The sequence below is a fragment of the Mytilus californianus genome, unplaced genomic scaffold (genome assembly GCF_021869535.1).
Source record: "Mytilus californianus isolate M0D057914Y unplaced genomic scaffold, xbMytCali1.0.p SCAF_8, whole genome shotgun sequence".
In the NCBI taxonomy this organism is placed as follows: domain Eukaryota; kingdom Metazoa; phylum Mollusca; class Bivalvia; order Mytilida; family Mytilidae; genus Mytilus; species Mytilus californianus.
Genome location: NW_026262734.1, coordinates 82,499,700 through 82,571,788, shown reverse-complemented (window position 1 = coordinate 82,571,788; position 72,089 = coordinate 82,499,700). Strand labels below are relative to the sequence as shown.

Sequence of the window (72,089 nt, the reverse complement as noted above, 5' to 3'; positions counted from 1 at the left end):
ATTATTCTAATCCATGAGAAAATATATACAATATAAAAAAGACAAAGTTATATATAAATAAAAACATTTATTTAAGAACTACTGACGGTTAATCATAAGACGTCTTGTTTCTGTCCTTTAATACAAGATAGAGATCTGAGGAATGCAAGAATATTTGATCTGAATGTGTTCTTTTTTCCTGCTTTGTATATATCAGTGGCATTAATATCCTTGTGTGTTTCTTTCTTTTTAATATCGATAACTTCTTTATCTTGTTCTTTCTTTATCTCTATATCATTTTGCACATTCTTTCCTTCGTTTTTCGTCGACACTTTCTTTGTTTCATTTTTCTTTTTCTCTTTTTGTTTTTCCTTGTCTGTATCTGTGGTTTTTATGTTTTTCGTTATTCCTTCTTTATTCTTTTTTGTTTCTTTTCTCTTCATTTCTGTAAATATCAAAATATCAAATATTGATTAATTAAATTCTTCATATCGCCATGTTTAGATTTATTCTTTTACTATATAGGAAATGAGTATCGGTTAGAAAATCACACGTTGGTAAGTTCTTCGAACGCAGCCAAGTCTTTATTCTTGCACTTACTTTCACTTTGTAGGTAGCAGTCACTGCTTCCGAACTTAGTCATGTTAGTATCCGACACGTACCATCCGCCCAGTAGTAACACTACGTTTGAAAATACCATTTAAAGTTCTAATTGACATTGAGCGCATGTGATTGTACTTTTCGCTTCTCGATCATACGATAATTTGATCGAGTAAATATATTGTTCGTAATTTATAAAGTTTATATTGTCAGTAATAATCTATAATATGAAAATAAAGAGATATGTGGAATGATTGGCAATGCGAAAACTAAACAATCGATTACAAATGACGTGGATATATGCAATTAGGGGGCACCTTTAACGATGAAAAAAACCCATACCGTATAGTCATGCAGCTATAAATAGCCCAGACATGAAAAATGTGAACTATTAGAATTACATTAGGCTTTCAAAATGTTTTGATCGTATCGTTCCTGGTAGAATTTGGTTGTGAAGTAACAATTCAATTCAATGTTTTGATTTGATTGTTTTATGTTGTACTGTAGTGTCTATAAAAATGTCAAGCTCTTAATAGTCAGATTTCTAAAAACAACTGTGAATAAGTTAAACATAGACTATAAAAGATCTGCCCTAAACAAAAAATTCTCCACCAACCAAAAACAATGACTAGTAAATACCTTTTTCTACTGTCTGTGTTCTTTTCCATCTGTTTCCTTCTCTTTAGTTCCTTTTTCATCTGTACTTTGACATCATTTGTGTGTCTTTTCATCATCTTCTCTACTGTTTTGAATTGTTTCTTAATTGCCTTTTCTTCTTTTCTAGCTTTTTTCTCCTTCAATTTCTCTTTCTTATTATTGTCTCTTTTCTCCCTTTCCAGGTCGTTAATATCCGTCTCCTCTTCTATCCTTACCCAGTTCAGAATTCTGGACTGGCTTCGAATCTACAAATAAAAATTGAGATATTTCGTACGTCGAATGTGGTGAGATTTTATGCTTGTATTTAAGGAATGACTGTAATATTTTTTTCTGTCTATGAAGAAATAACATAAAAAATGAGGTGCACACTGAATAAACGGCGTAGCGGGTTATTTAAAAGTGTGCACCACTTTTTTTTTATGTTATTTCGAATAGACAGAAAAAATATAACAGTCATTCCTTATAATTTAATTCTAAATTTCATTTTTAAGGAGTAAATCATAAAAAAAACGTTGATTACGTCACGGTCACATGATAAAATCATGTCTATGAGCTGATAAACAAAAAACTTCAAGCCAATCAGAAGACATGTTACATCCAAAATTAAATTATTAACACATATGAAGAAAAAAGAACCAGTACGTTTCAGTGAGACAGCTTCCCAACAATTCATGCTATAACAAATAAGAAACATCTCATCATAGACGAACATACTTTTCTGTACAATCCCAAAGTGTCATGCTTGGGTATAGACATTTTTTTCAGTTCATAAAGATAGGAATATACACTTAGTGGAAAATAGAATAAAACACACAACAACATAGTCATATAGAAAAGGGTTAAGTAAAACAAAACAAGTCGACAAAACACTAAAGAGACAACGGCACGAACTCCACCAAAACAGAGAGTGCTCCGGAAGGGTAAGTAGTTCTTATCCCACCAGTGTCACAAGTCGTGTTGTTCATGAAAAGTACACATTTAGGGATAAGAAGTTACAATGGTGTCCCTATCGAGGAAAAGAGGACGGGGATGTGGAGAGTGGAACATATCCGTGGCAACTGTGGCACAGTTATTCCATAATGGTCAACCACATCATGATTGTGTCCATAAAACTTTCGAAGGGATGACTGCAACTTCATTATTCAGACCACTTGTTTACTTATGCTGTGTTAAATTTAACTTTAAATTGTGTCGGTATTATGTTGCGTTTTCCTAGTAAATAACATTTTAATGTTAACCACTTGTATGTTTTACCTTATATCCTTCTGTGTATTATCTGCTATTTTCTGCTCGTATATCTTTGTAATTAGTGGTCCTGAAAAATATAAAAGTACATAATGTACGTAGTGCCAAAAAATATTTTGAGTCGCTTGAGTAATTGATTGACATATTTTCTATCACGTCACATGACATCAATTGACTGATTGATTGATTGTTGCTTCCTAAACGTCCAGTTGCAAATATTTGCATACGTGACATGGCGCTCAATCTATAGAACATAAATCAACTATAGACTCTTTTAATATACATGTAACTGTGTGAATAAGTTACAAAAAGTTCAATCATCCGCGGACTTTGAATTTTCAATTGTATTATAAACACGCTGTATAAGCATACCGAGTTTATCAGTCGCATGGTTTTTAATTTAGTACTAATACAAGCAATGTAAATACACCTTTGAATTGTTATAACCTGTCAGAGAATAACATTATGATTTTCACGAATCCATTTTAACGATAAGAATGATGGCCTTTTAATTATCCTTTTTTGAATGACAGCTTTCTATTTATATATATATCGTTGCTACAAAGCAATGATTTATGTGAATCAATAGACAATCTATGAATCAAAATCTACAACAGAAATCAAATGAAAAGTTATATTATAGATGTGAATTATTTGAATGGTGATATTTCAATGCTATATTTAGATTAACTGTACCTGTAGCTTTCATAAGAGCTCCTTGTATTTCACCTCCCTTTAGATCATCATCTTCATCTTTCACTAACGCTCCTTTGTGTTCAGCTCCATTAATGTCAAACACTGCATCTTTCACTAACGCTCCTTTGTGTTCAGCTCCATTAATGTCAAACACTGCATCTTTCACTAGCGCTCCCTGTTGTTCAGCTCCCTTTGGGTCATCAACTACATCTTTCACTAGCACTCCCTGATTTTCAACTTCCTTTAGGTCATTACCTACATCTTTCACTAACTCTCCCTTGTTTTCAGCTCCCTTTAGGTCATCGTAAACATCTTTCACTAGCGCTCCCTGGTTTTCAGCTCCCTTTAGGTTGTCATCTACGTCTTTCACTAGCGCTCCCTGTAGGTAATCAATTACAACTTTTACTAGTGCTTCCTGGTTTTTATCTCCCTGTAGGTCATCACCTACATCATTCACAGGCTCTCCCTTGTTTTCAGCTCCCTTTAGGTCATCGTAAACATCTTTCACTAGCTCTCCTTGGTTCTTCTTCTTCTTCTTTTCATCTTTCACTAGCGCTTCCTGTTGTTCAGTTCCCTTTAGGTTGTCATCTTCATCTTTCACTTGCGCTCCCTGGTTTTCAGCTCGCATGAGGTTGTCATCTACATTTTTCACTAGCGCTTCCTTGTTTTCAGTTCCATTTAGGTCAATACCTACATCTTTCATTAACTCTCCCTGGTTTTCAACTCCTTTGAGGTCATCACCTACATCTTTCACTAGCGCTCCCTGGTTTTCAGCTCCCTTTAGGACATCACCTACATCTTTCACTAGCGCGTCCTTGTTTTCAGCTCCCTTTAGGTCATCATCTACATCTTTCACTTGTTCCCCCTGGATTTCAGGTCCTTTTAGGACATCACCTACATCTTTCACTAGCGCTCCATGGTGTTCATTTTCTTCTTTTGTCTCCCCTCTACCAAGTGTGTGATCATCTTGGATGTCTCCTTTATCACACTTGTCGCTTTTATCTTTTGTGTCTTCTCCATCCAGTCGGTCCATACGTTGTAGTTTATCTAGAAATAATGTATATGCCATTAACAGGAACGGAAGATTATGCATATCAATTTAAATACGCACACTATATATTTAGTAGTCAAAGTTTTAAAGACAATATAGATAATATCTTGTTTGTATAAGATCAGTCATCATATTTTCCTCACACTACCACTGTTTCAAACCAATTTTTCTTCAACGGACTGTATGGCATTCGGTTTATTAGGTTAGATTTCAGTAGTTGGCATAATATATATTAAGTAATTTTTAGCATTACATGCGTATTACAAAAATGAAACGGTCTTTCGATACGATATTGATCTATGTAATTACTATTAATAATGAAAAGTAGTCCTTCCGTAACCCAACCTATTTGTCCCCATATCAAAAGACATACAGAGAACAATTTCTTACTCCTGATTACATACCGAGATTCATCTACGGCTTATTTCTAAGCTTCGGCTTTCTGTATATCTGCTTCTACAACTTCCCATTCTTCGAGGGTAAATTGAAATTCAGCGACACTGAGAATGGCCTCTGAGAACTTTGACACAGCCTGCTGTTCTCTCTCCATATTCAGCCTACAAAGAAACGAGGGATTTTGCTTACAAAATATTAATCAAAATGTCCTCGAGACCTAATGATCGATTTTCATTAAACTTTTTTCTATGCATTTTTTTTTCTCAACTAACCGAGATAAAAGAGGAAGAGGGTTGAGTACAAAAAAATAGTCCATACTGTCAAGTGTACTTATGTTTTTCCCAAGTCAGGAACCCCGTCTGCAGTTATTATATTTTTATTAGATCCTTTTGTTGTCCTTATTATAGAAACTGATGTTCACGGCAGATATTTGGTAGCCTGTTTTGAATTTCTTCACAACTTTTCAACATTTTTGGCGTTTCAGAGTTTGACAAATGGTAAAGTTACTTCGTCTGTTTGTTGTTTCATTAACATAATTTTATCTTTCAATTTTTTCCAATTCATACTTAAAAATGCTTAACAGAATAACTTACCACAGGTAACTTTCGTTAACTTCAATAATCTTAAAGCTGATCAGAATAAACACATTGACAGTACAAAGTTAATTCTGATCCGATTTATCGGCGAAACTTAGACGATAACGTTGTCATCGGAGATGTTTATGACGTCGAGAATGTAATTGGCGCAGACTCGAATTCAATGACTACGGGGGGGGGGGGGGGGGGTCTAGTAAGGTGGTAATAATAAAGAGGGTAACTCAATTAGAACTAGTCTAATTTTCAATGAGGCCCTCAAACAAAATACCTGTATACATGTACAGTTAACATTCATACATTAAAATACAATATATAATATATATAGATATACAATGCAATCATTCAAACATCCAAATGGAAACAATTGATAAAGTTTTGATTAAGTTTTCATATTCTAACCATAAAAGAAAGAAAAACATTATTTGACTTGCATAGAATTTTCAAGAAAATGATTATAACAATGTTTCTTGAATAATTCCACATTACGACATTTTTTTGTTGTGAATGGTAAATTATTCCATTTAGGATGATGCATCATAGGATAGCGTCATTTCTTGACATATCATCGGGCGGGAAATATTCATATTGTTACGAATTCATGCAAATTATTTTTTATTTCATATGAAATGCAAATTTCGAAAAATTTAGCTTATATAATACAAACGTTATTGATTAACATCGTGAATCGACTGTTAATTAACGATCCAATCGAAGAAGTATTAGATTGGGTCAGGTTGCCAGGCTAAGGATATCTAGGGAGGGGGTGGCACGGTGGGATACCGGGAGTACGGGACATTAAGCAAGAGTTAAGAGGTAGGGAATCAGGAATATTTTGGTCTTTTTGTTTTGTAAATTTTTATTGAACGGAAAATCAGGTAGCGGCAATTCTTAAACTTCTTGACCAGAAAAGTTTAGTAGGCATGTATATATATATATATATATAGCGGTCAGCCCTTCCCCTCCGTCAGAATAAAATAGTCCGATAATAGCATTTTAGGATTAATAGAAACCGTTTATTACCTGGGTTTTCCAGTAATGATGTAGCGTATTATAGCCGACTAAATGGTATGGGTTTTTTCATTATTGAAGGCCGTACGTTGCCTATAATTGCTTGCATCGGCTTGATTTGAAGTATAGGGGATAGTTGTTTCATTGGCAATCATACGGTTTATTACCAAATCTCCTTATATCTATTCAGGAACATATATATTGTTAGATATACTGCTCCCAGATCTATTTACCCGAATAATTCAGTCGTTATATTCCGCTGATCTACGACTACTTCATTAACCTCGCAAGTAGGAGGGATCGATTAAGTGGAGGGACTGAACTATTCGGGTTGTATGTTTATATAGTTTCCGGCCATGGTCCTGTCGTCTCCAGAAAACAAAATAAAACCGGGTTCCTGTATACATGCAATATAAAAACAAAAAAAATATTTTTCAATTTGTTTTCTTTTAGATGCATTTTCTGAAAATAATTAATTTACATTACTAAGGTATATTCTCCATATGGAGGTGCTCCTACTGACAGGAGTCTTATTCACCGAAGAAGAAACCGAGCGCCATCTGTCGTCATAATGATTGTTAGCATAATTCAACGATGACATTTAACACATTGACATCTAACGAATCGACATGTTACAAGTTACAAAACATCAATATACAAATTGACAATTTACCAATAGAGAATTTTGAAATCACACAGTTACAAGTAACAGATTGACAATTTACGAATTTACGAATTAAGAATTTTGAAATGACAAAGATTCAAGTTACAAATTGACAATTTACGAATTAAGAATTTTGAAATTACAAAGGTACAAGTTACAAATTGACAATTTACGAATTAAGAATTTTGACCCCGTTGGTTTTCCATAAATACTTACTACAGAATCATGTTTGATTTATTGAAATCAGTCCTTTATTTCAGGAGATGCGGGTGCAAAATGTCTAAGGTAGCACTCCACAGTTAGAAAAAACATTAAAATTGAACCACAAAATGTTTTATCATCTTCTATTCCTGGCTTTCTAATACATTAACCTAACTGTTTGTGTTATACATGTGCATATGTATGTAATCAGTATCTTCCATAGATTTGATTTTTAAAAGTTAAAATGGTGAAATATAATTCCTTTTTTTTGTATCCATGGCAACATTCTGCATTTATTTACCATAAAATATTGCAAAAAGGGGGGTAAAAATGTCACATATTCCCCCAAAATTTGGTCAAACTAGAATTTCAATGCCTTTCAGTGATACCTTTTCAGAAACTGATGATATAAATCTACCAAATGATCAAATAAAAAATGGGTGTCTTTCGCCTCATTTTTTCGTAAAATTTAATAGCAAAGTTCGTGCGACAAAAAGTTGGAAAAAAACATTACAATAATTGCCGGACCAATATTTGGTATGGATATGAAAATACGGACTGTCATACAGAAAACAGCCCATATATTACATACATTACATAATCTTGATGTTCCTATAAACCCACTATGAAGGCTATTTTAATCTTCAGCTATCCAAAAATTAATTTTATTCTACACTAGCTATCATATTTGAAAAATCCACAGGGGCCAAAATGCGAAACTACACACCTAACTGTGGAGTGCTACCTAACACTTTCGTAGATACGGCAAAATCAATCTTTTTTTTTGGAACACACAGAACGTCATTTAAATCATGGAATATCATTTGATACTGTGAAAGTTTCATTGAAATCAAGTCTCTGGTTTAGCCCGAGTTATGTATACAAGATACCAACCCCTAAAGACGGAAATAAAATAAAAAGACGATGCACAACTTAATAGAATTCTTAAGATAAGGTGAAAGTTTCATTGAATAATAATTTCTGGTTTGGGAGGATTGAGCACGGACGAACAAACGGACGGGCGGACGGACATATAAACGGACAGAATTATCACTATGATCTCGCTTTTACATTTAATACAAGTATATCAAACAAGAAATTAGACCAGTTCCCGCTAAGAAATACAAGTATATCGTGATAATATAAAAATGTATATCGATTTCACTAAAGGAGATGTAGGGTATACGTCAGTGAGAAAACAACCAACCACACCAATAACCAAAAGTATAAAATTACTAGTTTTCAGTCTAGTGATACCACCGGTGACTTGTAGTCAACAAAAAGGGGCATTCACCCTGTAATAGTAATACAAAATTAACAGATACAACATTTAACCTGATGCAAATTTAGCACATTTCAAAAAGAATATATGGCCAATTTCCCGCCAAATTTATTTCCCGCCATGGCTTTTTTCAAAACTTCTACTTTTTTCTGAAAATGTGCAGTATCAAAGCTGCAGAAGTGTATTTAAGACGTTGTAACTACATTAAGTCGTATTCATTATTTTTTATTCTAACTATTAATTCCAAAAGCTGACTAAATCTGCATTCTAAAATGATTTTGGAAAATGTACAATATTTGGCAAGAAAGCAATAAGGACATACTTAATCAAACTAACAATTCCATCGCTATTTAAACTATGTATTGTTTTTCAGAGAGCATTTAATGATCTTTTTATTTTATAAAACATGTTCATATTCATTATTTCATCAAACTTTCTCCAACAAAAATGCTTACCACTAATCACATTCTGATACTATATGTTGATACATTTGGAAACTAAAATGAAACTAATGTTTTAAGTGGGTCTCATCGGGGTCTAAGCGTGACCCGGGATTGCCGATTTTTTGTAAGCGTGACACGTGAAAGTCAAATTATTGTGCCGTGAAAACGTGAAATGAAGTCTAGCGGGACACGGGAAATTACAAAAAAATGAAAATTGCTTACGTACATTGTGTAAGCGGGATACGGGAATCTGACAAAACAGTAAGCGGGATCCGGGATCAGAACCCCCAATGAGACCCACTTTTAACTCCCTTAGAAAAATTGACCTTATGTTGATTTGGCTATTATTTGGCTGTTCCGTTTTTTGGTCAAGAAAAGCGCATCGAACGAATAAATGTAGTACCAGTAAGTTTAATTTTCCTTTGATGAATATATAGCAAATTGTTGCAAAATCCTTCAAATATGTTATTCAGTTACTTTGTTGACATGCAATATCTTTGATATGGTCATATTTATAAATTAACTGTTGAATTGAGTTGTTCGAAATACTAAGGGTTTTCCAGATATAGATTACCTTAGCTGTATTTGGCAAAACCTTTTGGAATTTGTGGTCATTAATGCTCTTTAAATTCGTACTTTACTCGTTTTGTTTTTTACTTTTTTTGGATTTGAGTGTCACTGATGATTCTTTAGCAGACGATACTCGTGTCTGGCGTACAAAATTATAAGACTGGTATCAATAAGGAGTTTATTTAACTGATGTCTTTAAAGAAGTCTTTTAAATATACCCATTTTACTAGGTTTCTTCATTTTTGCAGATTTTGAACCCGTCAGAGAAACTTATTCAGGGCAAATTTACCCCAGTTTTTTTTTATTTCTCTTCATTTGTGCTGATAAAAAACGTTTTATGTAAAAGAAAGATAATATTTGAAATCAACGGACTCAGTTTCTGCATCAATTTGAGGAAACACAATATAGATCAGCAGCCAATAATGACATGTTGTACCACGAAAAAAATACGTGGCAATATTTTCCAAGGTATACAAAGTACAAGGTTTCAGTACTTGTTTTTTTTTTATCAGTCTACATTTCTTATATCATGATGTTCCATTTTAAACCATCGAAATAGATATGATCATCATGTCAGCTACAGCATAGTTACCTGAAAAAGAAACAAAAATTATTACAGCTCTTTTCATATTGCTAGCAAGACAAAGGTTTGTTTGGCTTGTTTCCTTTCTTTACAATAGCAGGGAATTTAAATACTTGAAGGAGTCATTTATTCCAGCGACATATATAGTAAATGTCTGTTTCTATATAAAAACTTTATAAAAATGTTTTCATTTATTATGAAGACTTCAGAAAAACGAAAATGTTTCCGTTAGTACTTCAACGGTTGTCACTTTCACAATGGGAAAACCATGTAAGAATTTGAAGACATTCCAAGAAATATCAGGGCGAAACGCAACCCATTAAAGTGCCGTGGTGCATTTTACATGTAGCATGTGTCTATTTCTTAGTTTATCAAGAAATGGTGCTAGCGTATAATGTCTGGTAATGTTTCTGGTATTAAAACCTGCATACAGCAAATCCAACCAAGAGCATATTATCATCATTGCAGAGTGCACGTTTTGAATCTTGCTGTTGCGTCCACTTGTAAAGCGCTAGCTGAAATCTATTTTTTTTTTAAATTCTGTACGTAAGTTGACATGGTTTCTTAGCTGTATTGTTTGACATGCTGTGTCATTTAAGTATACCCCATATCCATCTCCTTTTATTCTCAAAATTTGAGTTCACTGAAAGGATTCAATTTGAACTAGTGGTAAATGTATTTGAGAACATTTATGTATTCATCTGAGCCGTTGATTGAAAATGATGTAGGTACCAGTAATCAACTAATAAATCTGTAGTATAACTTAGTGTAAGGCATATTAACATTATTATGATGAAATTAAATAAAAGAACTGTTACAATTTTTAATAGATTCTTCTTGTTCACATTGCAAAACCTCAACAGCTTCTGGGGGGTTGCAACCCCAGACCCCTGCATCGGTAATAACAGAATGCAAGCTACGCCACTGACGTTTCGAAGTGTAATCACACCTTTCGCACGTTAATAATCCTTAAATACAGGCTTGTCACACTAAGAGGCATATAAAAAAATGCTACACAATGTAGCCATGTCTTGAACTGATAGCATAGGTGTAGCGTTATCAAAATTTAGTGAGAAATTCCAATGAAATGAATACAAGGTTTCCAATGTGACTAACATTATACGTAGGACCATAATACCCGAGAATCTGTTATAATTATACGTAAGCAACTTCAAATTCTGCTAAGGCCAAGTTGGATTATTGGATAAGCATGACCACTTTCGATTTCTCCACCGGAAAAGTTCGTCAATTTTGTGCGCCTTTGTGACGTCATTTACCAGATAGAGGTCATCGCCTGTATCACTGCTCGAATGATGTTCACTAAAACCAAAGTTTTTGACGGAAATGCAACGAACTCGAAAGTTGTCTATACAATGGGGATCGCTTGAACAAACGGTTAAAACTAAGTGTGTCTACAGGTTAAGGATATCCTGTTCAGTATTTTTCAAAACGAAATATAAACAATTGTGTCCACAAGGCAATAATCTCTTAGTATTAATTTTATAACTCTAAACGGAGTTGACCAGGTTTTCTGTATGGTAAGCATCTCATGCAAATATTACTTGATATAGCCAGTAGTGCTGACAATGGCGTTAAACAACAACAATCAATCAATCAAACAATTGACCGATAATCAAGGGTTGAATATAATTATACCGATCCTGATCAAAATGTGATTTTGGTGTTGCCTATTGTTAAATGTTCCTTAACCCTGCAAATGTCCTCCATTATATAAAAAAATATCTTAGAACTGGTTAACACTATTGTACAAATAACGAATGCAAACTGTTGGAACTTCAGCAATGCATCGATGAATTTTAAAAAGTATAACAAAATTACCGAACTCAAAGGCCAATTCAAAAAGGGGAAGTCATTAACAACTGACAAAATCAAACGCTATCAATCAACGGAACAAGTGAAAAGCACACTTCCATATTATACTAAAAATATGATTTAAGTTATCTAGTTTTTGATATAAGATAATATCGTCTGACTTACCAGTTCCTAATTTAGTCAGCTGCTGATCGGGGCCATATAAAATGTATGGGTAGGCTTTTCCATGTAGCCTATCATAATTACAAAAACGGTAATTTGATTCAGATGTGTCAATCACTGCCACCCAAGCACGGTCGTCATCACAACCACCATAGTTGTGGCTAATGAAGAAATGACGTGCACCATAGGTATCGTCACTATATCAACAAAATAAAGAAACACTTATATTTAACCTTTTTTCAATCAAGTGTATTGTGAACAAAAACTGAGTCATTTAGAACTTTAAAATAAATTGTGTAATTTTTCTGATTATTTATGTTATTGGGCGACCGTCAAAAAATGAGTAAACCCATACGGTTTAGTAAGCCATAAAAGGCCCTTGTATGAAAACGTTTTAAATATGGCAAAAGCAAAAAACCTACAGCCTTAGTTATAATTTATCAATGAACAAATATGCCAGACAATAACTAACGTCAACTACAGGATTACAGGCTTAAAACCGTGTTCAACTCCCCTAACCTAGAACAGTGATGTAACAACACAACCAATCTCCGGCGCAGAGCTCACACCCGTTTCGTGCTTACTTCGTATCACTACACCGAATATGTAGTGTGTAGTGTACTGAGTATACGGAACGGAAACGAGCGCTGTACGGAGATTGCAACACAACATAATAACAAACAACAGTTGAACAGGGCTTGACTCATCACAAGGAATACAAATTACAAAAAGACAAAAGGCACAAATTACCTATCTAGATGCAAGAAAGCAAGTTCAAAGCAAAATTAAAACTAATAAATAAACCGTGTTCTCCAAGACAAAAATGTCAATCAGTACACCTCTAACGAATGTAGAGTCAAGACATCGTGGGCAGTCCGACAAAAGCAATACCTTATGCAATTCCAACAAATAAGTATCGACAGGATGTAGGCCCGTGAGTATATATGCCTGGATAGATATACCTGTTTAGTTATTAAGCTATAGAAAAAATAGAATTAATATTAGTATCGATACAGACAACATTTAAAGATTTTTCTACAATGCTAAATTGATAACCTTTAAGAATGAGTTAACTCAAAAGAACACTAAGTTAATATGGATCGTATCTTATTCTATGAGTGACCTTGGTGACCAGGTTCATCTACTGTGACTTTTAGACTATCAGCTCTGAGATTGTACGTTCCAACCCCCTCGTGGCGTGGTGTGTTCGATACCGATCTAACTCGAGATGGATCGCCAGTTTTCTTGCCAAAAGTCGATGGTTCTCTCTGATTCTTACCAGATTTGCGGAATGTTGCTATACTAGAAAAGGCGGAAATAATTTTCAGCAATGTTGACAAAAAAAATGAGTACTTCTTCTTGTCGAATACGTAAACGAGGTGAACACAATCCTTATGACGCTGATAAAAAAGTAAAGATGACAAGTACTCTTGTGAAAATGATGTAACAAAAGCGTGTAAACATTCAGTTCACTACAAGGAAAGACAATCAATCCACCAGATGACAATGACAAAAGAGCATTTGCTACAACTGAAGTGCCAATCGTTCCTGGACCATTGATTCTAAAAGGAAAAAGCGGACAGCCTATCCATCTTACAAAATGCTATGCCAAAGTCCATGAATACATTAAGAACTTGCTAGTGGGACAGTAAACAGTCCTATTTTGTTTTCTCCTGCAAGAGGAATGATAATAGTTAAAGATCGGCAGTTGTAAAGAGAATTTGGTGTTTCCATTGAACTTTCAACTTCTTGTGCCCTAACTTTTATACGCCGCATGTGATATGTTCAACGGAAAAGTACTTAAGAAGCGCGTAACATTCTAGAAGAGTTATAAAAGCAGAAAGAAAATTGCTGACATCTATTCAAAGTCAAGTTGAGAAATATCAGATACCAAGTGAGCTAATAACAAATGTGTATATAGTTCTAGTTGGTGATGAGAAGGCAGCAAACTAGTTCTTATTACAGATCTTGAGGACATTCAAGCGTCAGATCACTGTACTTGTTGGAGAAAATGTCGATGATGAAATTCTTCTAACACACCTTATTTACCTGGGACGCACACAATTGATTTTCTGTATGGATCACTGGTGTCGTTTTATTAACAGTTTCACAGTTCAAGGGGCGTTTTGTAAAGCGAAACCAGGAGAACATCCATGAGAAATAAATATTTATTCACACAAAAATATACCTTCCGGGAAATGCGTGAAAATGTACATATACAGTATATGCCAAACGTTTATCAAACTTAGCTTGAAAATATCTTTCGAAATAACGAGCCCTATTGAATTTTTTATCAGTTGGTCAAAGGTCTGCCTATAAATAAACTAACAATTGGGGTGAAGTTTCGTTTCCGGATAATATATTTATAGCCACAAAATCGGGTTTTTACTAACCTTTGGTGGATAATGCATCTGCGGGTCAAGAAGATTCCCTTTTTATCTGAGGTCAAAGTGTCAAAGTTAATAAAATCAATTGATAAATTGAGAATTGGAAAAATGTTTGGTTTTCTACAAATATCTTTGAATCATATTTCTAATCATTACCAAAGTCAGCATTACACTTTTTGTCAACTTTTGTCCTTATTTCTTGAAATATTTCTTGTTTTTGTTGCTGTTCTCTCGATCGATCGATCGATCGATCGAAGTAATACGAGTTTTGTCTTATTTTTCAGATTAATTACCCATCCATTGAGAAGACATTAAAGCCCGACATTTGATTGAGATCGTTGAATGAATTAGAACGTAGTCGATTCTTAGTGAACCAATCAGAACTTCTTGAACCGCGACCATCAAAATAAATCTTTACAGCTAGTTTTCCATTTCTGAACAGCTCAACTTTCACCTGAAATGAACATGTTACTGTAAATTCAGACTTTTCTGTGTGCATTAATTATTGCGATTGTTTAGCTATGAAAAATAAATGCGAGGTCAATTCTATAACAATGTTTTCTTTGTCGAAGCTTGCACTCTATGTTTCCTAGGCCTTCGTGTGATTGAAATCAAGACGATTTTGTCAACTTTCACCAAAATCTCTCTATTTAGTCTATGTGGGGTATAAATGTCAAAGTTTCATAAGAATACCAGGACAAAAAGTAGTTCTAATTAATTCTCTTACATGTCTTTCATTAACTTGAAAAAAATTATCTTAAAAATGGACTTAAAATTCGAGCTAAATATAGCACTTACGGAGCATACTCCTTTTATGCTCACCTCCCGGATGACCTAATTGCAGAACCTGCATAATGGATTTTTGTCTGATATGTTCTCGTCATGAATTTGCATGCATTTATTCCCACAAACGTTTAACAATATCAATCAATAAACAAGGAGATGACATAGTATGAATATTTAAAATACTGTAATTAAAAAGAATTAAATGATTTAAAGTGATTTCTTAATGATCAGCCTGCTAACAAAAATTGAACCAAATATGTTTTTTAACAAACGTGTTTATAATAAATGACAAATATCTTTCTTTAGAACCATACACTTAGTAAAGGAACGTGGCATTGTCATGTACAGCGATAACTGTAAATGTTCCACATTATATCTGAAGCTGACAAATATATACCTAATATATCTACCTAATAAAGCAACATTCATTTTCAAAAGAAGTATTATAGTTTCTTTTCGTTGTTGGTTATTCATTGCAATATATTCACATAACTATCTTTTTAAAATTCAATGATAACAAAGCGTAAGTAAATACTAAATTGAGTTACAAACTATCAATGTTCATCATTATCGAATATTTTGCACGGGTTTCCTTTGCTTTCACATCCAAGTACCACATGCGCTGAAACCTTTAAAATTGAAATTGGTAGCATACGTTTTATTCCATGTTGCTGAAGCCCGCCTCTAGGTACGGGATGTTCTCGCTGTGTTGAAGACCCACTGGTGGCCTTGGGGTGTTTTCTGCTCTTCGGTCGGGTTGTTGTCTCTTTGACACATTCCCCGTTTCCATTCTCAATTTTATCGAGTATCATTTCCATGTGAAAGGTGACGGACCAAACTGGCTTTGTACCTCTAAGTAATCAAAGTATCTATAAATTATATGCCAGTATACCTGGTTAATAAGTGATCCATTCCATTTGTCAATCATAGTACTTCTGAGGTGTCGATTGGTACACGAGTTTTCAATGTTTCCGAAGTCAATGTCCAATCCCAAACACGGATCTTTCCAAGTGTCCAATACTGACTGTTGATTTCCAGAGCATGCAACAAATATCTTTTGGAAATCTTAAGAAAGGGAGTGACATAGTTATATTTTCCATTTTTTGTTTTATTTTTCATTATTATTGATGTATTTATAAAGAACTTATTTGAGATAATTGTCCTTTAACAGAAATATTAGGTAATTCTATTTTAACGAACCTTCCGTAAAAATAAAGTACTGATATATGAATCAAACATGAATATGTCAATATAAAAATAAGGAGATGTAGCATGATTGCCAATAATATACAACTATCCACCAAAGTTCAAATGAAATGGATGTAATCAATTATAGCATCCGTACGGCCTTCAATAATGAGAAAAATCCATACCCTATAGTCGGCTGTTACAAGCCCCGACATGAAAAATATGAAACAATTAAATTGAGAAAACTACGGATACAGGCTCCTGACTTGGGACAGGCACATAAAGAATGTGGCGGGGTTAAACATGTTTGTGAGCGCTCAACCCTTCCCCGACCTGGGACAGTGGTGTAAGGGCACAAAATAAGAACAAACTATAAAAATCAGTTGAAAAAGGCTCAACTCATCAGATCGATACAAAGCAGAATACATCAAACAAAAACACAGACCGGACGTGGTCAATGTATGTTTGAATTACTTTTCAAGGCAATCATAATTTTTCTATTTTATGCAGATTTATGATCACTTGTTGCTCATCTATAAGCTGTTATCATCTTATATTCAACGGAGGACTAAAACATGTTCTAACGGGAAGGCTATCCAATATTTGAATTCACTTCGGGCTGACGTCAGTCTTTCGTTGTTTGTCGTTATAACGTCTGAGCTTAAGGGCATACGATACAGTTTTGATCCCACGGTGAATTTTTGACAAAATAGATATAAGAAGATGTGGTATGAGTGCCAATGTGACAACTTTCAAAATTTGTAAAAGTAAACGTAAAGGTTCGATGAGTTTACACGGATCACATAGTGATTTCCGCGCTTTTAGTACAATATTACCGTAAAATTTAGGATGTGAAATACCGTTTTTAATCAGTTTTCAGCCAAATTTACTAATCAATCTTTGTATCTATGAAAGAATTTAGTAAAAGTTTTAAGCAATTTATGGAAACGAAATATCTGACTCAATAATTTACCAGTGATGCATTGATTACGTTCGTTAAAATCTATGACATCACTACACACACGGGCATAACGAACGAGTTGGGATATATAAACACCGTATGATGGAACCAAAGGAACATCGCCGTCTTAAAAGGGAAAATTAACAATAGGGAATGAAAAATCGTCTCTTTTGTAAACAAGCTATTTTTCACCTAGTCAATTTAAATATGTAATAAAAATATACCGTCATGTGCTACTTTTAGAGGTAAATGGGGTCGAAATTTTAGACATTTACTGGAAATTTCGGTTTCTTTAACAATTCTACCCTTTGAAAGGACATACTTATCTTTTTTGTTTCAAAAGATAAACGCAAGCGGATTTTTGTAAAAGCATTTGGATCATCTTCTCTACATAAGTGTGCATTGAATTTGTGTAACAATTATTTTGAAATTATTCATTTTATAACATTTTCATGATTTAAGTCAAAGAACGGCATTTTTTGCTGAATATTCATCTAATTTTAAATAAATTCATCAGTAATTGTTTCATAGAAATTGGCACAAATGATCTTCATACATAATCAAGCGAAATGTCATTTTTAAAAAGAGTGGTCCATGAACTCGTATTCAAGTTAAATTAGTCTGAATGATAAAAATCAGTCGAAAATGCATCTTTTCCCGATATGTCACAGTTTGAAGTCGTTAAAAATAACATTTTACGTTAGCAACGTCATTACCTCCCCTGTAACTATATCGTATGCCCTTTTAACTCTCATACCAAATTCTGCGATCGGTGTAACGGTCCGGATAGCAGAAAAAACGGAAGGTTAATTTTTCTCCGAAGTTAATTCAAGCAAATGCTTGTGTATGTCATTTTTAGTAATCGTAATCGAAGCTCTTCGAGTTCTTTTAAGAGTACATGTTCCTGATAGTGAAAGGCACATTAATGTTAATTGGCTTTGAAATCGTTTTTTTTCGTTTTGTTTATATCTCAAATCTTTATTGTTAATACTGATCAGTAGGCAACAATAAACTGTTGACACAGAGATATGTCTCGCCTGTCGGCATAAAATTCAGAAAAAGACAATCTAATGGACAACAACATTGCTAATTTATTCAAAGTCGCTGGACCAACTAGTGGGTAGGGCCTCAAAATTGTTGACAAACTGAGATATACAGACAGCAATGTAACTTTATAGAAAATAAAATCTATTGTAAGCAGTTCCTATCAAACTAAATTAATTATAAAACTTGAAAAACAAAAATTGTTAGTTGATTGAAAGTCACTGGACCATGACCTAGGGGCAAGGCATTAAAATAGTCGTCAAACTAACATGTACTGATAGTAATGCGACTTTAAAGAAAATATCATTGATCTATCGTAAGAAGTTCATATCAAACGAACTTAAGCAGAAAACTTATCATTGGAAATTGCTATTTAATTGAAAGTCACCGAACCATCGCCTAGGTGTTAGGGCCTCAAAATAGTCGTAATACTGTCATGTACTGATAGTAATGCAACTTCATACAAAATATCATTGATCTATCGAAAGTAGCTCCTATCAAACGAACTTAAGCAGAAAGCTTAACATTTAAAATGGCTCATTAATTCAAAGTCACTAGACCATGGCATAGGGGGAAGGGCCTCAAAATAGTTGTCAAACTGATATGTACTTATAGTAATGCAACTTCATACAAAATATCATTGATCTAGCACAAGTACTTCCTATCAAACTAACTTAAGCAAAAACTTAACATTGAAAATGGCTAATTAAATCAAAGTCATTGGACCATGGACTTGGGGGCAGGGACTCAAAATTGTTGTCAAACTGATATGTACTGATAGTAATGCATCTTCATACAAAATATTAATGATCTATCACAAGTAGTTCCTATCAAACTAAAAAATACATAAAACTATAATAAAAATCAGAAGAGGAAAATAATCAATTCTTTCATATCTAGTAAGATATCCCCCCTATAAATATAGTTTCATTGAATATAAAATTACAACACATAACATTGAGGTAAGATAATTATTATATATATTATCAACTTTTAAGTGTGTGTATATTTCTGTCTTTCTTTGTAAAAGGGGTTGGTATAAGTGGAACATTGAATTATATAACAAATATTTATTCGAATTTGTTTTCTTTTTAAATTGAATATCGATCTGTCGATAAACACTGTCTTGCAAAATGTTGCGTTTTAGATGTGAATTACTATTTCATGTTGAAATACGTTGTATATGACATTTTAGGTCATTTATCGCAAAATTATTTTTGCAACTTATCGTGTAATCACATCTACAAAATACTGGTGACCTCAGATGATATGTGCTCTGATTACCTATGTCTTTCCATTATAAGTTTCTGCCTAGATCCAATTATACAATATGTTTGTAAGAAAAGCTAATTTCACTGACAACAACATAAATTAACTGCGACATGGTCAAACTAGAAAATAACAAGTGTTTTAACTTTAGTGGTTTAGCTAGCTATAAAACCAGGTTTAATCTACCATTTTCCACATAAGGAAATGTCTGTACCAAGTCAGGAATATGACAGTTGTTTTCCATTCGTTTGATTTGTTTGAGCTTTTGATGTTGCCATTTGTTAATGGACTTTCCGTTTTCAATTTTCCTTTAAGTTCGGTATTTTTATTATTCTACTTTTTACAAACTTGTATTGCTGACCAAGCTGTGGAGACAGTCCAAACAGATGGTATCAAGGCAACTTACTATTTTCATGCGACTGTTCAAACCATGGGAAGCATTTGTAAGTCGTACCCTTTGGCATGCACACTTCATTAAGCTTACAGTCATGACCTTTACATGGACCAGCTAGATTCTGAAAGTTGAAACGAAAATGACTTAAAATTAATGCAACTGGACCTCATATACTTCTTAGTTGTCACAGGGAAGACAAGGACCTCATATAGTCCTTAGTTGTTACAGGGAAGACAATCACCTCATATACTTCTAAGTTGTCACAGAGAAGACAAGGACCTCATATACTTCTTAGTTGTGACAGGGAAGACAACGACCTCATATAGTCCTTAGTTGTTACAGGGAAGACAATCACCTCATATACTTCTTAGATGTCACAGAGAAGACAAGGACCTCATATACTGCTTAGTTGTCACAGGGATGACAAGGACCTCATATATAATTCTTAGTTGTCACAGGGAAGACAAGGACCTCATATACTTCTTAGTTGTCACAGGGAAGACAAGGACCTCATATACTTCTTAGTTGTCACAGGGAAGACAAGGACCTCATTTACTTCTCAGTTGTCACAGGGAAGACAAGGACCTCATATACTTCTTAGTTGTCACAGGGAAGACAAGGACCTCATATACTTCTTAGTTGTGACAGGGAAGACAAGGACCTCATATACTTCTTAGTTGTCACAGGGAAGACAAGGACCTCATATACTTCTTAGTTGTCACAGGGAAGACAAGGACCTCATATACTTCTTAGTTGTGACAGGGAAGACAAGGACCTCATATTCTTCTTAGTTGTCACAGGGAAGACAAGGACCTCATATACTTCTTAGTTGTCACAGGGAAAACAAGGACCTCATATACTTCCTAGTTGTCACAGGGAAGACAAGGACCTCATTTACTTCTCAGTTGTCACAGGGAAGACAAGGACCTCATATACTTCTTTGTTGTCACAGGGAAGACAAGGACCTCATATACTTCTTAGTTGTGACAGGGAAGACAAGGACCTCATGTACTTCTTAGTTGTCACAGGGAAGACAAGGACCTCATATACTTCTTAGTTGTCACAGGGAAGACAAGGATCTCATATACTTCTTAGTTGTGACAGGGAAGACAACGACCTCATATACTTCTTAGTTGTGACAGGGAAGACAACGACCTCATATACTTCTTAGTTGTCACAGGGAAGACAAGGACCTCATATACTTTTCAGTTGTCACAGGGAAGACAAGGACCTCATTTACTTCTCAGTTGTCACAGGGAAGACAAGGACCTCATATACTTCTTTGTTGTCACAGGGAAGACAAGGACCTCATATACTTCTTAGTTGTGACAGGTAAGACAAGGACCTCATATACTTCTTAGTTGTGACAGGGAAGACAAGTACCTCATATACTTCTTAGTTGTCACAGGGAAGACAAGTACCTCATATACTTCTTAGTTGTCACAGGGAAGACAAGGACCTCATATACTTCTTAGTTGTCACAGGGAAGACAAGGACCTCATATACTTCTTAGTTGTTACAGGGAAGACAAGGACCTCATATACTTCTTAGTTGTCACAGGGAAGACAAGGACCTCATATACTTCTTAGTTGTGACAGGGAAGACAAGGACCTCATATACTTCTTAGTTGTCACAGGGAAGGCAAGGACCTCATATACTTCTAAGTTGTCACAGGGAAGACATGGACCTCATATACTTCTTAGTTGTCACAGGGAAGACAAGGACCTCATATACTTCTTAGTTGTCACAGGGAAGACAAGGACCTCATACATACTTCTTAGTTGTCACAGGGAAGACAAGGACCTCATATACTGCTTAGTTGTCACAGGGAAGACAAGGACCTCATATACTTCTTAGTTGTCACAGGGAAGACAAGGACCTCATATACTTCTTAGTTGTCACAGGGAAGACAAGGACCTCATATACTTCTTAGTTGTCACAGGCAAGGCAAGGACCTCATATACTTCTTAGTTGTCACAGGGAAGACAAGGACCTCATATACTTCTTAGTTGTGACAGGGAAGACAAGGACCTCATATAGTCCTTAGTTGTTACAGGGAAGACAATCACCTCATATACTTCTAAGTTGTCACAGAGAAGACAAGGACCTCATATACTTCTTAGTTGTGACAGGGAAGACAACGACCTCATATAGTCCTTAGTTGTTACAGGGAAGACAATCACCTCATATACTTCTTAGATGTCACAGAGAAGACAAGGACCTCATATACTGCTTAGTTGTCACAGGGATGACAAGGACCTCATATATAATTCTTAGTTGTCACAGGGAAGACAAGGACCTCATATACTTCTTAGTTGTCACAGGGAAGACAAGGACCTCATATACTTCTTAGTTGTCACAGGGAAGACAAGGACCTCATTTACTTCTCAGTTGTCACAGGGAAGACAAGGACCTCATATACTTCTTAGTTGTCACAGGGAAGACAAGGACCTCATATACTTCTTAGTTGTGAAAGGGAAGACAAGGACCTCATATACTTCTTAGTTGTCACAGGGAAGACAAGGACCTCATATACTTTTCAGTTGTCACAGGGAAGACAAGGACCTCATTTACTTCTCAGTTGTCACAGGGAAGACAAGGACCTCATTTACTTCTCAGTTGTCACAGGGAAGACAAGGACCTCATTTACTTCTCAGTTGTCACAGGGAAGACAAGGACCTCATATACTTCTTTGTTGTCACAGGGAAGACAAGGACCTCATATACTTCTTAGTTGTGACAGGGAAGACAAGGACCTCATGTACTTCTTAGTTGTCACAGGGAAGACAAGGACCTCATATACTTCTTAGTTGTCACAGGGAAGACAAGGATCTCATATACTTCTTAGTTGTGACAGGGAAGACAACGACCTCATATACTTCTTAGTTGTGACAGGGAAGACAACGACCTCATATACTTCTTAGTTGTCACAGGGAAGACAAGGACCTCATATACTTTTCAGTTGTCACAGGGAAGACAAGGACCTCATTTACTTCTCAGTTGTCACAGGGAAGACAAGGACCTCATATACTTCTTTGTTGTCACAGGGAAGACAAGGACCTCATATACTTCTTAGTTGTGACAGGTAAGACAAGGACCTCATATACTTCTTAGTTGTGACAGGGAAGACAAGTACCTCATATACTTCTTAGTTGTCACAGGGAAGACAAGTACCTCATATACTTCTTAGTTGTCACAGGGAAGACAAGGACCTCATATACTTCTTAGTTGTCACAGGGAAGACAAGGACCTCATATACTTCTTAGTTGTTACAGGGAAGACAAGGACCTCATATACTTCTTAGTTGTCACAGGGAAGACAAGGACCTCATATACTTCTTAGTTGTGACAGGGAAGACAAGGACCTCATATACTTCTTAGTTGTCACAGGGAAGGCAAGGACCTCATATACTTCTAAGTTGTCACAGGGAAGACATGGACCTCATATACTTCTTAGTTGTCACAGGGAAGACAAGGACCTCATATACTTCTTAGTTGTCACAGGGAAGACAAGGACCTCATCCATACTTCTTAGTTGTCACAGGGAAGACAAGGACCTCATATACTGCTTAGTTGTCACAGGGAAGACAAGGACCTCATATACTTCTTAGTTGTCACAGGGAAGACAAGGACCTCATATACTTCTTAGTTGTCACAGGCAAGGCAAGGACCTCATATACTTCTTAGTTGTCACAGGGAAGACAAGGACCTCATATACTTCTTAGTTGTGACAGGGAAGACAAGGACCTCATATAGTCCTTAGTTGTTACAGGGAAGACAATCACCTCATATACTTCTAAGTTGTCACAGAGAAGACAAGGACCTCATATACTTCTTAGTTGTGACAGGGAAGACAACGACCTCATATAGTCCTTAGTTGTTACAGGGAAGACAATCACCTCATATACTTCTTAGATGTCACAGAGAAGACAAGGACCTCATATACTGCTTAGTTGTCACAGGGATGACAAGGACCTCATATATAATTCTTAGTTGTCACAGGGAAGACAAGGACCTCATATACTTCTTAGTTGTCACAGGGAAGACAAGGACCTCATATACTTCTTAGTTGTCACAGGGAAGACAAGGACCTCATTTACTTCTCAGTTGTCACAGGGAAGACAAGGACCTCATATACTTCTTAGTTGTCACAGGGAAGACAAGGACCTCATATACTTCTTAGTTGTGACAGGGAAGACAAGGACCTCATATACTTCTTAGTTGTCACAGGGAAGACAAGGACCTCATATACTTCTTAGTTGTCACAGGGAAGACAAGGACCTCATATACTTCTTAGTTGTGACAGGGAAGACAAGGACCTCATATTCTTCTTAGTTGTCACAGGGAAGACAAGGACCTCATATACTTCTTAGTTGTCACAGGGAAAACAAGGACCTCATATACTTCCTAGTTGTCACAGGGAAGACAAGGACCTCATTTACTTCTCAGTTGTCACAGGGAAGACAAGGACCTCATATACTTCTTTGTTGTCACAGGGAAGACAAGGACCTCATATACTTCTTAGTTGTGACAGGGAAGACAAGGACCTCATGTACTTCTTAGTTGTCACAGGGAAGACAAGGACCTCATATACTTCTTAGTTGTCACAGGGAAGACAAGGATCTCATATACTTCTTAGTTGTGACAGGGAAGACAACGACCTCATATACTTCTTAGTTGTGACAGGGAAGACAACGACCTCATATACTTCTTAGTTGTCACAGGGAAGACAAGGACCTCATATACTTTTCAGTTGTCACAGGGAAGACAAGGACCTCATTTACTTCTCAGTTGTCACAGGGAAGACAAGGACCTCATATACTTCTTTGTTGTCACAGGGAAGACAAGGACCTCATATACTTCTTAGTTGTGACAGGTAAGACAAGGACCTCATATACTTCTTAGTTGTGACAGGGAAGACAAGTACCTCATATACTTCTTAGTTGTCACAGGGAAGACAAGTACCTCATATACTTCTTAGTTGTCACAGGGAAGACAAGGACCTCATATACTTCTTAGTTGTCACAGGGAAGACAAGGACCTCATATACTTCTTAGTTGTTACAGGGAAGACAAGGACCTCATATACTTCTTAGTTGTCACAGGGAAGACAAGGACCTCATATTCTTCTTAGTTGTGACAGGGAAGACAAGGACCTCATATACTTCTTAGTTGTCACAGGGAAGGCAAGGACCTCATATACTTCTAAGTTGTCACAGGGAAGACATGGACCTCATATACTTCTTAGTTGTCACAGGGAAGACAAGGACCTCATATACTTCTTAGTTGTCACAGGGAAGACAAGGACCTCATACATACTTCTTAGTTGTCACAGGGAAGACAAGGACCTCATATACTGCTTAGTTGTCACAGGGAAGACAAGGACCTCATATACTTCTTAGTTGTCACAGGGAAGACAAGGACCTCATATACTTCTTAGTTGTCACAGGGAAGACAAGGACCTCATATACTTCTTAGTTGTTACAGGGAAGACAATCACCTCATATACTTCTAAGTTGTCACAGAGAAGACAAGGACCTCATATACTTCTTAGTTGTGACAGGGAAGACAACGACCTCATATAGTCCTTAGTTGTTACAGGGAAGACAATCACCTCATATACTTCTTAGATGTCACAGAGAAGACAAGGACCTCATATACTGCTTAGTTGTCACAGGGATGACAAGGACCTCATATATAATTCTTAGTTGTCACAGGGAAGACAAGGACCTCATATACTTCTTAGTTGTCACAGGGAAGACAAGGACCTCATATACTTCTTAGTTGTCACAGGGAAGACAAGGACCTCATTTACTTCTCAGTTGTCACAGGGAAGACAAGGACCTCATATACTTCTTAGTTGTCACAGGGAAGACAAGGACCTCATATACTTCTTAGTTGTGACAGGGAAGACAAGGACCTCATATACTTCTTAGTTGTCACAGGGAAGACAAGGACCTCATATACTTCTTAGTTGTCACAGGGAAGACAAGGACCTCATATACTTCTTAGTTGTGACAGGGAAGACAAGGACCTCATATTCTTCTTAGTTGTCACAGGGAAGACAAGGACCTCATATACTTCTTAGTTGTCACAGGGAAAACAAGGACCTCATATACTTCCTAGTTGTCACAGGGAAGACAAGGACCTCATATACTTCTTAGTTGTGACAGGGAAGACAAGGACCTCATATTCTTCTTAGTTTTCACAGGGAAGACAAGGACCTCATATACTTCTTAGTTGTTACAGGGAAGACAAGGACCTCATATACTTAGTAGTTGTCACAGGGAAGACAAGGACCTCATATACTTCTTAGTTGTCACAGGGAAGACAAGGACCTCATATACTTCTTAGTTGTCACAGGCAAGGCAAGGACCTCATATACTTCTTAGTTGTCACAGGGAAGACAAGGACCTCATATACTTCTTAGTTGTCACAGGGAAGACAAGGACCTCATATACTTCTTAGTTGTGACAGGGAAGACAAGGACCTCATATACTTCTTAGTTGTCACAGGGAAGACAAGGACCTCATATACTTCTTAGTTGTGACAGGGAAGACAAGGACCTCATATACTTCTTAGTTGTCACAGGGAAGACAAGGACCTCATATACTTCTTAGTTGTTAGCAAATACAAAACAGCAAATTTAAACAAAAATTGTGTGTAACTTCTCCCACCTCTGCTTCTGGATAATAATTTTTAGGCCATATAGTTCATGTTTACAAATGATATCTTTTAGGCTTTGACATGTAGTTTATATTTACAGATGATATCTTTTAGGCCTTGACATGTAGTTCATGTTTACAGATAAAAACGTTTAGGCCTTGACATGTAGTTTATGTTTACAGATAATATCGTTTAGGCCTTGACATGTAGTTCATGTTTACAGATAATATCGTTTAGGCCTTGACATGTAGTTCATGTTTACAGATAATTTCGTTTTGGCCTTGACATGTAGTTAATATTTACAGATTTACCATCTGTCATTTAGTAGAATGTGTTCTTTATAAAGCACTCATAAAACGTTACTTGTATTTTGAAATAGGCCTGAAAAACGATTTTAGTAGTCAGGTAAATTTTTAAATAACGGGTTAGACAACATTATTTATATTTCTTGATCTGATTATCTTCATTACTCTTTGTAGTCAAAAGGATAATAACAACTTATTAGTTTCGATTTTTCCTTTGGTATTTTGCTAAATACAAATGTATTATTATGGTTATTGTGCCATCAAAATTCAATGGTTGTTAATTCCAGATTGTTTTCAATAACATAAACGGTACCAATTTTTCTGCATCAGATGCGCAATTCGACAATCAAAGTCTCTTCAGTGTTCTCGAGTCCAAAATATTTGAAAATCCACAGCTTGATAACTAGACGAAGAGCTATAAACCAAAATGGACAAACCAGTAAAAGCTAACGCCGAGAAAGGAATCAGAGGTTTGCAAAGTTTTGTAACAGCAAATTTTAATAACACAAAATCCGTATTTTCATGCCAGTACCGAATTATTAATTGAAAATTTTCCGAGTTTCTGATCATGCAACTTAAAAATATTTCATGTAAACCTGTTCAGTAAAATGTCAGACTAATAATTCGCACGATAGTCATATGTTTATCAAGATAATGTTTGTGGATGTAACTGTCACCAGGACATGGTCATAGTGTCTCTTAACAGTTAGTTTTTACAAAAATATTGTATTCCAAACAAATTGAATTGTTCTGGGCAACAAGCCAAGACTATGCAAGCCCTCTCTTGAAAGTTAGAACCCCCAGTTTTGGTGGGGTTCGTGTTGCTCAGTCTTTAGTTTTCTATGTTGTTTTTTGTGTACTATTGTTTGTCTGTTGGTCTTTTTCTTTTTTAGCCATGGCGTTGTCAGTTTTTTTTTCGACTTCTGAGTTTGAATGTCCCTCTGGTATCTTTCGCCTCTCTTTTAGAAACAATTATTGCGTTATCGTTTCGAACGCTAGTGAAGGAATGGCAATGTAATCTCTTTTATATAATATGCGGCTGACTACATACAAAAGCTACTTAGGAAGAATGAAACAAAGCTACATGTAGCATCATCCTTTAACTTTACGTTCCACTATATGGATGATGTCTTCTCAGGAAATAATTTAAAGTTTGGTGACTATGACCGCAGGACTATGTTGAACGCATCTATTCCATCCCTCTTTTCATTTCTATGCAGCCATGGTAGCAACATTCCAGCATATGGAGTATATATCTCCCAGTTGTTACGATATTCCGGAGCTTGCACTTCCTGTCATGATTTCCTTGATAGAAATTTGCTGCTTAGAAGGAAGCTAATGAACTAAGATTTCCAAGTGGTAAAGTTGAAAAATTTTACGGACGATATCACAAGTTGGTTGGTCTTTATGGAATATCAGTTTCACAGATGACGACGGATATGTTCCAATTGTCACTACCACATTTCCTTCCTCTTTTCCTCAAATGTGACCTATCGAATTAGACTTATCCCCGGGTTTGTAATAACACGACTAGTGCCACATATGGAGCAGGATCTGCTTTCCCTTCCGTATCACCTGAGATCACCCCGATTTTTGGTGGGTTCGAATTGCTCAGTCTTTAGTTTTCGATGTTTTGTGTTGTTTTTTTTTTTTGTACTGTTGTTTGTCTTTTCGTCGTTTGTCGTTTTTGCTATGGTTTTAACTATCAGTTTGTTTGCGACTTATGAGTTTGAATATTCCTTTGGTATCTTTTGCCTTTCTACTATAAATAACCTGGCAGATGTTAGTACATTATTATTCAACATTCCGCTATTGTAAATGTTAAAACAGAAACATACTTTTTTTTAAAACTAAATCTGTCAAAATCGTAGTTAATGCCCGTTTAAAATGGGTTTTATAGTTCTGAACATTGTATACTACTGGTATGTGGCTTAGATCAAGACGAAAGAGATATAACTTGACTAAATGATCAGCCACAAACAAACGAGACGGACAGAGGCAAATGCGATCAACTGGCAATGTTTTCAATTTATAGTTTCTACCTATCTATTATAGTTTACTATGTAATAGGCAAACATAGATAATAAGTCAAAGATTGTCTTTTTCTAAAAAAAGTTCATCGGAAGGTACCAAGACCTTGTTGATAAATATTCCGTATCAACTTCACAAATAATACATGATGGTCTTGAAGTATAGATTCTGCATACTGACGTTTTTTATCATCTTAACAACGTGTAATATTGTTCTTTCATTTGTCTTTGTTCTATTATTAATATTACTTTTACTGTTTGGTTTGTTTTCTGTGATATCCATTTGACGTGGCTAGGTACTTATACAGTCCGTCAATGTGTTTGTATTATCTTTCATTTTTGCTGGTGTGTTTTGTATATGCGACTTTTTGTGTTTCTGTGGTTCTTATAAAATGACTCTGTACTTTAAAAGATCCCGTCATTATGTTATTGTTCTATTATATGTCATTATGTTATTGTTCTATTAAAAATTTGAAAATACTTTGAACGACAAACGACAAATTTATTTTACTCCCGTAGTGGTATTGACCATATGTGGATTCTTAAAAATTCTAAAGAACTTCTGGACAATTTTAAATCTCGGTCTATTTCTGAAATTAATTCTAACATAACTTTTGATTTTTTAACCCTGTTTACCAACATTCCACATGTGAAATTGTAAAATTGTTTTGAATAAACATTGAATGACAAAATTTCTTCTTATGTGACGTTTACATTTTCTGACGTCAGACACGCGAAGCAATGAATGTGGTTTTTAATTTGATAGATGCTTTTGTTCTTTTTTGTAAATAATTGTTTGTTTTGATATTGTAACACAGTGATGACTGCTGTACCCATATTTTGACTATTTTATTTATAATGTCTGTTTTGTTCACGCATCGTTGTACATATAACGGAATTTGATAAGACTGTCGTACAAGTGAGAGGTTTAGCGCTATAAAACCAGGTTCAATCCACCATTTTCTACATTTGAAAATGCCTGTACCAAGTCAGGAATATGACAGTTGTTGTCCATTCGTTTGATGTGTTTTGTCATTTGATTTTGCCATGTGATTAGGGACTTTCCGATTGAATTTTCCTCGGAGTTCAGTATTTTTGTGATTTTACTTTTTTTTTAAATTCAACAACTGCTAAAAAAGTCATCCAAGTGTTTTCGTCATTGCGCATTTTTGTAGATCTTATATTGCTGATATGTTTATTATTACTAGTATCTACCAATCTATAATGGTTTACTAGAGAATAACAAAAAGTAGAAAAATTGGTCAAATTATGTCATTTAAGCCAATAACTCCTATAAAGGAGTCCTTTCGCTTGAAAATCAAAGTTGTTTGGATCTTGACCTTCTGTGAATATTTTCGTTTCAGATTTTCCCTTTCTTTTAGGATTTCAAGATACAATACAAATAATGCATCTAACCCTTGTGTTCTATTTTAGAGACATTTTTTCACAGATGACAACAGATAAGTTATCAATTGTCGTAACCACAATCCCCTCCTATATTCCCCTTATGTGACCTACCGAATAAGACTGATCACCGCGTTTTTCTTACATGAGCAATACGACGGGAGACACATGTGGAGCAGGATCTGCCTACCCTTCCGGAGCACCTGGTTTTTGGTGGGGTTTGTGTTGCTCAGTCTTTAGTTTTCTATGTTGTGTTTCGTGTACTATTTTCTGTCTTTTGTTCTTTTTCTTTTATCGCATGGCGTTGTCAGTTTATTTTCGACTGATGAGTTTAAATGTCCCTTTGGTATCTTTCGCCTCTCTTTTACCAATGACGGTGATGTTGGTTGATAAGCAGAAACAAAAACTCAAAATTTCTACGAGTTAACCTTACAGCTCGGTTGAAATTGGCCCGGTACTTTCAGAGGAGGATACCAAGTGATCGCAATAGCTTCCATGTCCTATAAGGTAAGATGGTATAATAATCCGATATATATATATCATTTTATATCTATGAAAATACAATACAAAATATATGTATAAGTACGTCTAAACAAGTGACAACTCTACGACAGATCCATCCATTGGATCACAACATGTATATATATATATAACTATAGTACTATGTATCACTGCCAAAACAACAAGATAATGTTTTTTATAACGTTATTGTTCTTATTATTGGGAGAATATTTTGACCTGGATTGAAAAAAAAAATATATATATATTGTATTCACCTGTGGAAACGTCGAGGCTGCGGCAAAGCTATTTCCAACACTCTCAATAAGTTCACCATTACATTCCCCTGGTTCATCATAGTTTATCTGGCAAGTTTTGTTCCATGCAATAAAATTAATAGATTTGCACGCTTGTACTCTAGAGCAATACTGGGCACACATTGACCACATCGGCATTGTTATCTCAAACAATACATGATTTTCATATATTTTGTCCGTTTGTTTTTTTATAACAACTATTTCACATAAAGTCCAAACAAAAAGGAAAATAAATGAGAAGGTTAGACGGCACATTTTGTAGCAACTGAACTACCTTCAAATAAAGTTATGATTCTTGCTTTTTATTGTAATCGTGCAGGCTGTGTTCATAACAAAGCCCTAACAAATAACATCATCATAGATACCAGGATTACAAGTTTGATTACCAGACGCGCGGATTCGCGCCGATACGTGTATTGTGAAACAGGCCTCTTAAAATGTTTTCATTTGTCATTGAAAATTTTAAATATTAGATCAGACAACAATGATGTGTAGTTATTCATGTTTATCTTCATTTTGATCAAGTAATTACCGATAATATGCTTCTCTGGAGCAAAAAGATGTAATTTCTGATTCACCCACATGACTAAGACCAACGAATATTTACAATGTAACTACTACTATAAAATTGATGAACAAGTTAAAAAAAATGTTATCTTAACTTTGCATTTTAAAAATCCTTTACAGTGCAATTACACAACATGTATTATTCAGGTAACAGAGGAATTAAAATTCACTGTTTTTCATTCCTGTTTGTTAGCAAATATTTAATTGGAAAGATAATTCTAATCAATAATAACAATCTAAAAAAAAGCTTCCTCTTATCCTTTTCAACCAAAAGTAGAAGACTCCTTAGACTAGTAACACATCGAGTCGGTAATATATTACGGTCATGTTTCCAATGCTTGTAAAATTAATTAACAGATCACGACTACTCTAGTGAGTAGAAAATAGTATTGTATTTCCGTTTTAGTTCAATCAGATCATCTATCATTACAAATAATATCATCACTAAGTCAATTTTAAAAAATTCACTTTTTCAAATCGGTCAACGTGAATATGCAATAGACCTTTTAATAAAAACACTTATGTCTCTTGTTGACAATTATGATTTCCCTACTCTATTTACTACACTTCCACATAATCTGATCAAAAATATTTTTTCCTATTCAACAAATGCATGGTATGGGTTAACTATCTGTTTCAGTCGTAATATTTACTTTTAAGTAATAAATCTTGATTCAGGAATCAGTTTTTTCTTGATAATATTTATGTTTGAGTTTGAGGTAAAGAATACCGCAAAGTGAATGGTATTGCGATGGGAACCTACTGTGCCCCTTTTATTGCAGAGTTATTCATAAACTATTATAAATTAGGGGCAACAGTGGGATACCGATGTTCAAATCCATTAAAAAGATAAAAATCGGGGTAAAAACCGACAAGAGGCGCACATGTGCCTGTATCGCTTACCTGGTGAAAAAATACCCAGTCTGCTAATGTGGACTTATGTATGCTCATACTAGCCAATCTGCAAACAAAAACAGTAAAAATCCAGTCCAGGAACAATAAATCAAAAGCAAGTTGTCAAATTTTCAGAGTAGATAGACCTTGTCATGCTGGTCATTTTTGCAATGGTTTCACTTTTAACCTAGCTCCTAACAATAAAGCAGCTGGGCTGATTGATTTTTTCTGAAATTGTCAGGGTTGATAGATCTTGCTGTGCTGATAATTTTGCCTTAAACTTTTAAACCTACACTAGAAAATGAATTTTAGTCTCAAACGGTTATTTCGATCTTAACAACATCTGAAAAGTCTGAACAATAAATGTTTGAATCAAGTTCAGTCCGTCAATTAAAGATTTATCCACTGTGGTAAATTTGTTACTGTTCAGACAATTCGCTTGCTGTCAGTAAAGATCCGTTCTCTCTATGTTCATACTGTTTAGTAGTACATATAAACAATATGCTGTATTATCTGAAAAGCTTCTGAACAGAATTGAATTGACTGAAAGCGAATCTTCTGAACAGAACAGAATCAACCGCAGGTGATAAGACTGAAAAATAACTGTAAGACTGAACAGGACCTAATTATTTATTGTTAAGACTTTTCATATCTGGTTAAAATCAGAAAGACCGTTTAATTAAGGCAACAGTAGTATACCGGTGTTCAAAAAGACTTAATTTCATTTACTATCACTAGCCCTATATTTTCCACGATAACAGCCAAAAACTGCAAAAATGTCTTATTTCAGGGGCAATAACTCCAAAAAAGGCTGAGAGGTTATTCTCAAATTTTCAGGGTAGATGTCTATTGTCGTTCTGATCCTTTTTGCATCTTACAATTTTAATCTATTTCAGAGGCAACAAAACGTGAAAAGGTAGAAAAAAATGTTCTCCAATTTTCAGGGTGGATACATCGTATCGTGCTCATCAGTTTCGCAATTTACACTTTTAACCTAGCTCCTATAGTTTAAAGATAACAATCAAAAGGAAAATTGGTAAGCACTTACTTTTCTGGGGGTATTCAGGTTTTGTTTTTCTGAAATTTTTTAGGTATGTAGAACTTGCCATTCTGATAATTTTTGCGATTTAAGTGTTAATCAAAACCATCCAACTTTGCTTGAATTTTAGAAAGGCACGTTATAAATCATGTCGGTGGAGAAACACGGACTATTGGGCTGACGATACTCTCTGGGTATCGACCCAGTACTAGAGAATAACATAGTACTTTGAAAATGTGAGGCGTACCTTCATCAGGATTGCTCAAATCCAACCATTTCACATCCAGAATGTAGAAATACTTGAACAGCATGAATGTATGTTATTAATCATGTCAGTGCATTGCATTTTTTACACAACACACATTAACTTTCGTTAAGTTTTCCAGAATATTTCCTATCTTTGATGATATTCTATCCATCTTGAGCCAATACAATGGTCCCTTAGTGTATTTATTCCTACCTGTACATATGTCAAATATGGCACCTACTATTTAAACAAGAGTGCACACGCTGAAATGGCTCGCCTGTTTTATTGACCATTGATTTTATGTTGAAAGTCTTAAAGATAAAGATTTTACTAAAAGCATGACAGGAAACATTTTTAAAAATCTATGACAATGAGGTCAAGGTCAGATAAATTGTACCATACAGACAAATACACCTTACAATTTTTGTATACACCAAATATAGCTGACCTAATGCGTATGCTAATTGAATCAAAGCACGAAAGTGCTGTAAAGGCAGTTAATTACAGGTTGTGTGTATTTTAAGTCCAGTTATATCATTATCTTGCATAGTACAGTGTACTTATCAGAGGTGGCTTTCAGTATTTAAGATTTAGAGTTCTCTAATGATATTGAACAAGTTTTATGAATGTCATATTCTGAGCACTATATGAAGGCGATTGTTCTCACTTGATTATGAACTAGTGCATTATGTCCAGTTTGTACCTTTTTTATCTATGTTTATAGTCAAATTAGTTATCAAAGGTACCAGGATTATAATTTAATACGCCAGACGTGTGTTTCGTCTACATAAGACTCATCAGTGACGTTCAGATCAAAATAGTAACAAAGCCAAACAAGTACAAAGTTGAAGAGCATTGAGGACCCAAAATTCCAAAAAGTTGTGCCAAATACGGCTAAGGTAATCTATTCCTTGGATAAGAAAATCCTTAGTTTTTTCATTGGCAATCATAACAAATCTCCTTATTTATATAATGATCTATATTCAACGACCTCAGGTACAAAAAAAATGTATGTAACTAAACTATGATGGGAAATCTTTGACTTCTTTCTTTTATATAAACTTTTGATTTGGTACCATAGAACTATGTAGAGTAAATGTACATTGCAACATGTCAACTCTTTCAACTCCAAGCAAAATTATATTTCGAAGCATAAAGTAATTTATGAATGAAAAAAAGGAGTTCTTAATTAAGAAATAAACTGATTCGCTGAGCGCAGCTGGATACACCCGCAGAGGTCCAACCCTGAACAGCTGGGGCAAAAATGGACACAATATTCAAGCATGATACAGGTCTGAATTTGGATTGTAATTAAATATTTGACATATTATAGTTTCTGAATAAATGTAGTCAATGAACTTGAAATCGGTTATATGAATTGAATTTATATTCAATTAAAGATTTCTTGCTGTTGTGCCATACACTGTGCTGTTGCGCAATACTTAATAAATTTGTTGCCAGACTATAAACAAATAAAGTTCAATTTCTTCTCAATGTCATATTTGAAATTTATGAAAATCAATAGGGAGATTACATCAATAGCTATAAATAATTCACCAAAGTTTCATGTGAACTGCTTAAAGCATTTTTGAGTTGTTGTCCAAAAACTGGAAAATCCCCCCTTTTTTAATGAATAAAACCCCATAACTCAGAAATGTAAAATCTAAAATTTATAAAATTCTAAAGGGAGCTTACGGATTGATAATTTAGTCTTAGATGCAAGATTTTTTTATCAGTTGTTAGTGGCTTTGAACTAGCTGTCAGTAACTGCAAGTACTCTCAGATCTGTATTTAGTGTCTTTTTGTTGTTTGGATGTACAACTACCCGACCATGTCCACTTGTATTTGTATTTATCCATCTGATGAGTTTAGCCTCTTTCAACTGATTTTTATAGTTCTTTCTTATATTGTACTGTTACACCACTGTCCCAGGTTAGGGGGAGGGTTGGGATCCCGCTAACATGTTTAAGCCCGCCACATTCTGTATGTACATGTATGTGCCTGTCCCAAGTCAGGAGCCTGTAAAAGTGTAATTCAGTGGTTGTCGTTTGTTTATGTGTTGCATATTTGTTATATTTGTTCATTTTTTTTACATAAAATATGCCGTTAGTTTTCTTGTTTGAATTGTTTTACATTGTCATTTCGGGGCCTTTTATAGCTGACTGTGCGGTATGGGCTTTGCTCATTGTTGAAGGCCGTACTGTGACCTATAGCTGTTAATTTTTGTGTCATTTGGTCTCTTGTGCATGTGTGGAGAGTTGTCTCATTGGCAATCATTCCACATCTTCTTTTTTATATTTACATCAACAGATATAAAAAATTCACCAAAGTCAAGGTGAGGCAACAAAACTTAGTTGTAAGATCTCTGAAATTTTTTACAGGGTACAAGTTTTTCTCATTGTTGGAGATTGTACGGTGACAGTAACACCTGTAACTGCTTAAACCCATTTCTTATGCACTTTAGTTTGATAAACTCACTGAAAATCATACCACATCTCCTTATTTTTATATGCATTACAATTTACATGTGTATGTAATTGTAAATATATATATATCAGAACAAAATTCATTGCGTCACTTTTATTTATGCATCCTTTGGCACAATACAAGTCCTAAAATTACACAACATAAAACAACTAAATGTTATTTCAGATGAAAGTTTTGTTTCAGTTCCATTCATAGGATTTATTAGAATTTTGTATGTTTTGCCAAGTCCAATAATTCGCTCTATGTGACATAGAGACATAGTTGACTAAACCACCAGGTGTCGAACATTCAAGAATTTTCAGTGTTTCTGTTTTTATTTGATGAAAAGGTTGCCTGAGCTCTAGGAGCTTTAGGTTTTATCACGGGATATTCTGTGCTGTCAATAATAATCCAAGTCGTAGGAAACTTTTAATTTGAAGTTGGATGGTGAAAAATACCTGACTAAACCACTAGATGGCCAAGTGTTAGCCTCACACCACTGTTTAGACATAAAAACAATCCATGTATACACAATGTTCTTAACACTAGATTCAATCTAGAATCTAGGCAGTTCAAAGTTGGTTGTATGATGCCTCAATTTCACCAAAGTCATAAAAAAACTGATTTTCAACTGACACCCTATCAATTTGAAAATATATGTATCTCAAACAATGTGCTGCTGGACCAAGTGTGGTCAAAACAAATAAAAATTTAGTATACAACTCTAAACCGGTATAAAAATGCATGGCTGTGTCACGTGTCTTCATTTCAAAATTCTCTGCTGAAAACATAGGCATTGATGGTATTTGCGTAATTCCATCTGTGAAGCTCAACATTAGCTCGGCAGTTGGTGGTGGACAGTCATAAATCCTCTCTGCAGTATGAATGACTTCTTCAGGAAAACCAACTTTACAATCAAAACTTTCCTCTAGATTTCTACTACAATATTCATCAAGTTTAGTTCTTTTGTTTTCACAGGAAACTGCCCTGATTTTTCTTTTTGCGGACGATTCAGTCTCTTGCTTGGTCCAGGAAAATAGGCTGGGAATGGCAGTAGACTTAAGTCTCTGTATGGTGGGTTTGCGCCCTGAAAAAGGTTATCAAACATTAGTTTTTTGATAATTAAATGAACTTCCATTAGCAATGTATACTTTTTACTACCTGGCGAAATATTAACTAGATTTATTCATTACTATGTTTGCCTGATTCAATGTATGTTATGTAAATCCAAAGGACAAACAATGAGAGACTTATGCAACAAACGTACATTGTTTGTACCTAAATAACTATAATATAGATGAGAGCATGTCATTGTTTTGTTCCTGTTAACATTGTCATTGATATTTTTCAAGAAAGTCTATGAGGCATAGCTTATGCATTCCTGTCATTACTACATTAGTATAATTACTGCTAAAATAATTCTCAGTATGATATACCTCTTGTAAGAAATCATTATAATTGTAGCAATCACCAAAAAATTTCAAACAGATCACATTGAATCGTAGTCCAAAAAATTATGACGTCTTGAATTACCCACCCCCTTTTATTCTAAAACGATAATTGCGGTTGTAAACAGACTTTGGTTTATTCGCATGGCGATTACATATATAACTATATATTTCACAAAGAAAATAGAGTTTTACCATGAATAGTTTCCTGCACGTAGTCTTTTTCAGTAAAACGTGCCTTGCAAACAACAGCTGATTGAGATGGACTCCACGATATCATCGTGTTCTCGTCCAATCTGCGTATGGGCCATGGCGTTGATCCAACTTTTCCTTCTTTTTAAGTCATTTGGAAATGCATGTCCTCCTCTTAAATGACATCAAGGTACACAACAACAAGTACTTGGCATCGTTAATTAAAAATATAACCGAAATAGTTGCACAGTGCAGAAACCGGAAGTAGAGGAACAGGATCCGCTACCACGGCGCCACCTATTCAGGAACGATAATTTGCTACTTTATATAACTGCGAAATTACAATAACGTTAGACGGGTTCACGTGCATAAACAGAAATTCGCTTTAAATTGTATAATATAATTCATGTTCAGTCGACCTTTAATTATTATATCAACGACTGAAATGATTTATAAACATCTAGATTGCAGATAACACTCGAAATTTACCCGAGCTCTTTCCACACGGAATTCAAATAATTCTAGTTTGTCAATCGGTTGACTGCTTATAATGCAAAATACTAATATATCAAAAGTTTTTAAAACTAACAAAACACAATGATCGTTTCTCTATTTCCCAATGTAAATGAAATGAAACAAAAAACATTTTATATCGCAATAAGAAGAGGAGAGAATTCAACATTTCCGGATCTACTTGGAGCCTAATGACCCCCCACGTTGATAAGTTGGATATCGCGGAAGGAAGGATTAACCCGGCAACTAGAAAGGCATTAAAGCACTGCCTTTAAAAACAGAACAAAACACAAAAACTTAACATTGACCAATGAACCATGAAAATGAGGTCAAGGTCAGATCTGCCAGACAGACATGTACACCTTTCAATTATTCCATACACCAAATATAGCTGACCTATTGCTTATATTTCTTGAAAAACAGACAAAAACACAAAAACATAACATTGACCAATGAACCATGAAAATGAGGTCATGGTCAGATCTACCAGACAGACATGTGCACCTTACAATTAGTCCATTCACCAAAAATAGCTGACCTATTGCTTATAGTTCTTGATAAACATATAAAAACACAAAAACTTAACACTGACCAATGAACCATGAAAATGAGGTCAAGGTCAGACGATACCTACCAGACAAACATGTACACCTTACAATCTTTCCACATACAGGTACCAAATATAGTTGACCTATTGCTTATAGTACTTGAAAAACAGACCAAAACACAAAAAACTTAACATTGACAAATGAACCATGAAAATGAGGTAACGGTCAGATGAAACCTGCCAGACTGACATGTACCCATTACAATTATTCCATACACCAAATATAGTTGACCTACTGCTTATAGTATTTGAGAAACGGACCTAATCACATAACTTTAATCTTGATCACTGATCCATGAAGTGAGGTTGAGGTCAGGTGAACTCTGTCTGACGGACATGTAGACATTGCAAGGAACCCCTATACCAAATATAGTTATCCTATTACTCATAAGTGAAAAATTCACATGACAAAAAACTCAATTTTTTTTTCAAGCAGTCGCTCAACCAAGAAAATGAGGTCAATGACAATGGACATATGATTGGCGGAAACGTCGTAACATAAGGTATCTACATACAAGATATGAAGCATCCAGGTCTCCTACCTTCTGAAATATAAAGCTTTATACAAATAGTTTGCGCCGCCGCCGCCGGATAGTTACCCGTCTTTCGTCGCAGGCGAGACAAACACAGTTCTCTGCATTTTACCAAACTTAGCATTAATGTTCTAGAAACAATTCAGAATAAACTTAATAATCCTATGATATCCTGCACTGAAGCACCAGTAGATGCTTTTGGTACCAGTCAACAGCGGGGAATTGTAACAGGGTGGGCACAGCTTCAAGCTTTGTCCTCTCTGCCCATCCTATAAAGTGAACATATTGTTTCTTTCCTATCAACGTGTAAAATCTATTGATATAAAAAGATAAGCATTTGTATTGAACATCTCTACAGAGTGGTCTTGGTTGCTATGTGGTAAAAGGACTTCATCTACAGTATTACTAGCCTATCAACACTGAGGTGAGTTCGAACTCTGCATGTGGTAGGTGCGTTAACTCTGATCTAAATTGACTAGGATTGCTAGTTTCCTGTCCATGGTCGGTGGTTCATTCTTCTCACTTTGGCTTTCTCTACCAATAACTGGCAAACACAATATAGCCAAGAGTGTTGAAAGTGGCATTAAACACTAACAATAAATCAATCAATCCGAAAAAAGATATAGATTTAAATGGACATGTATATGGATATTTGAGCTGTCCACCATTGGTGAGTTCAAAAAGGTCATGCACATGAAATGTAGCTGACTATTTGCTTTGTGATACCGTACAGCACTTAAAGTAATAGCCAAATCCATCAATCTCAGGTCAAGTTTGCATGAGGGAGTTAAAACCTTAGTTTCCTAATTATTTATATAAATTAATAAACGGACAATTTTAGTAAGGTTTGTAATAAATCATGTCAGTACCGAAGTGTGGACTACCGAGCTTATGACATAAGCAGCAGTATCGACCCAGTGCTGTAAAAAAGGAAAACAACACTAACATGACTAAGAAGCATTCTATTCACATCCAAGTTTGATAAAAAAATATTTAGTTAAACACATATCAAAATACTGTCCTTCGTTTACAATGTATAAATGTATACTTAACTGAAAGACGACACATATTTTTAGTGCAGGTTTTCATATATAAATCAAGTAATTCATACATAAATTTCTATTTGTTGAAGATTGTACTGTGACTCCTACATCCACTTCATTTGAACTCTGATAGATAACTGTCTCATTGGTAATTATACCATATCTTCTAATTTTTATATTAATTCAACAACTTCAATCTAAACGTTTATTTTTAGCTTATCCAGTGGTAGCATAAGGCTAAAAGTCCAACTGTAAATGCTCAGTGGATCCATACACATAGTTTGTTCTTAAGTTGTGCTGTAACACCACTGTCCGAGGTTAGGTGCCAGGAGGGTTGAGCGCTCACAAACATGTTAAACCCCGCCACATTATAAAGCATACTTTTTTTGGTAATTACTTGAAATCAATGATAATTATATTGGATACTGACAACAGAAATATCAGAAACAACACTTGGAGTTGCAAATCAAAAAGGACAATCAAATAGTATATTATATTTTTTTTTAACTCTGGTGGATAGTTGTCTCATTGGTCATATTAGTAACCAATTGAGCACTCAACCCTCCCCCTAACCTTGGACAGTGGTGTTACACTCAACATAAGAACAAACTATAATAAACAGTTTACACAGAGATATGTCTCGCCTGTCCACATAAAATTCAGATAAAGACATTCTGATGGACAGCAACATTGCTTATTAATTTAATAAAGTTACTGGACCATTATCTTGTGGACAGGGCCTTCAAATGGTTGACAAATTGAGATATACTGATAGTAATGCAACTTTATACAAAATATCATTGATCTGTCACAAGTAGTTCTTATCAAACTAACTTAAGCAGAAAACTTAACATTGAAAATTGCTAATTAATTCAAAGTTACTGGACCATGACCTAGGGGGCAGGGCCTCATAATAGTCGTCAAACAGATATGTATTGATAGTAATGCAACTCCATACAAAATATCATTGATCTATCACAAGTAGATCCTATCAAACTAACTCGAGCAGAAAACTTAACATTGAAAATTGCTAATTAATTCAAAGTCACTGGACCATGTCCTAGGGACCAGGGCCTCAAAATAGTCTTCAAACTGATATGTAATGATAGTAATGCAACTTCATATTAAATACCAATGATCTATCACAAGCAGTTCCTATCACACTAACTTAAGCAGAAAACTTAACATTGAAAATTGCTAGTAAATTCAAAGTTGCTGGACCATGCCCTGGGGGGCAGTGCCTCGAAATAGTTGTCAAAATGATATGTACTATAGTAATGCAACTTTATATTAAATATCAATGATCTATCACAAGTAGTTCCTATCAAACTAACTTAAGCAGAAAACTTAACAATTATTGACGCCACCGCTGTCGCTGGAAAAGCAATCCCTATGTCTCGCTTTCTGCGACTTTTGTCGCAGGCGAGACAAAAATCAGTTGAAAAGGGCTTAACTCATCAGATAGATAAAAAGCAGAAAAAACTCTAATAAAAACACAAACCGGACGTGGCAGGGTATTTATACATCCCTAACAACAAAAAAGACACAAAGTACAGATCTGAGAGTACTCTGATAATTCTATTTTAGCTGATCCAGTGGTAGCATAAGGCAAACAGTCCAACCTTTAAATGCTCAGTGGATCGATACACAGAACTTTTTTGGTAATTACTGATAATGAACCATAGGTATATCAGATGCTGATAACAGCAATATAAGAAACGACAATTTAAGTTGCAGAACAAAGAAGAAAATCAATCAGTCTATTTAATTCTTGTATATTTATATTTCATTATGTAGGGTCATTCACCAGCACTTTCTGTGAAATAGTTTGCAGCCAAACTTTCAAGCTTATCATAAGTTTCAATCCACTTTTGAGTTCGTACGACCCTTCTTCCTAATGTTGTAGATGAAGAAGAATCAGAAGGCCATTTTTTCCCTGACAAAGGTTTTTGTAATTGATGCTTGTATATCAACAAAACTTCTTCGTGCAAATTTTCCTGAAAGGTAGACTTTCCATGTCCTATTGTTTCATATACTTCATCATCAATTATATCTTGTTTAAAATTTTCTAAATTTAATGCCAACCATATTGAAACAATTGTACCAACATTTATGCCATTTTCACTCCAGGCTTCAAACAGTAACATATCATCTGATATATAAAGTCTGTCTCTTTTACAATTGTACATAAGAATTTTTAATTTAACATCCGAGACTAAAAATGATGGAATAAAGATATCTTCCATTTCTGGGTTCTGTTTTGCTTGGTAAAAAGCATTTGTAATTGTTTGAGCAAAAACATGCCTCAAAGCCTTTTCAGTTCTAAAAGCATAATCTTTATGCGTGTCTCTGAGACTATATGAATCTTTGCAATCAGCACCAGTACTGATAGTACTCTGTTGTTTTGCATCGACCATCATCTTTAACCTTTTTGTACCAGATTGTTGTTGTTCATTATCTTCAATCTCATCATCACTTTCGCTTTCTTCAATTTGAACTTTAACTGTAGATCTGTCAACCAAAATATGAGGATGTCCATACCAAGCTAAATAGTTTCCTTTAAAAGCAGAAATAATTTATCATTGAAAATAAGTACATGAAGTAAGATCAAAGCTAAATACATATATTTTGTTCATACCTATAACTTGGCATTGCACAAGGTTATGTTATCTCTGACTGTTAATGAGGTATTTACACTAAATCCATTGGATGGTTTACTGATTGATATATTTTAGTCTTAAACACATGATTTTTTATTAGTTGTTATTGGCTTCAAACTAGCTTTTAATAACTGCAAGTACTCTCAGATCTGTACTTTGTGTCTCTTGTGTTTATGTTAGTGTTTTATATGCATTGTAATTGCCTATAATTGCTTACATCCACTTCATTTGAACTTTTGTGGATAGTTGTCTCATTGGCAATCATACTACATCTCCTTATTTTTATTTTGTGTCGATCTGATAAGTTAAGCCGTTGTCATCTGATCTTTTTATTTTGTTCTTATGTTGTACTGTTACACCAATGTCCAAAACAAGGGGGTCTAGTGACAGCAAATATGTTTAACCCTGTTACATTCTGTATGTATCTGTCCCAAGTCAGGAGCCTGTAATTGAGTGTTGTCTTTTGTTGCTGTATATAATTTTTTTTTTTTATTGTTTTGTACATACATGTAAATCAGACCATTTATTATCTCGTTTGACTTTTTTTCAGTTTGTCATTTCAAGGCCTCTTTTTAGCTTACTATGAGGAATGGGTTTTGCTCATTGTTGAAGGCTGTACCGTGACCTAGAGTTGTTAACTTCCACGTCATTTGGTCCTTGGTGGAGAATTGTCTCATTGGCAATCATACCACATCTTCTTACTTAAATAGGTATAATACATGTGTAATTGGCTGCATCAGTACTAGTACTTGTACTGAAATATCATATCTATAGACTAAGTTAATTAGGTTGCATTCCTATTGGTATTTGATTTGAAAAGGGAAATAACTCCAATTTAAATTAATGAATCAAGATCATATGCATCATCACCTAAATAATTCAATCATCCCAGTAAATTCGGAAGTTTTCTACTTGTGAGAGCCTGAAGTGATCATGGAATGAAACGACTGAATTATTTGGGTTATATGATGACACTCTGTTGAAAAGTTATAATCATCATGTCGGTAGCATTAAAAATTGGAAATGATGTTCAAAAGAAGGTAGAATCAAATATGTATTTGTCATGTTCTTTATTGAAGTTGAAAATCATAAATTATATGCCTTCATCTTGTTTTGGATATAAAATTATCTATCAACATTTATGATTTTTTTTTTTTTTTGGTGTTTTAAGCACCGCTTTTGGGCTATTTCGTGGCGGCCAGTTTTTATTAGTGGAGGAAGCCGGAGTGCCCGGAGAAAACCACCCACGTTCGATAGGAAAACTGACAATCCTAGTCAATTAAGATTGGAGTCGAGTGCACCCGCACGAGCAGGGTTCGAACTCACAATCTCAGTGTTGACTGGCTAGTGATTACAGAAGTAACTACTTAGACCACTCGGCCACCGAGGCCCCTCAACATTTATGATTACTAACCTTATGGTCATATCTTTGGCTGCATTTGATGTAGCAAATATTAGTAATTATTTTTGTGAATATGTAGGTTGTGGAACATGAGTGTAATGGAAACTGAAGGAAACTGGTTCATGAACAAAATCTTTGAAAAAAGAAATACGGCTCGATACTTATAATAACAAATGTATCATCCCACCATATAATAATAATTTCAAAACATAACCTCAAAAATAAAAGAAATAAACACATTACAGCAAAATATATACCAAACAATGGCAACCATAAAGGCTTTGATTTGTACCCATACAGGGGCCTCCATGGCTGAGTGGTCTAAGTAGTTCAACTACTGTATCACTAGCCTGTCAACACTCATCTTCGCTAGGCAAGGGTTACGATACACTTCCCTCCTCTCCACCCTTGGCAGATTAAGCCAACATTTGAAATAACAATGTTGCGCCATCTATCGGTAGATTAAAGTCACGCCCATTCGGAATACATTATTCTTGACCAATGGTAGCACTTGAACTCTTCAATTTGGAGGTAAAAACACGGTAGCGTCTAGATTCTACACACTTGGTAAAGCAGGAAACGAAAATATACGTTGACATTCATGCATTTGTGCAAGAAACATACACAAGAACTTCTTTTAGTTGATTAAAAACATTCAAATTGTCACTAAATATAGTCATATGTTTAGGGATGTAAAGACTTGTTGCACAATAAGCATGTGGCAATTGTTTACATACACTTTCTACATTTACACGTGATCATGTTATAGGCGCTTTTTGATTGGATGCAGCGAGTTTCGACTGCAACCAATGAAAATCATTACCTTGTGTCTCCGAAATTCTATCTCAATCTGCCAAGGGTGGAGAGGAGGGAAGTGGATCGTAACCCTTGGCTAGCGAAGATGGTCAACACCGCGGTTGTGAGTTTGAGCCCTGCATGTGGCAGGTGCATTCAACTCCAATCTTTAAATTGACAAGATAGTCAGTTTTCCCACCGAAGGTTGGTGGTTCTCTCCTGGCACTCCAGCTTCCTCCTTCAGTAAAAACTGACCCCCACGAAATAGCCAACAGTGCTGAACACCAATCAATCAATCAATTAATTGTACCAATACTAAAGGAGTATTACTGAAATTTGCATGATGTATGAAATAAGCATTTGTCATTTTGGGGCCTTTTATAGCTTGATATGCTGTATGGGTTTTGCTCATTGTTGAAGGCCGTACTGTGACCTAACATCATTGTCATTTTGTCTCTTGTGGTTAGTTGTATCATTGTCAATCAAGCCACATCTTCTTATTTTTATATTGAAACATCTCATATTAAATGAAATTTAAGTGTTTTTAGTTTAGGATTATTTTCAACTTTGAAATTGTTTTCAGAAAATTCAGTGGCAGAGTGGTCTAAGTAGTCCAATTACTGTATCACTAGCCTGTAAACACTAAGTTTGTGAGTTCCAATCATGCATGTGGCAAATGCATTCGACTCCAATCTTAATTGACTAGAATTGAGTTTTTCTACCAAAGGTGGGTGGTTCTCTAGAGCACTAAACTATACATCTGCTATGATTTGATTCCTTCAAAACCAATTTAAAAGAGTCATATGTGTGTGTAGGGTACATTGTACACATACATGTATATAAGCATTTGGCATAGTTTTCCATATGTTTTAGTACATAGATATACCTAAAGATGTGTTCCCAAGGACAAGTTCGACATTACACACCGGACATTTGTTGACTCCCAAAGGATTACAGTCTGCATTCAAAATATATGATCCTGATGGTGCAAGCTTTGAGAACAAATGATGGGAAATGATTGCCTGTATTTCTGCTTCAGTTTTTGCCTCCTGAACTTTCAGTAAATGTCTGATATTATCTTCTGTTGAAAAAGAGAAAATCATATTTGTAGTAATTGTGAAATGACCTTAGGGAGCTACCATTTGATTTTTATGGGGGGGCTAGGATGAAATTTGAAAAAAAAAGGCAGGTCATGAGTTTTGAGTAAAAAAAAAGGCAGGACAGGAGTTTTGAGTAAAAAAAAGGCAGGATGAGCAACTTGGCAAAAAAAAAAGCCAGGATGACAATTTATGTAAAAAAAGTCAGGATAAACTAATAAAAAAAAAAGGCAGGACCGAATAGAGTTAAAAATAAAAAGGCAGGACAGAGATTACAACTAAAAAAAAATGCAGGACAAATTTTTTCATCCTAGCCCCCCCATAAAAATCAAATGGTAGCTCCCTTAGACATACAACTTAACCATACATGTATTCAATGAAGCAGAACATGTAAGTGACTTATTTGTTTCTGGGAGCTTACCTACACTCCAGAAACTACCCTACACTTTAACAATTTATAGAATGACTGAAATATAAACAATCCAGTTAAGCTCTTTTCACCTGATTTTATAGTCTGTTCTTATCATGCTTATGTTGTGCTGTAACACCACTTCCCCACTGCCAGGTTAGGGGATGGTTGAGCACTCACAAACAAGTTCAACCCCGCCTCATTCTTTTTGTGTCTGTCCCAAGTCCCTAGCCTGTAGTTTTTGTTGGTTCATGTCTTGTCATATTTGTTTTTCGTAAATTGTTTTGTTTTGCATTAGGTCTTTAGTTTTCTCAATTGAATCGTTTCATATTTTTCATGTCAGGGCCTTTTATAGCTGACTATATGGTATTGGTTTTTCTGATTGTTGACGGTGGTATGGTTGCCCATAATTGCTTACATCGACTTCATTTGAACTTTGGTGGATAGTTGTCCAATTGGCACATCGCCTTATTTTTATAATGTTGCTCGCCGGATGTGACGGACTAAGTTTTTGATATAGTAAGCAATCTGAGGAAGGTGTTTGTACAGTCTTAGGACAAAAGTGTTTCAACACTTGGAAAATACCCTAAATGTTAAATATAAAAAAAATTTATATGTCAGACTTTGCATAAAAAAGGATTTTGCTGATCTTCATTATCTTCTAGTACAATTTATTAAATATTTGTAAAAAAAAAATATTAAAACTTATACATGTTATATTTGCATTGGTAAAACAGTCAGTCAGGGGTACTACTTGTACAAGTTATTTTTATTTACTTGAAGAAGTAAATACTAATTTACTTATAAAAGTAAATTTGTAAGATACTTACAATGTATACAAGTGTATTTTATTTACTTGTATAGGTAAATTATTTTATTGACTTACATGTAGTTATGTCCCTTAGACATTCAGATTTTTACTTATGGGACAATGAAAATCTCATTTGTCTGTTATCTTCAAAACACTACTCATCTACAAACCTCCAAGGGGCAATTTTTGAAGGCCTTGTGCAATTACTTAAGATCTTTGTGCAAGTAGTTTCTTTGTTGAATTAATGAGATGAAACCTTGAACTCTAATAAAAAATTATAAGCTAACCAGAGAAAAATTGTTTAAGGCATGTTTTTACATCCCAAAAGTTGAGAATTTTAGGGATTGTAAAAAAAAATTACTTATACAAGTAAATTTTTTGAGAAAATTAAGGGGAGATTATTCAAACCTTATAAGAAAATATGAATATATAACAAATTTACTTATATAACTATATTATTATTTACTTCTTCAGGAAAACAAAAATAACATGTACAAGTAGTACCCCTGACTGACAGTCATGACAGTCAAAAGATAAACTTTTAAAGTCTCTATCCTGAAAATGAATTAACTTGGAAAACATTAGGAGTCTTGTATGCATGCACAATTTTTAGGTGTGTTTCATTTGATAGCCTATGGCCTCTGTTATACCATATGAGAGTCTGGTGTGATATGCAGTTTAAAGAATGAAAAATTAACATGATAGAGAAAAAGGGCCAAAAAAAAAGAATAGGCTACTAAAAATTAAACTAGAGGCTCTAAAGAGCCTGTGTCGCTCACCTTGGTCTATGTGCATATTAAACAAAGGACACAGATTGATTCATGACAAAATTGTGTTTTGGTGATGGTGATGTGTTTGTAGATCTTACTTTACTGAACATTCTTGCTGCTTACAATTATCTCTATCTATAATGAACTTGGCCCAGTAGTTACAGTGCAAAATATTTTGTAAAAATTTACAAAAATTTACAAAATTTATGAAAATTGTAAAAAATTGACTATAAAGGGCAATAACTCCTTAAGGGGTCAAAATTGACAATTTTGGTCATGTTGACTTATTTGTAGATCTTACTTTGCTGTACATTATTGCTGTTTACAGTTTATCTCTATCTACATGTATAATAATATTCAAGATAATAACCAAAAGCTGCAAAATTTTCTTAAAATTACCAATTCAGGGGCAGCGACCCAATAACGTGTTGCCTGATTGGTCTGAAAATCTCAGGGCAGATAGATCTTGACCTAATGAACAATCTTATCCTTGTCAGATTTGCTCTAAATGCTTTGGTTTCAGAGATATGAGCCAAAAACTGCATTTTACCCTATGTATTATTTTTTAGCCATGACGGCCATCTTGGTTCGCGGGCGGAGTCATCGGACATATTTTTTAAACTAGATACCCCAATGATGATTGTGGACAAGTTTGGTTAAATTTGTCTTAGTAGTTTCAGAGGAGAAGATTTTTGTAAAAGATTACAAAAATTTACGAAAAATGGTTAAAAATTGACTATAAAGGGCAATAACTCCTTAAGGGGTCAACTGACCATTTTGGTCAAGTTGACTTATTTGTAGATCTTACCTTGCTAAACATTATTGCTGTTTACAGTTTATCTCTATCTATAATAATATTCAGGATAATAACCAAAAACGGCAAAATTTCCTCAAAATTACCAATTCAGGGGCAGCAACCCAACAACAGGTTGTCAGATTCATCTGAAAATTTCAGGGCAGATAGATCTTGACCTGATAAACAATTTTACCCAAGTCAGATTTGCTCTAAATGCTTTTGTTTCAGAGATATAAGCCAAAATCTACATTTTACCCCTATGTTCTATTTTTAACCATGGCGGCCATCTTGGTTGGTTGGCCAGGTCACCGGACACATTTTTTAAACTAGATACCCCAATGATGATTGTGGCCAAGTTTGGTTTAATTTGTCCAAGTAGCTTCAGAGGAGAAGATTTTTGTAGAAGTTAACGACGACGGACGACGGCGACAACCACGACGACAGACGACGGACGCCAAGTGATGAGAAAAGCTCACTTGGCCCTTTTGGCCAGTTGAGCTAAAAATTGGGAAAAATTCACACGATAAATAAAGAAAAATTGGCCAAAAAAATAAATAGGGTGCTAAAAAATAAACATGATAAAGGGCAAAAAGTAAATAGAGAAAAATAATGGTCTAAAAAAAATTTTAAATATAAAAAGAAGACCCCCCTCCCCCCAAACCCCCATCCATACGCTCTTATATCGAATAATGATCAGCTTCTGATGGTAGTCTTGCTGTTTTTCTTCAAACAGTGAGTCATAAAAATATAGTTGTGTCACAAGAAAATAGGCGTGATACAAAGTATGAAGCATCTGACTTGTCACTTATGGGCAAGATATATGTACAATTTACCCCCGCCACATTCTGTATGTGCGTCTCTCAAGTCAGGAGCCTGTATTCAGTGGTTGTCGTTTGTTGCTGTATATCATATTTGTTTTTCATTCATTATTTTGTACATACATGTAAATCAGGCCGTTAGTTTTCTCGTTTGAATTGTTTTACATTTGTCATTTTGGGGCCTTTTACAGCTGACTATGCGGTATGGGCTATGCTCATTGTTGAAGGCTGTACGGTGACCTATAGTTGTTAATTTCTGTGTCATTTGGTCTCTTGTATAGAGTTGTCTCATTGGCAATCATACCACATCTTCTTATTTTTATAATAAATGTACCCAATATGCACATTGAAAAAAAAATGATAGGAATTTAATTACATGTACTAACTAGCTTGCGTTACACATAGTCCAAATAATTATGTCTTAAAAGGCGATTTTCATTTTTTTATTCTTGATGCCTTCCTACGACTTCATAGACATTTAAGTTTAACACAGAAACAATTTTTCAGCTGGACTTTGAGAGAAAATTTTGCTCAACTTTGACACCTAATTACAATTATCAATAAAATAAATTGTTCATTATTTTGTACAAAAATCAGGCTGTTATTTTCTTGTTTGGATTGTTTTACATTTGTCATTTCGGGGCCTTTTATAGCTGACTATGCGGTATGGGTTTTACTCATTGTTGAAGGCCTTATGATGAGCTACAAAAAAAAAATGTATAGTTGTTAATGTCTGTGTCATTTGGTCTCTTGTGGAGAGTTGTCTCATTGGCAATCATACCACATCTTCTTATTTTTATATCTGTAGGTACGTATTGCTGACATGCAACACCATGAACACCTAAAAAAACATGTGATTTGTAGCCCCGTTTTTGTGATATTCGGTGTTATGGCAAAATCATTTTGACAAGTTTGATAGCCGTTTGGTATCTTCCGCCTTTCTTTTACAAGTCTTAGGTGAATGAACTTTGCCACATCATGATCATCATGACAATTTTTTAATTATTATTCATTTGGTCAAGATAATTAATATAACACTAAAGGAAACTAATTTATGTTTTTAAAATGTCATTTCATTAAAAAAATTAAAACAATAAAAAAAAACTTATTTAATTAGCAACACACTAACTAAAACACGATTAAAAAATTATTCAACACGAAACCAATAAAAAGGGTGTGCGAATGTGAAAGGGGGCAAATATGAAGGGGAGCGAACATGATATTGGGCGAATGGACCCAGATTCTGTCGTGTATGTCTGAATGTCACAAGGCTAAATGTTATAACATAACAGAAAGAACTGAATGTTCAATGACATTTGTATAGATGATTGGCGCGACTAGGAGTCAACCTGTGTAACTGCTTCATAAAGAACAACTCGAAATTGGTGTTTAGGCTGTATTAAATAAGGCAGGAGACAAGCAAAAAAATAAATTAGCTTTTCAAGAAGTCATTATAATTTAGACAAGTTACCATCTCTCAAGAATTCTTCCAAACTGACTGTTGCATCATCAACACAGTTGGATTCTCCACAACAAGATTTGACAATGTCTTCAATAGAGTCTATCCAAAACCATGGCAGTGGAATAGAGTTGTCAGAACGAATGTCGTACTTGACGAAGGCATCAGAAAATTCAGCCGAATAAGCAGCATCAGTCGCTTCTATTTTCACGTTAGAAAATAATCTATCAGTAACATTGTAACAAGGAGTTTTTAGCGCTTTCAATTTTGGTTCTGCAGGTTCTTTAACACTGAAGCACAACCTCAAAATTTTCTTGAGGAAATCATCGGACACTCCCGCCATCAGGGATATCAGGGACAGGGGATGGTAATGGTCTGATTTCTTGTGATATTCTGCAGTCCTCCGTAATTCTTTGGAGCACTTCCAGTAGTGGTAGTATAGATCTGTGTGAACATCGTTTTCGATTTATGGTTTACATAACCAGATGTCTTATTTACATAACTAATCTTGTCAAATGTCAAATTGTGAAAAGTATAAAAACTATAAAACTTAAAAAAAAAGAAAGAAACAAAGTGAAAACCAATTATGATGAGTCTGAATGAGATCTGCAGAATAGAGACTTATGGTCCTTCAACCTGTCTGTACTGCATACAAGTTTCTCATATTGTCCAAGACGTCTTCACATTAAATCCGTTGTATGCATGTGTACTGATTGATACTCGAGTCTGGTAGAACATTATTCATTTACTATAGTTGTAGCTTTCAGTAACTGCGACTACTATTAGATAAAAACTTCATGTAAGGTTCCACTAAAGTCAAAATATAGGACACTTCATAAACATCTAAACTTTGCCTGTATTTTTCAACCTATAATGAGTAAAGTCCTACACTATGAGAACATTATGTTCATTTAAACATACTTAACATATACACACTGTGTAAATAAACTTGAAATTGTTATGCTGTGGCCAAACCGGTTCTTGGGGTGAACACTAAATTTTCAAAAAAATCTGGAGGCCTGCGAGACGACTTAATTTGCTTAAAATTGGTATGGACGAATACTGTTACATGTAATGCAGGGCAAGCTCATGTTGATTTGTCATATACATATGTTTTAATGGCATATTTGTCCAATTTCTGTATTGTAACTTCGATATTTGTTCACCTAGATACATGAAAATTACTGGAACTCGAAAATCAATACATTTTCTGAAAAATCAACATGAGCTTGCCCTGCATTAGATATAACAGTATTCGTCCATACCAATTTTAAACAAATTAAGTCGTCTCGCGCAGGCCTCCAGATTTTTTTGAAAATTTAGTGTTCACCCCAAGAACCGGTTTGGCCACAACATAACAATTTCAAGTTTATTTACAATTTCCACAGTGTGTATATGTTAAGTATGTTTAAATGTACATATGTTCTCATAGTTTAGGACTTTACTCATTATAGGTTGAAAAATACAGACAAAGTTTAGATGTTTATGAAGTGTCCTATATTTTGACTTTAGTGGAACCTTAAGCGTGTTGTTTTACTCGGGGTCAAGTCGCCCCGAAAAGTGAGTCATTTCGCCCCTATTTGTTCCTAAATTAAAGTTTATTTTTAAAGTATATTGCGTATTGTAATATCATTCTGGTTTCATGGTGAAGGATAATTAAAAAGTCCACTCTTTCAATAGGATCGTTCATTTTTTACTCGAAGGAGACTAGGGGGAAATAAAGGCGGGGGGCTTTTGGTAATGGATAGGGGATATCCAACTTTTCAACACTTAAGATGGGGTAAGGGGGGGGGGGGGGGCGATAAAGGTCACAGTTTACAAGATTTGGGGCATTCTGTATTTCAAACATGCCATGAAAATCTATAGCTAATGATAATATGATGAATACACATCAGTATCGATTTTTCAGTAGAAGTGTCGAACATTTGATTCATCTGATTCATATGAGATGTCATATCTTTATCTCGTATGTCATCATTTTTGGCTTCAGACTTCATATCAATGTTTGTTTCTTGCGAGTCTCTGTTTGTTGGATTTGAAGAACGACTATAACAGGGACTGAAGGTTTGATGCCTTAGTTTTTGCATGTTTTCTCGAAGCTTTTCTGAAAATACCTCCTTCCATGTGATACAAACACTGATTATACTAATCGCTGTTTCCTTACCTGATTAATCGTAAAACTCATGATTGAGCAGGGAGTCAGTCGTGGCATTTTTAACATGTCTTTATGACATGCGAACTCAAGCGAACCACACACAGTATCCCCCCCCCCTTTTCGATCGCAACTTGACAAAAAATCGCATAAAGGTTAGGGACAATGTGATGAAATTGAAGGAATAATAGCCCCTAAAATAAAGAATAGAGAATAATGGGGTGCTAAATTATAAAGAATAGAAAATAATTGGCAAAATGTAATATGAAAAGAAAAAAAAACCCTATAGAAAATCAAAGAATACAGAAACGAAGGACCACCATTCAGACCCTCCTGTATGCATGATTTTTTTTAAAGAATAAAAGTATTGAGAAATATAGGGGTGGGATGAAATTTTTATGTCTTTAAAAGGGGGTGTCTTGAATTTATTTTCCTTCTTCAAGGTTAGGAATTGAAAAAAAAATAAGAGAAATTCTATGTTTCCTCCTAGGCCCCCAATGAAAGAAAATGACAAAAAACATAAGTTATAAGGTCATTTGCACATAAATACGATGGCATCGAATAAAGATATAGATATAAGAAGATGTGGTATGAGTGCCAATGAGACAACTCTCCATCCAAGTCAAAATTTATTAAAGTAAACCATTATAGGTCAAAGTACGGTCTTCAACACGGAGCCTTGGTTCACACCGAACAGTACGCTGTAAAGGGCCCCAAAAATTACTAGTGTAAAACCATTCAAACGGGAGGCTCCCGCAGGGTCAAAAACGACCTGCGACCTCCGGGCTTTTTAGAGGCGACTTCCGACCTGAGGGCCTTCTAAAAACGACCAGCGACCTGTAAAATTTGGAAAAAACGACCTCCGACTTCACCCACGCTAAAAACGACCTTGTCATTTTGACCGAGTTGTTCCTCGGAGAATTGTGTCGGAAAACTACGTTCTTCCCACCAGTAGAACTAGATCGGGAAGAACAATCGGCTGGCGTCATGACCGATTAGGATGGCAGATCTGATAAAATCACATGTCTGATATTAAACATAAATTACTGACTGTTGGTCCCACCAACTATGGTCAGCCATACTGTTTTTCCGGCCATCTGTCACACTTTTGTCTACTTTATTATACTCCACTACACGCAGTAGAGAAGTATTACATGGTTGGGTATCCGTCCGTACTTCCATCCGTTGACCGTCCCGTGGTGGTTACATCCAGATGAAAACTTGAGAACGGATCAAAGATTTATTTCATTTGTTCCCAGTTGTTTAGCACTATAAAGTACAGTCAAGTTCGATTTTCATCTTAAATCAACATAATCAATTTTCAAATAATCAATTTTGAACTATTTGTGACCCTTTTTGTATCTAAGTCCGTTAGAAGTCTTCGTATCTTTGTTTCTAGAACATGATAAGCTATCAAATTGTCAAGTTATGATCATTTTTGGACCATTTTTGTTTCTTAAAAAAAGATTTAAATTGGTCTAGGTTATTGCTTCAAATACACTATGGACACTATGGGCGATGGTCATCACTAGCGCATAGGGCACTAGCTACTAGCGTCTCTGTGTGTGCTCCAAAGAGACAAATGTATCCAAATAAGATGGTGATCAGCTTCATGTTTTATGTCCCGACAACATTGTTGCGGTAAATATAGTTTTTCGGTCTGTTCGTCCATCCGTTCGTTCGTCATGCAGCTACACTTTGGTTTACCTTTGCGTTTAAGATGGTTTCCTAAAAAGTTTCAAGTCGAATCTTCATAAAATTTTGTACCGTACTCTTTATTTATCATGATATGGACTAACAACTGTGTAAAAATGGGGGAGTTCCATCGAAAATGGAAATAAGCGCCGAGCGGGACACCTCTGTCTTCAAAACATTTCCTTGTTGCCATCAGTCTATATATCGCGTTCAGGTATCTCAGTAGGTAAATCCAGCTCTACATCCCCGTTGATTTTATAAGAGTTCTGGGGACTTGCTCAATATGAATATTGTGTTGGATTAGTGAAATACTGAATGTTTGGTTGAAACTACTGTTCTGAAAAAATCGGAAAGTTCAAGTCCTGTTTTGGTCACAATATGGAAAAGAACGGATATGGGTTAATGGCACGAAGACATCACATATTGATCATTAAATGCCACACAAAAATAAATCTAGAGCTAACGACACGAACTTCAATAGAACAGGAACTTCCCACTTACAGACAGCCATCCCTGGATGGCCTCAAACAAAACAACAACCGAACCCAAGGGCACAGCAAAATGTCCAAATATCTAATTTAAAACTAAAAGGTTTAATCAGGAACATATATATCCCTGGTTTAATAACATAAGAATCGACACAACAATGACTTAAATGGATCCTTTAAATATAAAAACGACTTCCGACCTCTATGTTGGAAAAAACGACCTGCGACCTGTACATTTTCCTTAAAAACGACCTCGCGACCTTGCGACGAATTTAAAAGCGACCTTGCGACCTGAGGGGGGTACCCTGTGTGAGCCACAAACGGGAAAACCAACGGTCTAATCTATATAAAAAACGAGAAACGAGAAACACTTATGAAATAGATTAGAAATACGTACAAAATAAAAGCTTTTATAAATGTTATGACTATAGTTATCCATAAATAAATGTAAAATTATATTATGTTTGAAAAATTGATTCTACACAATGTATATTGACAATATAATATTTCCATGATTCTATTAACCAAGGATTTGTATAGTAAGATCTTACTAAACAAATCCTTGAATTAACTTTATTTGGAACTTATTAAAGAGAGGTGTCAACAATGATAATGATCGACTGGTAATTAACGATTTGACGCATTATAGTGAAACTTATTAATCACTTGTCGATGCATATTTTCGCTCACAGAAAGAATAAACAAGATTTTTATACATGTCTAGTCATAACAAACCAGTTGCTCATTATATTTCATCCAAGGGTTAAAAATTTATATAAATTATTCCTGGCCACATAAAAACTGGAATTCACACATTCTAGATTTAAAAATCATTAATTCACATGACACAAGAGCGAACGGAAATCGAGGCGAAATGACTCGGGGTGCGATCAGGCCCGGGAATCGAGGCGAAACGACTCTGCATGCGAACGGGAATCAGGATGAAACGACTTGGAGTCCTTTGTATCTTTTGTTTTAATGTTTTTGTGCTTCGTAACAATCTATTTAGTTAAGCTATTTCCAACTGATTTTCAAAGTTTGTTTGTATGTTGTGTTGTTACAGCCCTTTCCCAGGTTAGGAGAAGATTGAGCACTTACAAACATGTTTTAATACCTATATTTTGGCATTGCACAATGTCATGTTTTTCTCTGACTTTCAATGACGTCTTTACGCTAAATCCATTGGATGTTGGATGTGTACTGATTGATATTTTAGTCTAAGATACATGATTTGTTGTATTAATTGTTATTGGCTATGAACTAGCTGTCAGTAACTTCGAGGACTCTCAGATCTGTACTTAGTGTCTTTTTTGTTGTTAGGGATAAGGGATGGATAAATACCCTGCCACGTCCTGTCTGAGTTTTTGTTTGATGCTTTTCTGATTTGTATATCGACATGATGAGTTAAGCGTTTTTCAAATGACTTTTATAGTTTGTTCTTATGTTGTGCTGTTACACCACTGTCCCAGGTTAGGGGAGGGTTGAGCGCTCACAAACATATTTAACCCCGCCACATTCTTTATGTGCCTGTCCCAAGTCAGGAGCCTGTAGTTCAGTGGTTGTCGTTGGTTCATGTCTGTCATGTTTGTTTTTCGTAAACTGTTTTGTTATAAATTAGACCGTTAATTTTCTCAATTAAATTGTTTCATATTTTTCATGTCGGGGCTTTTTATAGCCGATTATATACGTTATGGGTTTTTCTCATTGTTGAAGGCCGTACAGTTACCTATAATTGCTTATAACCACTTCATTTGAACTTTGGTGGATAGTTGTCTCATTGGCAATCATACCACATCGCCTTGTTGTCGAGCCTGCGACTTTCGTCGCAAAAGCGAGACATAGCGATCCTACATTCCGTCGTCGTCGGCAGCGTCCACAAATATTCACTCTGTGTTTAAAGTTTTTAAAATTTTAATAACTTTCTTAAACTATCCTGGATTTCTACTAAACTTAGACAGAAGCTTGTTTATGATCATAAGATAGTATCCAGAAGTAAATTTTGTAAAAAAAAAATCCTGTTTATCCGTATTTTACTCATAAATGGACTTAGTTTTTCTGCCAGTTAACATTACATTCACTCTGTGGTTAAAGTTTTTCAAATTTTAATAATTTTCTTAAACTAACCTGGATTTGTGCCATACTTGGACAGAAGCTTGTTTATGATCATAAGATAGTTTTCAAAAGTAAATTTTGTTAAAAGAAAATCCTGTTTATCCGTGTTTTACTTATAAATGGACTAAGTTTTTCTGCCAGTTAACATTACATTCACTCTGTGGTTAAAGTTTTCAAAATTTTTATAACTCTCTTAAACTATCCTGGATTTGTACCAAACTTGGACAGAAGCTTGTTTATGATCAAAAGCTAGTATCTAGAAGGAAATTTTGTAAAAAAAAAATTTCCTGTTTTTCCGTATATAACTTATAAATGGACTTAGTTTTTCTTCCAATTAACATTACATACAGTCTGCAGTTAAAGTTTTTAAAACATTTATTAGTTTCATAAACCATCCTGGATTCTTACCAACTTGAACAGAAGCTTCTTACAATCAAATGATAGTATCTAGAGGAAAATTTTTAATAATTATTTCCCCATTTTTGTTGAGCCTGCGACTAACAGCAAAAGTAGGCGAGACACTAGGTTCCGCGGAACCCTTACGAATTTTTTTTATATTTAGAACATGTATTACCAAGCCACATTCTTTATGTGCTTGTCCCAAGTAATAGACTGTTTAGGTTAGTATAGTTTATTTCAAAACAGAAGCAATACAGCTTATAGGTATATCATAAATATATACATGCATATCATAACAGAACATTTTAAATACAACAGGAGGCAAGACTACATAGTAAAAATCAATCAGAGGATTGTCATGAAAATTTTATATCTGTGGCGTGTTTCAAATATTTTCCTAAATTAGACAATTCCGATACATTCTTTGTTGACAATAACTGAACTAATTAAAAAAAACAGATGCATTTGTATAATATATGTAATACCTTTTAATATACAATTTTCTTATTTTGTCATATTTTGGACATTTTAAAATAAAATGAAACTCATCCTCGATATCACCATGGTTAAATAAAATACATAATCTTTTATTTCTTGCTCTTTTTATGAATCTACCATATTCAATATTTAATTTGTGTGAACACAGTCTAGTATACTTAGTTAAAAATCTAATACATTGTGGACTTAAGTTTTTTGTCGAATAAAACTGCAATTGAAAATTATCCACAAGATGTTTATAAATAGTACATTTTGATGATGAATCGAAAAAAATATTTCTTTCCTGAAGAAAATGGTCAATAAACCTTTGTTTGAATAAAATTAAAAATACTTCTTCGCATACAACATTCTGTGCATACCAAACATGCCCAAAACCTAAGCTAAGTAACATACCTGTAACATTATTAACCCATGATGACTTATTTCCTGATTCACACTCATCATACATGTCATTATATATAGCACTATGAATACAATTTCTCGTCCGTAATAGACGTACCCAATATTTTATTATTATTACTTTACGAGAAATCAATAAAGGAAATCTTTCCAACTCAGAGTAAACCATTGCAGTAGCAGTGGATTTCTTAACATTCAAAGTATTTTTACAAAATTCTATATGAAGTTTTTCTATATCAGATGCAGTATGAAAACTCCATATTTCACTTCCATATAATAAAACAGGTGATATATAAACATCAAATAAATACAATTTTGTTTGTACATTTAAACACATATGTTTTATTTTACCATACAGCATTGATAAACATTTTCTTCCTTTGGCAGCAATATTTAATTGAGTTTGATTAAAATTTGCATTGTAATGCAACATAACACCCAGATACAAATAATGATCAGCAACTTCAATAATTCGCCATTATACAACCATTTCTCATCGCTTCTTAATTTACCACCATTTCTGAAAACAACCACCTTAGTTTTGCTTGTGTTTACAATAAGTTTCCACTTTTTACAATAATTATGTAGTGAATTCAACATATTTTGCAACCCATCAATAGTCTCAGAAAATATAACAGTGTCATCTGCATACATCAATAAAAACAATGAAAGTTCTTTTATATCTACTGGCAGACATAAGCTATTAATAAACTCATTTTCAAAATCATTTAAAACATTGAAAATAGTATGGGTGATAATGGTTCCCCTTGTAATACTTCTTTTTCTACATAGAAAATGTCAGACAATTCACCTTTAAAGATCTTTAAACTTTACACAACTCACAGAATTATCATATAAAGATTTTATAACTGAAAATAGCTTACCACTAATACCACATTTTGCAAGCTTATAATATAGAAAATTTCTATTCAAGTTGTCAAAAGCACTTTTATTATCTAGAAAACAACAATAAAGTTTTTTCTTCAATCCCAAACATTTAGTAATGATTGATTGTAAGGCAAAAATAGCATCAGTTGTACCATGACCGGGTCGGAACCCAAATTGAGCATCAGTTAAAATGTCATTTTCGTTATCCCACAATGTGAGCCTTTCATTAATAATAGTAGTAAAAAGTTTGCAGAAACAACTACTTAGTGTTATACCTCTATAATTATTAGTAACATTTACATTATTTTTTGTATGCACAGGAATAAGTATTCCCTTACACCACTGTTTTGGCATATATCCAGTTTCAAAAATAACATTGTACAACTTATGGGTTGACGTTAATTGTTTTGTCATAAATCAGCCAGTCTGTTTAACTCGTTTCAATTGTTTTGTCATATTATATCGGGCCGTTGGTTTTACTCGTTGTATTGTAACAGTTTCATATTTTGTCATGTCGGGGCTTTTGATAGCGGACTTTACAGTATGGAATTTGTTCATCGTTAAAGGGCGTATAGTGACCTACATGTGTATATACATTTATATGTTTCGGAGTTTAGTGTGACGTTCATTTTCACTGAACTAGTACACAATTTTGTTTAGGGGGCAGCTTAAGCCCGCCTCCGGGTGCGGGATGTTCTCGTTGTGTTGAAGACCCATTGGTGGTCTTGGGCTGTTTTCTGCTCTTTGGTCGGGTTGATGTCTCTTTGACACATTCCCCATTTTTATTCTCAATTTTATTGCTTACATTCACGTCACTTTGGACTATGGTGGATAGTTGTTTTAATTGGCAATCATACTTCCTCTCCTTATTTTTCTAGCTATTTCAATCCAAGGATATGTTTTTTTATTTGTGTTCATATTCCATTTTAAATTTGTGATAACATTGCTGGTTTTTTCACCACGAATATAAACTTATTCATAAAAGATATCAGGTTTATGATTTTGTACGTCAGACGCGCGTTTCGTCTACAAAAAACTCAGAAGTGATGATCGAATAAAAAAGTTAAAAGGCCAAATAAAGCACGAAGTGTTAAACGGCTTGATTTGTAAAAACTATCAATTGCTAATTTATTCAGTTCAGTATAGGTTTTGTAACGGAAATAGGTCATAGTTCATTTATTTTGATGTGAAATACCAGTTGTCTTTTCCTATTTATTGTGTTTCTATATGTATATAGGTTTCTCCATAGTTGGAGCACCATCTGTTACTTAAAACACCCCTAAAGTTGGTATAGTCTTGATTTTCACCCCTTTAAGTATAATGGACTGATCCAGATGGTAGTATATAAACCAGCCCAAGACAGAGAAACTTTGTCAGTTTTATGTGGACCGTTGAAGTGATAACATCAGGGATTATTTTCCAACTGGTAAGTAGAGTGAATTAAGTGATTCCAAAGGATATATATGAATAGTGTTCGGATTTATATGTGGATATTGCAATAGTGATTGTGATATAAAGTGACACTTATATAATAAGTTATTTGTATACTTGCTGGTGTTGCAAGTTGTACTATGTGGAAGTGTGGATACTTCATAGATTTGTATTAGTGAGAATACAAGGTGTATACTTGCTGGTGTTGTAATATTGTGGAAGTGTATTAGTGAAAGTGCACTGTGTTAAACCTTACCAGTTTGGATAATATTCATTGTATGGGAACTCAAAGGGATAGTTAGTGCGTGAGTTCAGCTGTGTTTATATATATATTCCTTGTGCATTGAAGGATTTGTGCGTGTGTAATTGTGTCATTGTGTTATTGTGGTTAGTTGCAGACTAACAAGGTGATACTACATATGGGTGGACGTTGTAAATAGAAGTTGTATATATGTGATTTTGTGTTCATACGTTTTGTGTGATACTTACTTGATGCATGTTGCAAAGTAATCTGTTAGTGACATTGTGTAATAAAGGGCCGTATGCATGTTGCATAGTAATCTGTTAGTGACATTGTGAATAAATCGGTCAGATACATGTTGCATAGTGATTGCATTCTGTTATGATACAGTGTGTTTATGCATTGTGAATGAGGTACTTCACCTTGCATTTTGATTTATGTGCATTGTGCTGTGTATATATTTTTCGTTGTAAATCCATTTAAAGATGTGTTGATTGTTTTGAATAGGACAACTGGTTGTGGTGAAAAATTGAGTTGAACACTTGAAATCCTGATTTATTCAGATACGGATCCATTGATCGCCCGTTACACGTTACAGTTTATTGTCATCACGGCACAGCCTTTTGTTTAGACTGGTTCCCTGTCCTTTCTCTGTTTTGCTCTGACAGATATATAAGGATCGACCTTAACAACAAATTAAGGTGTCTCACATATCCGTATGTTGCAAGGCAGAGAACCAGCCTACAAAACTTTTGCTATTCCGTTGGTTGCAAGTCTCCAGGGATACATGAACTTCCAGAAATTACATAATTCAATTTTCTTAATTTTGAATGGATTATGATACAGGACTACAAAACTCTACGAACAAAAACTTTCTTTACTAAAGCTATTTTTAAGATGGAACGAAAAATCAGAAGGGATGCAGTCATTCTAGACCACAGAATTCTGTTTCGCCTCCAAAATTAACAGGAATAGAATATAAAAACTAAGTATGATAAAAAAGAAATGAAAAATAAGAATGGCGAAGTGAACATTTTCTGAAAGTGAAACAACATCCGGATAGCGTCTGTTGTGAAGCAATTTATGATAATAGACAACTATATGAAATGCTTTTTATTGGTAATTCAATTTCACGCAGTCCTTCGGTTTCCCTCGGTCACTGACGTACCTCGGATAAATTTGAGACCGAACCTTTTCTTTACATACTAAATAGTTATATACATTGGATATAGAAGAGCATGAAGAGTATATTATTAGTTGTCAATTAGATGAAAAGACATTTGTATTCAACTTCTTAAAATACAACGCATAATTGACACTTCAAAAGCTATAAATTCGTAATAATTTTAAGTGCACTAGTCCTCGAGAGTAAAAAGTTCAATTTAGAAATAATGTAATTAAACTGAATCTAAAAGAATTTAAAATCATTCTTGTACCTTTTATTTAACTCATGATATATTTCCGAAGAATATGTCTTTTTCGTAAAAACGATCTTCCCTGGATACAACCATATATCTGTAGCAATGCAATGAAGAAAAGATAGTACCAATATAACAAAGACACTGAATAAGTAATACATAATCTATACAAAACGTCAGAAAAAGAGAGAGATGAAGTAAAAAATTATGTATTTTTTCCCAGATATATTGAGGATGTCTTTAATCTTTTATCAATGTATATACTTTAGGAATTTTTCCCAAATATCCGAATAAACTTGGGGATAAAAGTAATTTAAGAGAAGATATTTCTTTTTTTTCATTTATATAAATTCTAACAGATTTATGACTTGGAACTGAGGTTAAAATATGTAAAACTAGGCCTGTGATTCAGTTTTCCATAACTGAGGGTCTGCATGGGCTTTCCAGAATAGAGAATAAAAGGCAAAATGTGCAGAATAATGGGCAAAATGTGCAGAATAATGGACAAAATGTGTAGAATAATGGACAAAATGTGCAGAATAAAGGACAAAATGTGCAGAATAATGGACAAAATGACTGTGTAGAATAATGGACAAAATGACTGTGTAGAATAATGGACAAAATGTGCAGAACAATGGTGAAAATGTGCAGAATAATGGGCAAAATGTGCAGAATAATGGACAAAATGTGTACAATAATGGACAATATGTACAGAATAATGAACAAAATGTGTAGAATAATGGACAAAATGTGTAGAATAATGGACAAAATGTGTAGAATAGTGGACAATATGTACAGAATAATGAACAAAATGTGTAGAATAGTGGACAATATGTACAGAATAATGGACAAAATGTGTAGAATAATGGACAAAATGTGTAGAATAATGGACAAAATGTGTAGAATAGTGGACAATATGTACAGAATAATGAACAAAATGTGTAGAATAGTGGACAATATGTACAGAATAATGGACAAAATGTGTAGAATAATGGACAATATGTACAGAATAATGGACAAAATGTGTAGAATAGTGGACAATATGTATAGAATAATGGACAAAATGTGCAGAATAATGGACAATATGTATAGAATAATGGACAAAATGTGTAGAATAATGGACAATATGTATAGAATAATGGACAAAATGTGCAGAATAATGGACAAAATGTGTAGAATAGTGGACAAAATGTGCAGAATAATGGACAATATGTACAGAATAATGAACAAAATGTGTAGAATAGTGGACAATATGTACAGAATAATGGACAAAATGTGTAGAATAATGGACAATATGTACAGAATAATGGACAAAAAGTGTAGAATAGTGGACAATATGTACAGAATAATGAACAAAATGTGTAGAATAGTGGACAATATGTACAGAATAATGGACAAAATGTGTAGAATAATGGACAATATGTACAGAATAATGGACAAAATGTGTAGAATAGTGGACACTATGTATAGAATAATGGACAAAATGTGCAGAATAATGGACAATATGTATAGAATAATGGACAAAATGTGTAGAATAATGGACAAAATGTGCAGAATAATGGACAATATGTACAGAATAATGAAAAAATGTGTAGAATAGTGGACAATATGTACAGAATAATGGACAAAATGTGTAGAATAATGGACAATATGTACAGAATAATGGACAAAATGTGTAGAATAGTGGACAATATGTATAGAATAATGGACAAAATGTGCAGAATAATGGACAATATGTATAGAATAATGGACAAAATGTGTAGAATAATGGACAATATGTATAGAATAATGGACAAAATGTGCAGAATAATGGACAAAATGTGTAGAATAGTGGACAAAATGTGCAGAATAATGGACAAAATGTGTAGAATAATGGACAATATGTATAGAATAATGGACAATATGTACAGAATAATGGATAAAATGTGTAGAATATTGGACAATATGTACAGAATAATGAACAAAATGTGTAGAATAGTGGACAATATGTACAGAATAATGAACAAAATGTGTAGAATAGTGGACAATATGTACAGAATAATGGACAAAATGTGCAGAATAATGGACAATATGTATAGAATAATGGACAAAATGTGTAGAATAGTGGACAATATGTACAGAATAATGGACAAAATGTGTAGAATAGTGGACAATATGTACAGAATAATGGACAAAATGTGCAGAATAATGGACAATATGTATAGAATAATGGACAAAATGTGTAGAATAGTGGACAATATGTACAGAATAATGGACAAAATGTGTAGAATAGTGGACAATATGTACAGAATAATGAACAAAATGTGTAGAATAGTGGACAATATGTACAGAATAATGAACAAAATGTGTAGAATAATGGACAAAATGTGCAGAATAAAGGACAAAATGTGTAGAATAATGGACAATATGTACAGAATAATGGACAAAATGTGTAAAATAATGGACAATATGTGTAGAATAAAGGACAAAATGTGTAGAATAATGGACAATATGTACAGAATAATGGACAAAATGTGTAGAATAATGGACAATATGTACAGAATAATGGACAAAATGTGTAGAATAATGGACAATATGTATAGAATAATGGACAAAATGTGTAGAATAATGGACAAAATGTGCAGAATAAAGGACAAAATGTGTAGAATAATGGACAAAATGTGTAGAATAATGGACAAAATGTGCAGAATAATGGACAAAATGTGTAGAATAATGGACAAAATGTGCAGAATAAAGGACAAAATGTGTAGAATAATGGACAATATGTACAGAATAATGGACAAAATGTGTAGAATAATGGACAAAATGTGTAGAATAATGGACAATATGTATAGAATAATGGACAAAATGTGTAGAATAATGGACAAAATGTGCAGAATAAAGGACAAAATGTGTAGAATAATGGACAAAATGTGTAGAATAATGGACAAAATGTGTAGAATAATGGACAATATGTAAAGAATAATGAACAACATGTGTAGAATAATGGACAAAATGTGCAGAATAAAGGACAAAATGTGTAGAATAATGGACAAAATGTGTAGAATAATGGACAAAATGTGCAGAATAATGGTAAAAATGTGCAGAATAATGGACAAAATGTGCAGAATAATGGACAAAATGTGTAGAATAATGGACAATATGTACAGAATAATGGACAAAATGTGTAGAATAATGGACAATATGTACAGAATAATGGACAAAATGTGTAGAATAATGGACAATATGTACAGAATAATGGACAAAATGTGTAGAATAATGGACAATATGTACAGATTAATGGACGAAATGTGTAGAATAATGGACAATATGTACAGAATAATGAACAAAATGTGTAGAATAGTGGACAATATGTACAGAATAATGGACAAAATGTGTAGAATAATGGACAATATGTACAGATTAATGGACAAAATGTGTAGAATATTGGACAATATGTACAGAATAATGAACAAAATGTGTAGAATAATGGACAATATGTATAGAATAATGGACAAAATGTGCAGAATAATGGACAAAATGTGTAGAATAATGGACAAAGTGTATAGAATAATGGACAAAATGTGTAGAATAGTGGACAAAATGTGCAGAATAAAGGGCAAAATGTGCAGAACTGAATAATGGACAAAATATATAAGAAATAGAGAAAAATAGGCAAAACAAAATAAAGAATAAGGGGGTGCTAAAATATAAAAAATAAGAGAATAATAGGCAAAACTTAATATAAAGAATAGAGAAAAATGGCCAAAAAATTAAAGAATACAGAAATGAAGAACCCCCTATCTTAATCCTCACAACTAGTAACATAACATAAGTGTCAGTCTATGGTGTTTTTAAAAGTCACTGAAGAAGCTCATTGAGGAACATCCTTTCTTTGTACTTAATTCACAAAAAAATGTGTTCACTACTCTAGAATTTACAAAAATAACCGGGAATACTGTGACACGAAAATTTATTGACGATAATATACGTGACATTGTATGATCTATGACAGAGTTATGATGTCTATAGTTAATTCAGACACTGAGACACTAGCTGTAACATAACAATCAACTAATTTATGAGGGTCTGGATGGGGGGCCCTTCAATTCTGCATTCTTCATTTTTTAAGGCATTTAATTTTTTCTCCATTCTTTATAAAAATTTTCCCATTTTTTTCTATTCTTTATATTTTAGAACCCCATTATTCTTTTATTCTTTATTCTTTTTGCCTTTTTTTCTCTATTCTTTATTTTGTATGCCAGTTTTCTGCAGTATTGGCCCATTATTCGATCTCTATTCTATCAACCCCATCCAGACCCTTATTTATTTCCGGGTCCTTTTATAGCCGACTATACGGTATGGGTTTTTTCAATGTTGAAGGCCGTACGGTTGCCTACAATTGCTTATATTCACTTCGTTTGAACTCTGGCAATCATACCATGCACATATCCTTATTTTATATTTTTGTTGTAAATTGTACCCTAGATATTAAAGAAAAAAGAACGAAGAAAATGTATTAAAAATTTATTTCATACACCAACAAATAAGATCTGGGATTATTATTGCTGACTGCATGCTCAAAGGGTACGTTTGGCCTCTTTTTTTTTAAATTTGAAGGATTGAAATTTACAGGGACCTACATTTTCATTTGATTTTCTCTGAAAAGAAGAAATCTTGCCCAAGACGGGATGACAATATATTTTCTGTCCGAAAAAAACCCTGCACTTCCTTAAAAAATTAAATAGTCGCCCAAAATGAGATCCCTTAAATTTTTATTCCATCAAACCTCAGATAGAGACCCAAAATGTGTATGGAATGGAATATCCGCCATAATTATACATTTCTTAATTTGTAAAATGTAATTTCTTAATTTGTAACATGTTATTTTCCATCCGTTACATACATTTCTACATTTCTTGATTTGTGAAATGTAACTTCTTAATGTGTAAATGCAATTCAGTGGCGGATCCAGAACTTTTTGTAAAAGGTGTGGGAGGGGGGGGGGGGGCACTGAATGACCCAAAAGGGGGAGGGGCGCTGACTGACCTAAAAGGGGGGGGGGGGGCGCTCCAGTCATGCTTCAGTGATTCCCTATATAATCAACCAAATTTCCCCCCCAGGCCCCCCCCTGGATCCGCCTATGCAATTTCTTAATTTGTTAACGTATTTTCTTCGTTCGTTACATGAAATTCTACATTTCTTGATTTGTGAAATGTAATTTCTTTGTTTGAGTCACATTTTGGGAGAATGTGTCAGTGTAATGGTTACTGCTGCAAGCCAATGAGAAGTTCCTTTCCTCAAGAAAAACTACAAGTTACAAATCAACAAGTTACAAATCAAGAAGTTTTACAAATCAAGAAGTTTTACAAATCAAGAATGAATTCCGCACGAGGTCGCTGTGGGTCCATGTCAAATCGTACCTTAGCCATCTCGTACTCAACTCGTATTTTTACCAACTCGTACTCAATTATATATTATTTATACGCATTAAAGTTATTATGTTCTTTTATATGATATATAAACATACAAATACTTGATTGGTAATCTGATACAATCTGTTTTCAAATCAGAAGTATCTAAAGTTAATCATTCGTCTTAGACAATCAGCTCTAGACTATATTCCTTGCACTGTATTAGACGAATCTAGAACAGAGCATACCAGCTCTTCGTCAACAAATCATGACACGACCCCAAACTCAAACAAAGAAATTACATTTCACAAATCAAGAAATGTAGAATTTCATGTAACGGATGGAAAAATCCATGTTACATGTAACGAACGATGAAAATACGTTAACAAATTAAGAAACAGCATTGTAACATTAAGAAGATACATTTCACAAATCAAGAAATGTAGAAATTCATGTAACGGATGGAAAAAAATACATGTTACAAATTAATAAAATTACATTTAACAAGTTAAGAAATTGCATTTTACAAATTAAGAAATTGCAATTTACAATTAAGAAATGTATAATTATGGCGGATATTCCCTTCCATAAAAGCGTCCCTCGTCTTTTACCATCATCTGACCAATATAAACATTGCCACAAGGTAAATCAATGTTCTTTAAAATAAAACTTGCAAAATGAAGTCATTTAGATGACTAAGCTGTATAAATATGTACATTCTTTTGAAAGAAAAGAAAATGCGTAAATATCATCGCATCGATTGGATTTATAATCATTCTCTGCTTTCTATTCGGAAGGGAAAGTATACAAACTAACAGGTCCAATATTATTTTATTTTGGAGTAAAACTTTTCTTGTAGCATGATGCTCCATCTCAACCTAATGTCGAAATTGATATAACCATCATGTCGGCAACTGCATACAGTCCTAAAATGGAAACAAATATATCTAAATACATGATAAGGAGTAAAACATTCTAGTAATGTACTTTTTGTCCTATTTCTATCAAAATATTTATAAGAGGAACACAGGATGAACAATTATTATTAGATATAAGAATAAGGAGATGTGGAATGATTGCCAATGAGACAACTATCCAACAAAGTTCAAATAAAGTGGATGTAAGCAATTATAGACACCGTACGGCCTTCAACAATGAGAACTAACCATACCGTATAGTCGGCTATAAAAGGTCCCTGCATGAAAAAGACGAAAAAAACTAACAGCCTAATTTATAATAAATCAATTTATGAAAAAAAAGAAAATATGACAGACATTAACAAACGACAACCACTAAACTACAAACTCCTGACTAGGAATTGGCACATAGAATGTTGCGGGGTTAAACATGTTTGCTGGCGCCAAACCCTCCCCCAAACATGAGACAGTGGTGTAACAGTACAGTATAAGAACAGACTATAAAAATCAGTTGAAAAGGGCTTAACTCTCGAGATCTATACAAAGCAGAAAACATCTAACAAAAACACAGATCTGACATGGCAGGGTATTTATACATAACCACAACTAAAAGATACACGCAGTACAGATCTGAGAGTAATCGCAGTTACTGACAACTAGTTCAAAGCCAAAAACAACTAATAAAAAAATCATGCATCTTAAACTTGTATATCAATCAGTACACATCCAACATCTAATGGATCTAATGTAAAGACGCTATCAACAGTCAGAGAAAAACATGAACTTGTGCAATGTCAATATGCAGGTATCGACATATAGAAGAGCCATGAATGTGCAGATGTATATAACAATTATATTATTTTGATTTTAATTTGCTGATAACAAAATCAATATTTATACCAATAAAAACAATATTCCAAGATCTAATTTCAGTGTTGAATTGGTAACCTTTTAAAATAAGTATATTTAAAGTGTCGATAAATTTACCTGGGTCGTATCTACATTTCCAGGCTCGGTAAACCACATCTCCGTAGAAATTAAGATATGATATCCCGTTTGAAATAAGTTTTCTACCGGTTATTCTCTATTCTTTATATTTAAGCACCTCATTATTCTCTATTCTTTATTGTTTGGTCCATTTTTCTCTAAATATAGTCTTCATATTTTTTGCTCATTATTCTCTATTCTGTAAACCCTCATCCACACCCTTATCTAACCCAATGACAAGAAAGTTAAGATTAATAGCGTGGTGGCCGTTTGGCTTAAGTAGTTCGAACACTGTATCACTAGCTTGTCAACACTGAGGTTGTGAGTTCCAACTCTGCATGTGGCAGGTGCGTTTGACACCAAATTTAATTGACAAGGATTGTAAATTTTCCAGTCGATCGAAGGTCGGGGGTTCTCTCCGGGCACCCCAGTTCACAGTATGCAAACTAAAATATTTTCTGACTTACCATAGTAATAATGAGCAAGCTGCTGATCAGGGCCATACAGTATATATGGGTAGGCCTTTCCAGGTAACTTATCAAAATTGCAGGGTCGGTAATTTGCATCAGCCTTGTCAATCACCACCATCCATCCTTTGTCGTTTGCACAGCCTCCATAGTTACGATTGATGAAGAAATGGCGGTCAACGGTTTGGTCACTGGAATGCAAAGTACTAAATGTTGATCCCATAGCCGACAATGTTATTAATTCCACAAAATTTTGATCAAAATAAAAAAAAAATCTCAACTCCTTTATAATATACCAGATTGAGGACAAATTTATGCTTGCATGACATTTTATTCATAATGTTTTTCCGGAGAAAATATGCAAATAATATAAGAACCAATCACAGATAGCCAGCTATTTTTATCTCTTTGTCATGAACGTTCCCTTCACATATGTCTGCGTCATGTTGACCTCGAGATGTTTTTTATTTTGTTTTTCAATCGTTTCGTTGCTGTCTCGTCCATATATAACCCACATCCCTTAAAATTCATATTGTTACGACGTATTTTGCAATTATTTATCTAAATTCCATGGTCCGATCTAGTTTCGAGTTACTTTCCAGATTAATTACCCATTCATTGAGAAAAAGTTGAAGGTAGACATTTGCGTCAGGTCGTTAAAAGAATTAGAACGTAGTCGTTTCCTGGTGAACCAATTAGAACTTGTTGAACCTCGACCATCAAAAAACATCTCTACAGCTAATTGTTCATTTCTGAAAAGTTCAACTATCACCTGAAATGAAAATGATAATTATGTTGCAGTGGCGGATTCGGGTGCACCCTCTCC

At 34.4% G+C, this 72,089-nt stretch overlaps 2 protein-coding genes and 1 long non-coding RNA gene across 3 annotated transcripts in view; all 3 read right to left on the bottom strand.

Annotated features, from left to right (window-relative positions):
* Positions 1-36,524: 36,524 nt before the first annotated feature.
* On the bottom strand, positions 36,525-38,813 carry LOC127710925 (uncharacterized). The gene is made up of 2 exons (XR_007986397.1): positions 38,069-38,813; positions 36,525-37,512 (listed from the first exon to the last, which is right to left on the bottom strand). It is a non-coding gene; the product is annotated as an uncharacterized LOC127710925 (long non-coding RNA).
* A 3,692-nt stretch (positions 38,814-42,505) lies between these two features.
* On the bottom strand, positions 42,506-52,164 carry LOC127710915 (uncharacterized). Its single transcript, XM_052216877.1, has 3 exons — positions 51,791-52,164; positions 46,505-46,699; positions 42,506-43,318 (listed from the first exon to the last, which is right to left on the bottom strand). The coding sequence occupies exons 1-3, from the start codon at positions 52,119-52,121 to the stop codon at positions 42,561-42,563; spliced, it is 1,284 nt and encodes a 427-aa protein (XP_052072837.1). The 5' UTR covers positions 52,122-52,164; the 3' UTR covers positions 42,506-42,560.
* Positions 52,165-69,707: 17,543 nt separating this feature from the next.
* The window catches only part of LOC127710922 (uncharacterized), a 7,168-nt gene continuing 4,786 nt past the window's right edge, over positions 69,708-72,089 (bottom strand). Inside the window, exons 4-6 of the mRNA XM_052216885.1 lie at positions 71,875-72,035; positions 71,264-71,454; positions 69,708-69,818 (exon numbers count right to left, since the gene is read on the bottom strand). Of these exons, the coding sequence (XP_052072845.1) occupies positions 69,766-69,818; positions 71,264-71,454; positions 71,875-72,035 (405 nt within the window). The 3' untranslated portion in view covers positions 69,708-69,765. The remainder of the gene's footprint in view (positions 69,819-71,263; positions 71,455-71,874; positions 72,036-72,089) is intronic.

Excerpts from the sequence above, each read along its gene's own strand:
- LOC127710915 (XM_052216877.1), bottom strand. The coding sequence starts at position 52,121 with ATGGCGGGAGTGTCCGATGATTTCCTCAAGAAAATTTTGAGGTTGTGC. Across the intron at positions 46,700-51,790 it reads GGAAGAATTCTTGAGAGATG|AAGATAATATCAGACATTTA; the intron begins GTAACTTGTCTA and ends CTTTTTCAACAG. Across the intron at positions 43,319-46,504 it reads CCTTGGGAACACATCTTTAG|GAAACTATTTAGCTTGGTAT; the intron begins GTATATCTATGT and ends CTGCTTTTAAAG.